This window comes from Caloenas nicobarica, chromosome 3, assembly GCF_036013445.1.
Source record: "Caloenas nicobarica isolate bCalNic1 chromosome 3, bCalNic1.hap1, whole genome shotgun sequence".
Taxonomy (NCBI): domain Eukaryota; kingdom Metazoa; phylum Chordata; class Aves; order Columbiformes; family Columbidae; genus Caloenas; species Caloenas nicobarica.
In genome coordinates this window covers 31,907,894-31,968,841 of record NC_088247.1, presented here as the reverse complement: position 1 = coordinate 31,968,841, position 60,948 = coordinate 31,907,894, and the positions used below count along the sequence as shown (strand labels likewise).

The 60,948-nt window shown below is 41.3% G+C and overlaps 1 long non-coding RNA gene across 3 annotated transcripts; it reads left to right on the top strand.

Annotated features, from left to right (window-relative positions):
• The first annotated feature begins 371 nt into the window (after positions 1-371).
• LOC135986607 (uncharacterized) lies at positions 372-42,172 on the top strand. Of its 3 annotated transcripts, none has more exons than XR_010605905.1 (5): positions 372-799; positions 8,287-8,398; positions 23,453-23,502; positions 36,615-36,794; positions 37,362-42,172. It is a non-coding gene; the product is annotated as an uncharacterized LOC135986607 (long non-coding RNA). The 3 variants fall into 3 exon arrangements; XR_010605907.1 differs by having other exon boundaries at positions 23,453-23,511; XR_010605906.1 differs by lacking the exon at positions 23,453-23,502.
• The last annotated feature ends 18,776 nt before the right edge of the window (positions 42,173-60,948 follow it).

Sequence of the window (60,948 nt, the reverse complement as noted above, 5' to 3'; positions counted from 1 at the left end):
AGCGGCCAAGGCGCGGCGCCGGCCGGTGGGGCCTGGCAGGGACGCGCCGCAGCGGTCCCGCACTCCCTCCCGCGCCGCACGCCGGGGCTCCGCGAGCCGCCCCCGCCTCTCCCAGCGCCGGAGCCCCGAGCCGGGCCCGCGGCGGCGGCAGCGCTGACCCCAGCGCCGGCACCGGCCGGCGAACACCCCGGCCCCGCGGAGGCGGGCCTGCCCGCCGCTCCCCGCACCATTGGCTCACCCCGGGGGACTCGCGGAGCTCCCCGGCGCCTCATTGGCCGGGGCTGCCCCCTTCCCCCTGAGCTAATTGGCGGAGCGGCACGGGATCCCCTCCGGCCGGGGGGGGCGGCGCTGGGCCGCGGGGCGGGGGCGGGCGCTCGGTCACCTGCGGCTGGGGCGGCCGCGCTGCTCCGGGCCCGCCGCGGCGGGAGGGGGGGCCCGGCTGGGGGGAGGCGGCGCCGCGGGGCCCGCGGCCGCGAGGGGAAGCGGCTGCGGGGAGCCGGAGAAACAAAGAACATGGCGAGGGGAGGAGGAGCCTGCACCCTCCTCCCCCGCCGGGAAGGGCTCTCCGGGGGCGGACAATGCCCGGCCCGGCCCGCCCCGGCGGCGCCCGGGGGCGGCTCGCCTCCCCCCGCCCCCTTTCCCCGCCCCTGTGGCAGGGCCCGGCGGGAGGCTGGGCCCGACCCCTGCCCCGCGGGACGGGCTGGAGGCGGCGGCCGGGAGCGGGCCCGCTGCCTGCCGCAAGTTTCGCGCGGAGTCGGAAAGTTGGGCACGGCGCCGCGGCCCGGCGGGACCCGGCCAGGTAAGGAGCGGGCGCGGCGGCCGGCGGGGCCCCGGGGCCGGCACCCAGCGTGTGCCCGGCGGAGCGCGGGCGGGCCGGGGCACCTGCGGGAGGGAGCCGGGCCGGGCTGCCCGCCCCGCTCGCCGCTGCCGGGGCCGCAGGTGCGGCGGGGCGGACGGACGGACGGACGGAGCTCCCGCAGCCGCCGGGCGGGGGTCAGGCAGCCCCCGCGTCTGGGAACTTTTTAGAAACTTTGAGCGTTGCCCGCCCTGGCCCCTCGCTGGGGGAGAGGCGCCTTCGTGCCGCTGCCCGGGGACACCTGGCCCCGAAAGCCGGCGGGGACCATCCTCCGGGTGCCGGTGCCGGCACGGCTACCTCCGAAACACCCTTCTGAAAATTGCGTGGAGTTAGAAGCGCGACCTGTGGAGAGGTGCTGGGACCGCTGCCCTTGCGCTCGGAAAACTCTCCAGCCCGTTTTCTTGCAGCTGCACAGAGCGCGTCTCTCCGCTGGTCTTTCTCAGCCTCAGACCACTTTTTAGCTCTGCTCTTGAATAAATACCGCTCATGTCAAAGTGATTGTAGTAGTGATGTGAGGCCTTGGTCAGGGTTTTGATCCTTTCACTTTGTACTGAGATGGAGACTTTTTTTTTAAAACTAACTAGTGATTTGAGCATCCAGTTTGAGAGATGATTTAAACGGATCTGTACTGAGCGTTCAGCTTTTCAGCATCAGTTTTAAGATGTCTTGAGCTAGTTACCTGAAGTTTGGATTTCCAGAAGTGTTCAGAATTGAACAGACATATCGCTGATCTGACTTAAATCATGATTAATGTGTTCATAATTAATTTTGCAACAGTTCCCCCTGCCCCTTCCTTCCCTAGTTTTACATCCAGGCAGCTCAATTGCATATCAAAAGCCTCTTCTCATTTTCACATAGTAAATTATTAGACTTGCAAACTGTTTTAACTTCTTTTCTTCTCCCTTCACGCGCACCCTGAACAGGTGAAATGAAATTTTGGGGAGACGAAGAAGAGTGTCTTCTTGCACTTGGTTAGACATAAGTCATAAAAGAGAGTTTAGCTGTAGGAAAGCCAGGAGCATAAATAGCCATTATTTTCTATCAAAGGTTAATTAGTTATCATCTTTATATCTGCACATGTAAGTATAGGAGGGGTAGAATTTTAAGGTGAAAGTGGCACAGCAGCTTTGGAAGGTACTGTTACACATCGCGCCAACTTAAGAAGAATATCTCTTTAAAATGTGTTGACATTTAATTGACCTTTGAAAGTTCATTCTGTTAATCATACTCAAAGCGCTAAAGCTATGGTTGACTGATCTGGTGTTCGTACATTCAGCCGTGCTCAGCATATAAATTCTACAGCATAATTGCTACTTATTGAGCAAGACTTTCCTTTCTTCTCTGAAAATGAGAAAGTTTTGCTTTGCCTCCGGCTGGGTGCTACGGGTAGGATTGTGAATCCAAATGCTTTCCTGCCATCAGTTGTTGTGGCGGGTGTGGCCTCCAGCCAGGCAAGAAATTCCTTTGCTGAAACTGTGTTTTTCTCCTTCCTGAGGCCGCAAATAGGGCAAGGTAACCTTGAAGGTTACTTCTGTGTCTACTGTGAGTCAAAACACAATGGCTCACTTTTCTTTTCTTCTTCTAAGCTCTTCTGAACTCCAGCTGTTTGGATGGAGAATGCTGAGTTTGAGTAGGTTGATTGCAGAAGATAACAACCCCCTCCGAAAAAAAATCCTTGGCTTTTAAAATCAGCTTAATACACCCATGTTAAAACACATGCTACCCGCTTTATGACTGTTGTCCATAACTTTGTTGTAACCAAAATTCATACAGGTACTGAGAATGGAAGTGTTACATAGGAGGTTGCTATTGAAAGATCCGGGTAGAGATTGGTTTCTATTATATGCACTTGCCAAAGGATAGGTTTCCTGGTGAGGTTAATATCGCCAGCAGTATTTTTGTGTGTTGATACCTCTTGTGCTATATGTGGAATTTATAAGTCGATCTGTTTCCTTGTGTGAAGTGAGGGAAATACTAAATGTTAAATGCAGTGTCTGGGATTCCTAGTAGATCATTAGCTCTTTGTCGTTACCATTGAAAACTAATTAATAGCTCTTACTCTTAATTATAAATCCACTTATGAAGTTAGAGCCCTGACAGTGCTGCTGTACTTTTCTAAGCTATTTTCTCAATGCTGCTTTTGTAGCTGGAATCCCCTTCCCTAACCACGAAGTCAGATGTGATGTTCGAGCTGTGTTTGCAGCCAAGTAACTGCCCTGCCGCTCCATAGGGTCAGGAGCTCTGGTTAGAGCTCTTAAGCCCTGGGGCGGGGGGGGTCATCTGGGGGGACGTTTTCATGGGGCTGCCTCCACCAATGTGCGAGTGCTTTGAATACCAAAAAGAGATTCTGTGGTTGAGTTTTGTTTATTTTAGTACAATAGATACAAGTGCTGCACGTGATTCGTTTCACTGAATCTTTAGAAAGCTATGATAAATATGCCAACAGCCCTTCTGTACTTTCTGTACAGTTGACAGAAGGAGGAGGCAAAAAAACCCAAGGTGGCACAAGGGTTGGAGTGTGCAGATGCCCGACTGCAGCTGCTCTGATGCCCAGCAGCCCAGAGTTGGTACCTGCTCTGTCTGTATCACCTGCAGGGAAAGGCCATGCAAGGTGTCCTCTGGCCACCTGAGAGGACAACGAGCACAGCTGTGCAGGTCAGCTTTCATAGGGGCTTAGGTCTTGGGTCTAGCTGGGTGGAGGTGTCAATCCATACATGTTATTTGCAATCGCGAACACTGTCCTCGAATGAGATGCCAGAGCAGGGTCCCCTTTAGGGCTCCTTTTTACGTTGGAGGAGTGATTTGAACGTGTTGCTCTCCTGGGTGGCAGGAGCTCCTGGGCTGAGCCTCTCCTGTTGAAATCACTGGACAAAGCATGGATGGCACCACCTCAAGTGCTTAGATGTTCAAATGTGGTAACAAAAGCCAGATTTTGGTTTGTGACCTGAGGCAGACCTAGGTGAGATTTCAACCTGAATGCTTCTCGTCCTAATATTTGTATTGTACAAAAAAGTTTCTGGTGCAGCTGGCCCATTCCCAAACTCCTGATTTTATTTTTGGGATAAAGGACGGAGCTGCATTTTGAAAAGCTCATTCCTGCACTATGGCAGTTGAGGTGGGACGGGGTGAGCAGGGGTTTTGAGAACCACGTGGAGGTTTGGATGTGTGGTACAAGCAACATTACAAAGACTTCAGTGTTGGTACACGTACCCACTGGCAGAAAGTTGTGTGCCTGAAGGCTAGTAGCAGCTGAGCACAGGTGTTTGAAGTTTTATTCATATCTAAAACTCTGTCAGGCACCTAAACCCTCGAAGTGGAGAGAGTCTTACGAAGGGAATGGTTGATGTTCTCTGTATCTGCATTGCTAGATTACTCTGAGGTTACTGTGAAGTCATTCACTGAAGATTATGGCATTGCATGAAAGGAACATAACATTGGGCCATAAATTAACAGAAACAGGAAAGCACGTTCTCTTATCTGGTTTGTTAATCCAACTGTTTGCATATATAACCCTTAGCACCAAGAACTTGTACTGCATAAAAGTACCTTTTATAATAACAGAACCTAGCACAGCAAGTACATTTTGCAAATAAAATTCCCCCTTTTAAATTCAAGTGTGTAGAAAGTAAGTTTTACATTAATCTCTAAGGCTATTTTTACCTGTAACACTTCGTGCTGAATAAAACAGGATGGTAGCATGGTCTTGATCAGCATTAGTCCCACAGATGCCTTTCCTCTGTAATCATTTGAAATTTAAAAGAATCACGAGATGGAGTACAAATGTATACGGGTTTAGTTGAATTTTAACATACTTGCTGGTTAGGGTAAGCCCAGGCCATCCTAATGTGACATGATTGACATAATCCGAAGGGGATTAGTTATTAATACCTTTGAAAAATAAAGACTGGTCTTGCTTCAGTGTTTTTCTTCAATGACAAATGTTCAAAATTAAAGCTTTTGTGGCAAGTTGATTATAAACTTTCTGTGAGTCTAAGCAACTGAGAGCTGTTCTTGGAGCTGTCAAGTTATGTTCTAACAGCTCTAATTTTTAGCTAACTACAGAAGGTATATTTATCCACTGGGGATTTTCTTTGCTAATAAACATCAGAAAATATTTTTTGTATAGGAATCCATTTCATAGGTGTCTTCCTGTCTGCTTTTCTGTAACTTCTGGGCAATTATTTCTGCTGATCAGGAGCAAAACACAGTTACAGCACTTGTATGTGTCTGTAGGAGGCTGTGTAGGGGTAGTACTTAGTCACTCTTTGTGACTTGCACTGGAAATTTTGGGGTGAAGGTGAGGAAGGAGGATAATTTTAAGTTCCCAATGCCAGAAGCTAACAGCAGGGTTTCGCTCTCCTTGTGCCCTCTTCCTACCTGTCCTTGGGCTCTCGCGTGCGGCTGTGTTTTAGCTGTTCCAAACCGGGGCTCAGTCTGCTTTTTCCTCTTGCAGGACTTCCCAGTGTGTGCACCCTTTGCTATGTCAGCGTTGATTTCTGTGTAGTAGTTATTGAGCATTTTGGTGCTTCCACAGTGGCTTAGTTAGGACATATTTGCTGGTAAGCCCTCTCCCATTCCTTAGGTGGTCCATCTAAGGCTTTCTTCTCTCTTTGTAGGACCGAACTGTTTTTAACTTGGTGGATGTTTTTTCCAGGTGTATATTAGTCTCTTGCAGCTTCTGCTTCTGGAAAGCTGGGAGAAAAGACATTTTCACGCTGATGAGAATACGAGTTAGGAGAAATTTGAAAGTGTAACATTAACAGGATTCAGGTTCATGGCCCTGTCAGCATGATGTCAGCATTTTATCCGATAGGTCAAAGTATTTAATTACAAACTGTGGGAACAAGCAAGTGTTTAACTATCTTGAGGCTGATGTTCAGTCTCATTCTATTCCCTTATGCCATAAGCCTGGTCGTACTCAGGGAAAGGGGAGTCTGTTGGAAATAAATGAAGAACGGAACTTGAGTAGGTGCATTGCCCTGGTCTGTACGTGTGCAAAGGTTAATGCATTTGCTGCACATGAACTCTAGTTTTGTTCTTTAAATGTTGCTGTTATGTTCTACTTGTGTAGTGCTATGAAGAAACAAGCCTTTTCTAAATTACTTTAGTGCGTGGCGTTGTTAACAAAAGTTACTTTCTGCACACTTCTACTGGATGTGTTGCTTAACATAGCACCCAGAAGGTCTCTTGCATCTAGCACCAATTTCTAGAAACGTTCAAGTACCTTTGGGACAAGAGTAATCAATACATTGTACAACCTCATGGGCAAGAAGGTGTAAGCAGCAGCCTTGCAGACTCTTCTGCAGCATCTGGGGCTTCTGCAGTTCACTATGGAGCGCACTAAGTAAAAAGTTTTGTGGTCTGAGGCTGTATTTTTTTTGATTTATTGGAGATGAAAGATAAACATTATGATTGTTCCAATTATTCTGAGAGTCTTTATGTCCCGATTGTGTGTTTGAGCTCTGTACGAGAGAAGTGATGGAAAGAGAGAAATGACCTTCCCTGTGTTTGCAAGGGAGTTGGGATGGGTGCTGTGTCCTGGCTATGGGCAAGCAGAACTGATTCCTGCATTGATGACCTGACCCTGAAATCAGAAATATGAGGGTAAACTTGCAGCATGTGAGGTGTGGTTCACCGCACCAACACAGTGATCAGAGTTCAGGTCCCTGCTTTTCTTCAGGAGTACAGCAGGGTATAAAATACATTCCCTAGAGATGTGACTTGTGAGAAAATTACGTGTCTTGAATAAAGGACATAAGAAATATGAGTTAGTAGGCAGTTTGCAAAATACAGGATGAAACCATCCTAGAAATTATTGGGGGATGTCGCGGCCAAGTTTTGTGTTTGAAGATGATTCTGGTCAGCCCAAACATATGTTTGCTCCTGTGTGCAGGGATCTTGGATATGGACTACCTGCTGCCCATGTCCCTTGTGCCAAAAGCTTGTTCTCACTGCAGCTGTATTTTGCATTCCCTTTAAATAGGGACAATAAGGTTGAATAAGTTGTCTACCATAGGTGTTCGCCCTGTTAAATTTAAGTAAATGTTCTTTACTAAGCTTGGGATCTGATATGTTGAGCTCTCTTGGGTCACACTTCTCCCAAATAACCATGAGGTGTTATTGCCATTGAGGCTGTTTTGTTGTCCAATATACACTCTTTATTCTTGTGTTGACCCAGTACATGGTCTTCGTATTTATCTGAAATGGAAAACTACTGACTTAAGCGTTCTGTGCTGGGAACTGACACAGCGATGCTTACTTAGGCACAGCTTTGGGCTGGTCACCTGCTTGGCTCTGCGGTGGAACAGCAGCGGGCACAGTGCTCGGCTCTGCCAGCGAGCAGAGTGATGCTCTGAACCCCCTGGATGTCACTCGCTTCTGCCAGTGGACCAGGAAGGACAGCTGAGCCTGTTGCACTTTCCTTTCTGGCCAGTACTGAAGGTTTGTGGGCATCACAGTGATGCCCTCGTGACTCTGAAATGTGGAGTCGTAAACACTATACAAAATAAAAGTATTGTTCGCTTATTCTCTAGCAGAGCATAAATATCACTGATATCCATCCTTAACTTTCACTTGTTGCTGGAGCTGGTTGATTGACAGAGAAGATCTGTTTGTCAAAGGCATCCTCATTTCATGTATTCACGTACAGAACTGGTTCAGGTACCTTCAAAAGGTGTCAGGAGTGCAAATCGATAAATAATATATTTTGAGTAGATATATTTCAGTTAATAAGCCCTACTTACTGCATTTCTTTTGGTTTTATGGTGTACTCATAACTGCGATTTCAGTACTGTCATGTGTGTTTTCTTCTCCTTCTTGAGGTTGGTTTACTTTAGTTCTCCTTGTCGTGTTGTTTCCATGCTCTTCTCTTCTTAATATCTCTCTATTTCTTTGATTTTCTTCTAATAGTCTGGTTCTGACTTGTGTGTCTGTCCGTCCATCCATCTGCAATGGGGTTCTGTATGTCCCTTTTCATCCAGAACGATCGTGTGAATAAATTCCTTCTCCATCTTAAAGGCTTAACTAGGAGGCGCCTGGGGATTTTGCTTTCTGAAGTGATGCTCAATCTCAGATTTATTATATGGTTGGTTTTGGTTATGTAATCTGTACGTTTCTTAAGACAATAAATAAGAAAAGTTGTTAAGCCTGTCTCTGGGAAATTTAACTACTTCAATATAGGTTTTGAATACTTACGCTGCCTTAGCAGTTAACCTTTATCTCCTCTAATTGAGAGAGCTGCGTTCAGGAGTAATGCGTCACTTTAAATACATTCTGAGTTTTAAATGACTACACCAGAAAAGGACATGGTTTAATAATGGTTTTTAAAAGCCATCTGACTTCTTGCAGACAGTCCTAATAATCAGAACTATGTGATCTGAACTACTGAACTTCTGGAATTACAATAACTTCTGTTGATGTGTGCATTACAGATTCCTGGAAATCTGAGGAGCAGTCTTTGGCAACTGAAGAATGCAATTCTCTCCAGAGGTGTGGGTATCTTGGGTGAAGGGGACTGAAGTAGGATCAGCTGGTACCCAAGAAGTAAGTTATTGTTTTTTCTCCAGATATATTTCTTCTGAGGTGCACCATGGTATTCATTCACCTAGATGGACTGAAAGTTGATTGAGGTCCCCAGTGATCAGATATCAGGAGGAGACTCTTGGGAAGAGGCTCAAGAAAACGCACTACACATTGTTCATACTTTTGCCAATATTTTTGATGTCTCATTCCTAAATGTTTGGTGTTCTGTATCTTATTCTGTGTGTAATTTCAGCTGGTGGTCTGTAACTGCCTACTCAGTGCAGGGAAATTCTGCTTCCTCAGGAATTTTAGCGTGAGTTCAGATGCAGTTGGGAGAATCAGATTCATCGGCAACAGTTGGAGATACTCATGCAGTATCATAACAGCTGTGAACTTGAGTTCATATAAGTAATATGTGCTTAATCTTCCTATGCTGTCAATGACAGGAAGAGGAGGAATAATTTTTTCCCATATTTAATGATGATCTTAAAGTTTTTGACACTACAAAGCAAGTTAGGAAACAACTGCCATCAGTTAAGTTTTTTCAGGTTCTATGCAGCTTTGAATTTTCATTTTTATCTGCTGGTATTCCAGTGTTATTCTAACACAATTAAAAACTAATTTACCTGTCTGAGTTTGCATATCACTTCATCTGTATGAAAGGTAATGGAAAATGTAGAGGCCCTGTTTTTGAATTCTGGAAGCATTTGGAAAATCTTGTTTTAGTTGCTTTTTTGCCTTATTTTTTCCCTTTTTTTTTTTTTTTTTTTCTTTTTTCTCTCGTTTGGCTTGGAAATTTCAGGAGAGTGAGAGGAAAACAGTTGGATTTTATTTAACTGAACAGTGATTCAGTACCACCACTTCTTCCCTTTTTCCTTCTGTGACACGAACTATTAATTCATGAAAACATTGAAAAGTTAGACTGTTGTTCCTTTTTTCTTACCCGTATTTGTTCAAAACATTGTCAGGATCAGTGTGTATTGATATTTGAGGCTTGTGCACTTTATGCCTAAACACCTCTGTAAGAATACTGTACAAATTAAAAAACCAGAGCAGTAAAGATAGCTGATTGCATTCTCTTGCCATACCGTGTAACAAAATGCCTCACAGTTTTAGACTGACCTTGCCTTGACTTTCATACAGATATAATGTCTGATGTCTTTTAAAAGCGGAAAGGAAGCCATACATGGAGTGGAATTGCACATTGTTGCTGATGTAATGTCCTTCATCTAATTAATTCAAAGTAGTAGGATTTTGTAATCTCCCTACTTTTTTCCCACTTTAAGTTGTAGATTTTAGGCCGGTACACTTACAAATAAAAGGCTAGTTTCTGTAGTTTTTCTTTCATGACCAGGTGTAATTAAACTGAAATATTTTCATTCTGCAACTAGAGATCTAAGAATTTTTTGTTGCCCTTTTTTTTTTTTTTTTACAATCCGTACAGATTGACTTTTTTGTGTTTTTCTTAGCTGGCTTGTGATAAACAAGATAGAGGTTGCCAGAAGAGGAACTCTTTTTTTTTTTTGCTCTTCTTCAAAAGCATCATTATAAGGAAATACATTTTCTTACCCTCGTGTCCTTCAGTAGACCTCACGCAGGGATGTCAGTACCTCCTTGTATTGGCAACTCTGTGAAGTCAGGCACCTTGCTGTGAGTTTCATAGCTTGTTGTGGTAGCTCTGCTAAGGAGAGGGCAAGTGGATCCAGTGGCTCTGGCGTGGTATATAGATGCCAAGTGCTAGGAATTCCTGGAATGTGGAGTTGTGCGGCACTGATAAAGTTCGCTTTGTTTCCTTAGTGACTTGACCCATTGAGAAAACGTGGTTCCCTAGGAAGCTTTAATAGCTCAGAGTTGGTACTGAATAAAGGGAAAGGCCCCAACATAATTCTGCTTGTTTTCACCTGCTGCCTGAAAGATTAATTTTCTTAACCTTAGTATAGAAAATATAATCCTGAGTTTTGAAAGTGATTTATAGAGATCCTTTACACTTATCAGTTTGAGTGAATGCGCTGCAGGCTTCTGCGTTCCAGCTATGGTCTTTTCATAGCCTGCTCGGTTTACAGTGCGGTAATTTCATTTGGGGACAAGAAAGTTTTTCAAGGAAAAAACACCTTCTAATTAGAGTGATATAATCACTCTGCTTGCCTGCTGTGGTTTCATATGACTTCAGAAAAATGGTTGAGTGATTAATCTTTAATTTTCCCCATCATTAACTTAATAAGGAAACAGGAGATAGAACGAAAAACAAACAGCAGAACTGTACAACTAGGATATTATTATGCCCAATCTTTTTGGCTTTTTCATTTGGTGAGAAATGCCGTTCTGACAACTATGTGAAGGGTAGCAGCAACTGGTTAGCTCAGATAATTTGTAGAAATCTTCCAACAGGTTTGAACTTTATTGAAGCCTTTGCAGAGCTTGCTGTGCCACTTCCTCCCTCTTCTCCACAATCCCCTGTGGGCTGGGTGGTTTTTTTTCCACAGTTTTATTTGGAAGCAAATGTTGCATAAATTAACTTCTAATATCAGATAATTCCCTCGCATCCACTTTTCTGTGGGGAAGGAAGCCATCCCAGACATTGTAGTGAAATACCCTTGGAAACGGTTTGGTTCTATTTTTGTGCCGTTTGCTATCTTTAGTCACTGTGCTGCTGATAAGTGAACTTAGTTGTGGAGTAGAGCAGTTTTTGTCATGAATGTGACAGGATTGCTCTAGTCTCCTGGAGAACAAAACTAATGCAATGCTGGAAGCAAGTTGCTCTTTTCATACGTCTTTATTTTATTTTTTAGCGGATGTAAAATAGGCAACATAATTCTGGAGGTGTAATGCTTGAACAGAAAATATGCTTGGCTGTTTGCAAATGTTCCTCTGGAAGTTGTACTTTCTTTCATGTGTAAATACTTATGAAGACAGTCCCGTGTACATCTGCGGGCAGCAACACAGCAACAGAAGTTGTAGCGATCTTGACTAACCTGCTTGGAGGCCTCTGCATGTTAATAACATAAAGTAAACAGCTGAGGAATGTGTATTGCTGTTGACAGTGAGCGACTGTAAACATCCTCGACTGGAAGCTGTGAAGCAGCAGATGGGGCTTTCAGTCGGATGTTTGCAGCTGCCAACTGCCACAGACGTCAAGAAATGTTTGACACCTAAAGCATAGTTGTCTGTTTAAAACTTCTATTTGGTGTATCACAGACATATGAATTTAGGCCAAACTTTCCCACGTGCTGCTTAATCTTTCTTGTGATGTCTGTCTGAATATCTAGAAGTCACCCAGTCTCTGGTAGAAAAAAAGAGCAAAAATGAAATCAATTAAGTTGTATTTTTAACTGCGAACTCAATTCTAAGTTTTCAAAGGTGAGGTTTTGTGCAGCTTGCTTGGCTTCGTTTCTAGACTCTGCTACAAAGTTTTTACAAGATTATCACACACATTTAGCATCTCTGCAATGGTTCATTTAGAATTTGAAATCCTAAGCTTTATAGGAAGCAATCACTTACAGGAGTTGTGGAAACTAGAAACGTACCAATTATAGCAACCATGGAAAAAAATTAAAAAATTCCTGGAAGAGGCCCAACCATGCAAAATGATGGGGAGGTCAGGGAGATTTCATGCAACTGAGTTCACCTCTGACATATCACAGCATCTCAGCTGTTTGAGGTTCAGTGATCCTCCTCCTTCTCCCTTTCCTTTCGTTCTCCTTCCTTCCTCCCTTTCAAAAAAAAAAAACAGAGGCGGAAGTGCTAAAAGCTGATTCATACTTTTCTAGAAGTCAGTTGAGACCATTTCAAGACTCCAGCCCTGCCAACTAGTTTTATGTGTGGGTGGACCCCTGTGCTTAAATATGACCCCAGGACATAGAGAACAGCTTCTGTTATCAGATTAACAATGATTGTTATCACGCCAGAAAAAGAGCAGCGAGGTTGGAGCACATAACTGATTTAAGTTGATACGGAAAGCACTAGTGTATTCACTCTTGAGAGAAGATATGCATCATCTTGATATATATGTTAAATACGTAGCCTTTGGTAAAGAGAGTTTTGTTGTTAACTTGTTTTTTTGTGTTACCAGTACCCTTCTCTCTCAAATACCTGTGTATGTTCATATAAAAATGTGAGAGGACATAATCTAAACATTAATCTTTCCCGTTACATTTCACCTAAGATGCAGATAACCTAAGATTCCCTGGAGTTTCTGACTTTTTTTTAAAGGAGCTTATGTCCTGGTCAGCATTCTTATAAAACATCATTGACATGTAGGTAGCTAACACAGTATCTGCAATGTCAAGAAAGCATACTCTGTGTTTGAGGAAATGTCACTAATCCATGCTTTGCAGATAGTTTTTCGTGTAGACTTGTACATTTGCCATAGATTCATAGTATATTGTATTTCAGTAGTGCTTGAAGGCTCCTGTTAGGATTAGCACCGTACATCATGTTGCACGCTTCACTGTCAGTAGTAAGGTATGAGCTCTCCCAACGAGGGATTACAATCTCATTGAAGACAGTGGCATCAAAGTGGAATCCAGATAATGTGGTCAGGGGACAAATGGGTTGAGTGAGAGGAAAACCAGGAGGATAGAGGGTTGGGCTTAGGAGTAGCTGCCTGTGTGTGCAGGTGGCTTTGAGTTGTTTGCTTAATTAAAATGGAGGAAGACAAAAGACACATCTTCTTGGCCAGTTGTTTGTCTGGCTATAAATATCTTGAAAGGTGATGGCTTGGTTGGATGGTATGTGGATTTGAAGTTAGGATAGACACTGATGAAGCCATGTTTTTAGGTCGATTTTGTTGTTGTTGTTGTTCCTAAGTACAGCAGAGGGAGCAGATAAAATGGGCAGGGGTTTCCAAAAGCCTTTTCTTGCAAATCTAAGAAACTCTGAAAAGCTTGTCATGAACTCAGAAGAGTCAATATGAATACAACATTTGGCTTAAAAGAATTGCAAACTTAGTGACATACTGACCAAGTTCAGGCCAAGGTAGATGTCAGAGTTAGGGCTTAAGTTCATTGTAGAAGCAGCTGAATTTTTTGTGAGTATCTATGGCAAAAGAGAAACAGGAATTACTGACGTCAGGTTGTATTTCTGAGGTATAGAGGCGGGTTTTACTGTTGACAAAGTACGACAATAATAAAGAGACGTGTGGTTCAACACATAATAAGCTTTTAGGTGAGTGCTTCTGCAACTTTTCTGAGTTTAAAACTGCCTTTATTGACAACCCAGAGAACTTCCTAAGTGACCTTGTAATTAAATTCATGAAACTTGGACACACTTGAGAAACACTATCTAGGCAGAGGATTCTTGACATAGTCTCCTCATCTGGAAACCTTTCTATATATTGGAACAAGAGGACTGAGCAATAGGAGAGAACTTGCATAGGCAGAGTATTTAATATCAAAAGCATTAAGTACCTCCTGTGAAGATTTACATATTGATAATATTTGTGCTTTGGCAGGAAATTCTTTCAATACCCATTCTATTACTCTTCTTCCTGAATTACGTACTGTCTCAAAGTTCCGCGTGTTTCCTCTTGGAAAATGCAGTAGTATGTTGGGACTGCTTTATTCAGCCTCTAATCTCACTACATGCACACGAGGAGTTTTCTTCCAGAAAAACAGCTTCAGACACGTAATTTGCCCTTCTGCCAGCTACCTCTTAAAACCCGCTAGGGCTAAACTTCAGAAGAACGTTAGAGCAGTGATCCTTAATTTCTGCCTGTGGTGGAAGCTGCCTGCTGGCCTTGTGTTACCCTAAATGCTGGTCTGTGTTGTCTTACCTGGTACTTGTTGAGGTCACTCGGAAAGCAGCCTCTTGCTTTCAGGCCCTGGCTTCCATATTTGGGTAGGTCAAGTCAAGCCCTCTTCACCCCTCTACTGAATTAATGGATGTATTCCTAGAAGGGCCGCTTCCCTCCCTTGCCCTGTTTGAAAGGGAAGAGCAGTTCACGTCTGAGCAGTCCTGTTTTTGACTCTGCTGGCCAGGAAGGAGGCAAGAAAAAGGGCAAAGTCAAGCAGCACTACTTACCCGTGCATGCTGTTAGTGGAAATGATCTTTAAAATGACGGGGCAGCTGTTGGAAAAGGCACAATCCATCTGCCTACATATGCACTTGTTATGAGGAGAATACAGTTGATGGTGTGAATAGAAAGCTTTCAGTACTGAGCTGGCATTCCTACTCCAGCCACACTCAGAACAGATACGTGCTTTAACTCTTTGCTTGAAAAGTGACAGCATTTAACAGCCACGCTTCTTGGAGAGTTTTCTTTGTTAATGATATGTGAAATAGGTGTTACACAATGTGCTTGTTCTGTTTAAAAACACAAAGAAGATACAAATCTGAATTGGAAAGGATGATTTTTTCGAATTGAATTTGGCATATAACTTTTTTCCCTTTAAGCAGTAATTCATAAATTTAGATGCATGAAATCATATTCTTTTTTTTTTTTTTTGTACTGATATATGCAGACCGTTCTGTTTTTTTTCCTAAAGCTTCAAACAGTTATTATGAAACAAACAAACGAACAAAGGATATGAGAAGGAAGCCACGTGCCGTGCAGTGACATAGTGTTTTTCCAGATGATGGCTTGAGGCATCTTTTTAGCTGTGGATGTAAGCGTAGCTTCTTTTATTTAACAATGCTTCTCTTGATTTAATATGCATAGGCAGCATTTTGCCTCAATTCAGACTTCCTGTCATTGGTACTTGATTTTTCTTGTGAGTAAATTGGAGATATTTTCAGTAACTTTTCTTTGTTGCTGAAGATTTTTTTTTTCTCCCCCCCCCCACCCCGTATGCCCTTTGATTAAATACATACCTCCTTTGATAATGCAGAGCATAGAAAATTAACTCCAGAGCTTCTGCCTATAGTGAGGCAAGAACATCAGTGGAAGAGAGGGATATTGCTCAGAGATGCGTTTTTTGCAGTCTGTTCTGGGCATCCAGGTGTATTTCAGTCAGCAGTTGGTCTTTCAGCGCCTGCGTGCAGGAGTTCTGAGCCTCTTCGTTGCACTCCTTTCTTTCTTCTTGCCTTGTGTAAGTGCAGAGGATTTGCGTTTAGCTGCCCAGGATGCTGTGTAGATCTCCTGTCCCTTTGCTTTCACCAGATCACTCATCTCCTTGCTTTCCCCTGACTCACCTTTGTTCATTAGATGCAACTTAAACTGCATGCTTTTGTCTTCAAAGCCATCACAGCCTATACATGTATTAACTCTCACATCCAGTCGTCCTGTAATGCTATTCTCCATTACCAGCTTAAACTTTTTCTATCTTTTTCAAACTTTTCAAACTTTTTTGCTCTATTTCAGAAATAAAAGGCTGATCAGTCAGCAACCTTTCTAACTACTTTGCTGTAGTAAAAGCTTTGGGAAGAGTTTGTGCAGTCTTGTGAAGGCCATAGGCTGTTCAGAGATCCTCTTACAATAATGTTTATAGTACTTTTTTTTTTTTTTCCTTTGCCCTCATCACCTTCTGTATACTTTGAGAGTAGGATTAATATTTTCTTATTGCAGTGTTGACTCTGCAGAGTTGATAGCCGCGTTTCTGACGTGTGCTGCCATTTCTGGGGAAACTGTCTGCTTTATCCTCTGCAGAATGGTGAAAATATTTTACTTCTTCCAGACAGGTTTTAACCAGTCTGCATAGCAACATGTATATCCTTTATGTTCCTTTATATATATTTTCATATATGTATATGTGCTTGAAACAAATTTTATCAAGAAATTCTATTATACAAGGCTGATATACTCTGCCCTGTATTTTTGCGTGTGTACATGTGTATACACACACGCGTGTACATGTAGTGAGGAAGGAGACGAAAGAGGCAAGGGAGACTGTGCAAATGTCTGTTTTTCCACCTGTTGCCTTGATGTGCATGTTGACCGCAGTAAACCAGCCTTGTGTTCTAGAATTTCTTAATACAATTAGTTTCAAGCATTCTAGCTGTGTTTTATTTATGACATTATTCCATGGAATATGTACTCATCTAAAGGTCTTGCTTGAAAATTATTGATTTAAAAAAAATAAAGCAACTAAATATCTAGTCTGTTCACATTAAGAACAAATGTTACTGTTCCTTTAGGGCAAAGATCTTATTAGTGTTTCAGCAATTTAATGTATGTAGGCTAGATCGGGCTGTGAAGCTCCTGTTTTGATTGTTGAAAGCTATGTAACCTTAAATCTTTTCTGCATGTCTGATGCAATGCTGGGATTTATAGCAGTGATTAATTCTATAGCAATAAATGCTCATCATCAGCATCCTGAAGTGTTTTCAAAACATATGGGTTTTTTAACAACTTGAACTAAGTGGTGAAATAATGGAAAGCCTATGTGAGACACATTTAGAACAGTACTTAGTATCTCCTTGAAACCGTACCTGCAGTGAGGGCTTTTAGTCTTTAGTATGGATAGTGATATCCTTTGAGACATCATAGCCAGTAATTGGAGCTTCTGTGTAATGCATGGAAAGCAGTGAAGGGAAGGAAACTAGCTTAGGTCCCAGACTTACAGGGGAAGAACCCAACTACAAGCAGTGGGGAAAAGATCATGAAGTAACACTCAAATGGCTCTGCAGGGTTGGCACAGTGTCCCGTGTGCTAAACCTTCTCCAAGAGTTTTGTATGCACAGCAGCATCTTCACAAATACATCAAAGACACGGGTCAGACACATTGGAAATGGTTGTACATATTCTGCAGAGCTTGTTAGGTGAGGCCCAAGGCTGTGACCCTGCAGGTGTACAGCTCCGACCAAAGGTGACCCTGGAAATGGTATAGCAGCCATTTGGGAAGTCACATAAATACAGGTATCTGTGAATCAGCTAAGTACCTCAAATATGGTTACTTGCTTATTTTCTGAGCAATTAAACTTCTTCACAAAGAAACAAATAGTAATTAACATTCTGAAAGTAAATATGGTGGTGTTTTAATGTGGGAGAAAACGCTAGAAATGCAATTTCTTTGTCCCGCAGTGGGTTTGTGTGGTTGTCATTACCTTTGAATACTCTGTGAGGATCAGGATCGTTCCTGAAAGTTGGTAGGAAATACCTATGAAAAGGATTCATATTGCCGAACTTACTACAGCTGTGCTGTAGTTAAATAAGTCTGAGATGGACTGTTTTAGGCTTACGTTAATAAAGAAGGAGAGACTCTTTTACAGGATAACTTGTATAATTTATTTTAGATATGTATTTAGGAAGAGGATGACTTGTCCCCAGCTGACATGCTTATTTCTCTCCTTTATCTTCAAAGTCAGCCCAGGATAACTAGCTCAGGTATGGGTACCGTGGCTTATAGAAGGCCCTATGTGGTCAGATGAATAGAGTCTTTTTCTCTCAAAGGAGGAAATTCAAAAGGTAGAAAGCTTTTGAATAACACAAGGTGAAAGATGAAGTATGAACAGAAAAAGCGGAGCACTTTGGAATGGCTTAAAACAATCTTAATAGTTGTGGAAGAGTCCACAAGCAAGGGAGATAGCAAAGATAAAATGTCTGAGAATAGAGGTGGAAACTGCTCTTAAAAATATTCTTTCCCTTCCTTCTGCCACCAGAAATCTATAAATAGATGGCTGTCAGCTTTTATTCCATGAATATAAATTAGTGGATAATGAAGCAATATATAAAATTAGTAAGAAAATTACATGGATGGAGGGAGGATAGCTGGACAGTCAGAGAAAGAAAGATTTTTATTAGAAACAAAAGTCACTTTAATGTTGGTGCTCCGGGTAGAAGTCATAGAGCAGTGCCTAAAGACAACAGTACTCAATAGATTTGCCAGGTATGTGGTTACAAAGCTAGATTTTTAGTCAGATACAAAAGTTGATGGTGTTCTTCCCACTTTAGCAAGCCAGGAGGATGTTTTAACAACCGCTTTTAAAATATGACATAATTTAGAAGATGCAAATAATTTACATCAAGGAGTTAGAGAGGAGTAATATGAGAAACTCTGTGGACTGCTAATCTAAAATTAGAGTACTCCAGATTACAGATAAGTCCTGGCACAATTTCGTTCCTAACTGAGTAGAGTGCACAACTGCTTATAGGCCGTCAGCTTGATATGGTTTTGGACAGAAGTATTGAAAGAGGACTTGGACCAAAGTAGGTGAGTGGAGTAAAGAATACTGGGAAATGGAACTCATCTGCTGTGTCATCTTTTTATTTTATTTCGTATTAAGTCAGGAAGATTAGTAGCCTCATACAAACACTAACCTTTATGATGTATTTCAGGGTATTGGATTTGGCAACCCAGACATCCTGATGGAAAAAATTGAAATAGTAAAAGTCTAGATAAGATGTATTAGAGGGAGTAAAAATTGGTGAATGGATTTAAAACGACAATTATCAATGAAGAATCATTATTGAGTGGTATGTTTCCCCGGGGTGGAGAGAGGTAGGCATTGATTCTTTATCTTCTCTTGGTTTATTTTTTTGTTGTTTTATCTAGAGAAAACCAGAAGTATTCCTGTTAGCTTAGAAGTGAATTAAATATTGGAAAGGTACAGTGAAGAGGGGCACAGGTCATACAGTGGCCTACTTGTATCTCTTAGGAAGCAAGTTGATACTGTTCATCTTGAATGCAACCAAAATGTATATATACACATTTAGAAATCAGAAATTTAGAGTATGTTTATATTTGATTTTTCTGTTTGTGAAAAATACATTGTCTTCTGAAAATCAGGCCTTTAGGATTTATCTCCACAGAGTCAGCAAAGAGTGCCAGTTTTGTCACAAAATGTATTTGTGCTCTTTTGACTCCTAAAGAGGATCTTCAGGGTCATCTTGCAGCTTGTGTTGGATGGTAATTTTGAAAGGAGTAGAACTTGGCTATATAAAAAAAACATGTTAAAAGTGTTGTTTGAGAGTTTGGGGAGTTGTCTCGTCTCAGACCTGAAGCAGCTAAGCTACAAATCAGTTCTAACACTTCAGGATACACCACCACTATGAGCTGAGGGTAATAGATCAAATTCCTTAGTCAATCAGTCACTGATTTGTATTTGTAAGTGTTGTTCCGGGTCTTCAAAGTAAGCCAAATTCTCTACAGCAACAAATGTTTCTACTTCTCGGAGCATACCGAACAAGTAAATAAGTCCAGTAAAATCCAAACGCAATCTGACAAGCCAAGATACTGGTGAAAATACTTGCCAAAATGGCCTTGGCAAAAGCTCTTCTCTGTTTTCAGTAGATTTGGAATGAAATCAGATGAGATCTCAGCTCTCTCTCCGTGGGAATCTTGTGACTCTCTTAAATATTCTTACTACTGGGTGAATTTTGTGTGATGAATATAGCTGTAGAAGCACTGGGAGCAGGGTAGTTTCCTTGTGCAGACCGTCTGTCATCTTTGAGCTGTGAGAACTGGGTTTATAGCTACATTAGCAGAATGATTCCGATGCTTGTTAAACAAATGGGAAAGGAGAACCATGTGTGGTGTAAATGTTACAGTGACTGGACAATGCTTTCTCCAGTGTTTAAAAGTTAGTTAGCAGTTCTGTCCAAGTCTGGCCTTGGTGAAGGTCTGTAGACAGCATGCAGTCAGGAGGGTTTCTGGGTTAACAGCCAGGAGATTAATGTTCTTCTCTTGGAAAAATATCCCAGAAGGTGGACGAACCAAATAATAATGGAAAGAAGTCTATGCTAATACCCTCCAGTGTATTTTTTTTTCCTTCAAATTTCCTGTGGTGCTGCTAGTAGCACAAATACATTAGATTAGATGCTATTTTTTCAGTTTCGGCTGTTTGCTAGCAGGCGTGAGCAAATGGTTTGGGGCGTTCATTAGATTTTCCAGGTGTACATGACAATAAGAACCTTTAGGAGAATGGGAAACAGCATTTTTACACTTTGTTCTAACAGTAAGCAGGTAAAGAAAGATAGATGGATGACAGCAAACAGTAGCATTGGGGGCAGGGGCTGAATAAATTGCAGTCTAAAGAGAGCAAGAAAACTGCCACAGAATTTGAAATCTGTCATAGGTCTTGTTTCCTCTCCTGTTTAATTTTTAATTTTGTATTCCTGACCTGACAGAGAGTAGAGTATTCAGGCTGTGGCAAGATGCTGGTGTGTCCAGTAATGATGCCTAAGATGGATGTTCTGAGCAATTTAAATGCAAAAAATTAGACAGCATCTCCCTCTGGAGGTCTTTAAAGGCATCTCTTGTCTGTGCAGGGAACTTTGTGCTTATTTTAGTAAGACTACATCATTAAGTTCCTAAACCTTGGAATTATCCTGGATACTATAGTCACTTCTACCCCACCGTGCGTGTTCAGCAAAAACGCAATATATGGCAGAACCAGACTGGTCACAGGCTGGGTGGGAGAACTAACATGTTCTGTATGAGTGGGTTTTATGCACCATATTAAAGAAAAGGTAATTAAGACAGTTCATGCAGGCAGGTTATATAGAAGACTTTGGCAAAAAGATTCTAGTCTAATCTTCTGGCAAGTGAATCATGGATCTAGGCAAGAAATTACATGTGGCTCCTTCTTTAGAAGATGGGACCCCAAAGAAGTGACTGCAAAGGCCAAATCTCTTACGTAGCAACAAAACCCCAATAATGAATAGCCTAAGACTATTCTACAAGTGATAGCTATATTCTTGTCACTTGGCAAAAGAATCAAGGATGCATTCTGTTCATGACTGGTGAAGAACATTTACGTTTTATACTTCTGCACCAAGTTTCTATGTTCTTTCTCTCATCATAGTTGGTGAAAATTTAGTTGGTAGAGTCAGTAGGCCCTGGATACCAGTCCTCTGGTCACCTGCCTAAACCTAGTGCCAGTTAGGATCTCTAAACCATTAGTAAAAATTGCGTAATACTAATGGATACAACCTGGGACCTGTAGGGTTTACAACAGAGGCAACTGGAAGTGAGGTGGAACTCTCAGGATGTTTAAACTGACACCAGATACATGTCTAGGTACCTGAATTACATCCAAAGTGTCTATTATAGTATAAGCTGAATCTTTCTGTAGGCTTTTTGACTGTAGGGGAAGTTTATGTGTCTTTAAATGGTTTAGATGTTTTACAGAGAGTTGAATCCTACCTTGAATGTCTTTGTCTTATTCTTCTCGACTCTGTAAATAGCCAGGCATACCTGTTTGGATAAAACCTGTGTAAGAAGTTCTTGGAAAAATCAGGATTTCAACAGAGAATGTCTAAACAGTATATTTTTTTATAAATCTATGTAGTGTTATTATACATTGTGGTGAAGTGTTGACAGTGTTCAAAGTTAATCTGGCATTTCATTCCCAGAGTAAGTCTCATTTCCCTTGAGTAAGTCTCTCAGGATTTAGTATGGCTTTTACTCTTTTTGAAATGATATTGTCCCTCCTGTCTGTGGAAGTTTTTCCTCTAGGTGTATGTAGAACATGTGGGAGCTCTGTAAAGTTGCTAACGCTGTGTTTGTCCTCTGCCATCTGACAGCTTAAGGGAGGAAGCTAAAGGGTTTCAATTTCAAGATGGATCAAGTGGAGCGTATTGGAAACCTGTAAACAAGAAGTCTGATCTCCTCTCTTTTTCCTTTTAAGTCTGCTCCATAGCAACTATCTACACAGAAGGATTTCATGTCTTATATGAGGAAATCTGTAGAGAATCCTTGTTGTTCTTTTTTTCATTTCTATCACAAAGATATGTTATATGAACATATCTGGTGCTGTCTTGGAAAGTTAGATGTTTTATTCCTGGGTGGAACTGACTGTAGATATCAACGTGGTTAAAAGATCTTATTTTTACGTTATGCTTCCCTCCATGTCAGTATACTGAGTTAAGAGTCCAATGGTAAAGGACCTGTGAACTCATACTGAAAAATAATATGCAGGTTTTCTAATATAAGCATTTTTCCTTCTCAATGGGAAGATCTGCCCGTTTTCCACGTTAGTTGAATGGAATTAAATTTGTAGCTTTAGGAAAAGGAGAATATGAGCGTTTCAGTACAGAGTTTGAATAATTAAAATTTGAGACCGAACACATTTTCACCTTGGGCTTTTTGCAGTTGCTGCTTATGAGGACTTTTTTTGGAATGATTTGGATCTTTTGTTAGTATCGCTGATTTAAGACTGGTTTAGCCTTTATATTGCCAAGTAGATGTATGTTGAAGTGAAGAGGGGCAACTGTTTCTCGTTAGGACACAGACAAAAAGCTTCAAGCATAAAATAAAGGTATGGAAAGCATCTTCCTTGCAGTAGGGTCAACTGGACCCAGTTCTAAGTGTGTCTGTCTACTGCCTTTCTGTGGTTATACGTGTGGGTTAGTTGTTTTTTTTTTTTCCACTGCCAGCTGCCAGTTTGATGTTCGTGAGAGTGCTTGCGCAGCGGAGCTGAAGCTTTACATATTCCTGCCTGGGTGCTCACCTTCAGGCGCACATGGTCTGCCTGGTGTTCAGAAGTGTTTATTTGCTACGACTTCTCTTGACTAAATGTACTCATTTGTTGTAGCTTAAATAGGTTTAAAATGTTTCTAGGAAGGGTATCTGGTGCTTTAAGCCCCTCAAACTTCGGGCACTTGCTGTCTGATGTCTTGGGACATGGGTGACTAGACTTGGTTGTGTCGCTGTCAGTGCTGCTCTTGCAGAGAAGCTTTCTAAACCAGTGGCAGACTACACTTGCTAGGTGTATTGGGTTACGAGGTGGTGTTATATGCAGATATGCATTCCCCTCCATGAAAGCTGTAGAACAGTCAAATGCTCCTAACGGCACCTGTAGAGTGTCTGCTATCTGTTTTAGATATTGGTGAAGTATCTTTGTTCCTAGAGATGCAGTAGCTCCTAATAAAACTCGCACAGTTCAACTTCTAATGTATGAATACAGCATTTTTGCTTTAAAAGTAATTTTTAACTTTTTAAAGATGTTTCCACGGCTGCATCAAATCTGTTCTGTCATGTGAGGTGAGTGGAAACGGCATGTGCTAAAAATTGCATCATGAACTAAATCAGGGTTGTAACATACATCATATAGTGAGAAATAGTTTGCATTGAATTTTGGTTGCTTACTGAAAAGGACATCTGAAGGTATAAATCCTCTAATTTTCATTGTAAGGAATAAATCATCTTTCTGATTTCACTGCATTTTGCCAACATTTTGCCTTATGTTTTCTCCTCTTAGGAGAGAACTGTCAGCTGGTGAGATGGAAGTTTCTTTGAGCCAACCAAAAGGTATCTAATGTACGTTGAATGCAGTAATTCTTGTAGGCTAGCATATTTTATGTTTTTCTACTATTTGTTTCAGAGCTCATTTTAAATTTCCATTTACTTTAACCTGAATAAGAGTAAAATATTTGCATTTTAGAAAACCAGGTGTATGCTTTCAAATCCAGTCAGAGAAATAACTATTGTTGCAGTAAATTCTGCCCCAGAAAATTTGTGTCAACTCTCTACTTTTCTAAAGAATCTGAAGACACATGATGTAAAACTGAACATAATTTGGTCTTCACTTCCACATTTATAATTTTAGGATGGTGGATTTTGTTGTTTTAAAAATTAAAATGAGAACTTAACTTTCAGCTTCCTCTTCGGTTCCTGTTTTAGCATCTCTTGACATTCCTGTTATGTTGGCGAGAGGTGTCATGTTGCTGGGCTCTTGAGAACAAAGTTTCCTGCACTAGAATGAACAGCACCAGGACAGATTTTCTGTTATGAATAAGGGTGTATATGTTACCATGCTGCTTAAATTTGGTTTTTGACCTCTGCTGAAGTGGCTAATGGTGATGACAGAATCGCTTCTGATACTGTCCTGCAGTTGCTTCAGTCAGTGCCACCTGTACAACCCGATGGGGCTGTGAGCAGGCAAATGTCAGTCGCTGCAACTTTGAAGAGGCCATCTTTGTACCTAGAAACGTCAGGATAGAAGGAAGACACCACGGCTTTTTTAATCTCATTACAATTATATTTAGTGCAGAAGGTAAAATCAGGATATTGCTGAACCCTCCTGAACATGTTAGTTGTTTAGAAAAGACCTGCAGAATTGCAGCACTGGTCAAAAATATCTCCGGAAAGGAAGTACCCAAGCTGCTTACGTCCCTTTCTTCTCCCTTTAGTATTTGGCAGGCTTTCGCTTAGCTTGGTCAGGAAATTAATATGGGGTGGTAGTTGGAGAGGTCACTTACATCGAGCAATCTGAAATACTAGCTGCCTGCTCTCATCTTTAGCCAGGAAGGGCACAGCCAGAACTGTAGGCGGTCACTTGATTTTTTTTTTTTTTTTTTTTTTTTTCCTGTTCTGCTTCTAAGATTACTGAGTGTTGTAAGACTTGGGAAAGAAACTGCTTAATTTCTTGCAAATTACTTTTAGTGAGAAGTAGCCTGCTAATTTTTGTAGCAGGGGAGAAGCTCTGGAGGTGAGTGGCACCATTCCAGGTTAGCACGATGATTCACAGCCCGGAGCATGGCAGCAGGATGCGATTTAGCAGCCTCCATGGGGGAGGAGGTATGGAAACTTCTAAAAAAATTATTTCCATTGCCAGGCCATTTACTTAGAAAAATTATATGCCGGAACCTGTCTCTGCTCTTATCTTTTGCTGCTGACCCTTGAGTTTCTTCCTGCTTCTTGGATGCAGCTGGGATGTCCATGTTTGCTCTGACTGATGCTTCTTTGCCTCCTGCTTCCTACCAGCCATGTCTGTCACAGTCAGCAGTTGGGTTGTAGGGCTGAATGAGGTAGAAACAAGAAAAAAAACCCCATGATGCATTGTTCTAATTTCAGCTGGGATAGACTTGATTTTCTTCCTACTAGATGTTACAGCGCTGTGTTTTGGATTTAGTTTGAGAATAATGTGAGTGAACGGCAGTGTGTTTAGCTGCTTGCCAGGTTAAACTGCGACGTGGATTTTTCTCTTATGCCTGCTTGCCTTGTCTTACACGTTGACTATAAGATTTACAAGTTTCATTCATAGGCAAAGTGCATGCTGAGAGCAGCTTTCTGCTTTACTCCTGTGTTGGTAACTGAAAGATCAATTACCAGATGGACTGGGTTTCCCAAAATTTATAATTCTCATGAACTTTGTGAAGCTTAGAGTTTATATTTATATATCCTACTCTTGGATTATAGTTGCCTGTATTTATTTGTTTAAGTATGGGTACAGCATGTACTATTTTCATGTACTATTTTTGATCACTGTATTGTTCCACTTCCTTAAAATAAATAAATAAAATAAAAATAGACTAATACTTAGAAGCATGCTAAGTGGTGAAAGGTTGATGCTAATTAAACAGGGTTGTAAAAGTGCATGTATGAAGAATTGCACATGGTGCAGAACCTTTCTAAATACTACAGCTACTCCTGCCTTCAGGCTGCCCAAACTTTTAGAAAATATAAAGTATTTCAGTGCCCTAAAAAAAAAAAATCCAAAAAAATACAACAAAAAAGTGTTACTCTATTTTATATTGGCACTGCTTGGGCTCCTCGTTTGTACATGCGTAAGTTAGGCAGCAAGAGGAGAGGTGGGGATGGAAATATAGAACTGTTGCTAAATTGGTACCTTTCAGTTCCTTTGTTCAGCATAAGATTTACTTCAACCACAGTAAAATAGATGTGGTTTTTAAAGAAGCCGCCATATAAAACAACTAAAAAAAGTATCAACATTTGACTAATGCTTAATTTACTCCTTTTTCATGAAAAAAAAATACTGCTGCTTTTTTTTTTTCCAAACTATCTTTGTTCCAAAGTATCTGAAACTCTCCTATCAGTGACATTGCTATTTCTGTAAACACTGTCCATGGGCTGGCTCCAGGACTGTGTTTGTTCAGAGCGTGAGTTGGGAGACTCCCTTCCAAGGGAGGAAATGGGCCGATGCGCTCAGCTCTCGCTGGAGATTGTTCACATCCACAGGAGCTGGATCCTCTGCAGGAAAACAGAGCTTGGAGCCGTGCCACAGCGTGTCCGTGATGTTAATGAGTGGGAGAAGCCATGTGCTCATTGCTTGCTTCAGCAGTAATCTGCTAATTCAAGGGAGGAGGGAGAAAACAGAGTGGAGTTTGACAAAATTTAAATGTGATATTTAATCCTGTTAGCACACAGAGGGAAAAGCTTTGTGTCACGATGGTGCGGTGAGAGGAGCTATTGAATTTACCTGAAATCTATGCATTGGGAAGAGCCAGATCAAATGGGATCTGGATCCATGCCTTATTTCAAATACATCGTCTCTGCCAGACAGAAACCTCAGCTGGGTTTCTGTAAAACTGAAGCCCTGCTTGTTTTCATCCCGCAGCAACTGTTGTTTAATACAGATGAGCAACTTGATCTTCTTGGCCTGCTCACATACCATAGTGATGAGCCTCACCAAAAGACTAATAAAGAAGTTTTAAGTTTACTGCCTATTTAGGAGAAAAGAAAGTATGTTCAGGTGAGGTCTGGTACTATATGTTCAAGTGGCGAGTTTAAATCCTTTTTTCAGTTTCAGGCTTGCAACTTGAAGTAATACCTATTACTGCGCTTTTTTTTTTTTTAATGTTGGTAATTTGGCAGCGTGATCTTAAAATGGGTTGGCTGACTGTGTAAGCTGTCAGTCAGGTGTTGGACGTGGCTGCAGCATGTGATGGTGCTGGGCACGGTGGTTTCTGTGAGCTCCCTGATGGAGTTCAGGATCACAACGGGTGGCTGCACTGGGCAGGGCAGCACTGGTGGGGCTGGTAACCCAGTAACACCAGTTCATTGCTTAAATCTTTTTTTGTAGGCAGTGTGAAGAGGAGAGGAGGAAGGAGGACTCTGAGGGAGGCTATGGGGTTGGAAATTGCATTTAAGACAAAATGTAGAGGAAAGCACAAATGAGGCTTAATAAAAAGTGTAGCAGGAACACCCAGATGAGGTTACACAGGAAGGCGTCCAGGCGGGTTTTGAATGTCTCCAGAGAAGGAGACTCCACAACCTCCCTGGGCAGCCTGTTCCAGTGTTCCGTCACCCTCACTGAGAAGAAGTTTCTTCTCAAATTTAAATGGAACCTCCTGTGTTCCAGTTTACACCCATTGCCCCTTGTCTTATCATTGATTGTCACCGAGAAGAGCCTGGCTCCATCCTCGTGACACTCACCCTTTACATATTTATAAACATTGATGAGGTCACCCCTCAGTCTCCTCCAAGCTAAAGAGCCCCAGCTCCCTCAGCCTTTCCTCATAAGGGAGATGCTCCACTCCCTTCATCATCTTTGTGGCCCTGCGCTGGACTCTCTCCAGCAGTTCCCTGTCCTTCTTGAACTGAGGGGCCCAGAACTGGACACAATATTCCAGATGGGGGGAAAGATTGTTGTAGGCCTCGACAGGCCTAGACCGTGACAGTAGCTGCTGTTGGATTCAAGTGTGAGGGAGTAGCCATTAGAGGTGGTAGAGGGGTGACTTCTGGCAGTAGTCTTCTGAATGTGTTACAGTCACAGCAATATTTTTGCTTTTCCTTCATTGCAGAACGTTGCGTGAAAGTGAACCTGGAAGAGGAAGAGTCACTGGATGGGGTGGAAATGTAAGGATCGCTTGAAAGGCCTGCAGTTTAGATTTTATGCATAAAGAATCTGCAGGACTGGGTGTTTGACTGGTTCTGTGGAGTTGCAAGTATTAATGATGTGTTTGAGTTGGCAGGCTTATTTTTCTTAAAGTGGAGGAGAGAAAAGAAAAGAAAAGAAAACCGACAACTCAAAATGCAAAAGGATGAAATAGCGCAAATATCTTTGGACTTTGGCAAGAACACTGTTAGCTAAGTTAACCTGAAGAAGGCCTAGGGTGGAAATAGAAAAGTGAAACTTGAGGCAATTACTGTGCTTAGAGATTAAATGAAAATCTGGCTAGTGAATGAAGAGGTGAGGAGATTGAAGGATCTAAGATGGGGAAAGTAGCTGAAGGTTGGAAATTACCTAATAATGCATACTGTTCCATAAAACTTACTTGTAAATCCCTAAAAAAGGGGTGTCATTAAAAACACATGAACCAACAAAATTCTTTTAACATGGTTATAGTAACCATAAGCGTTAGCAATAGGAAATGTATCCTGCATTGCTTAATTCTTGCTCTGTGAATTTGATAGCACTCTTAAACCAATAGCAGCAAGAAAAATTGTATGAATCTTTTAAGCATTGTGCCAAACCTCATTCCTAGTTGTCTAAGTAAAAATGACAACAGTTCAGGTTGGCAATTTCCCTTTCTTAAAAGCATCTTTATCTAGAACTTTTTTTCAGTAGAGGAAAAGAGATGCAACCATCGTACTCCGTCTGCTCGGTCATGCAAATACTGCCTTGCAACTATTGAACTGCCAGCCTCTATCGAAGTCTCACGGCTTGGATGCCGCTTGCCGCTGTTCATTCAGCAGCAGGGCTGGCTGCTTGGTGGGTGTGGAGGAAAGGGTAGAGGCCAGCAGAACGTAGCGTAGGTAATTTAGAGAAAGATGCAAAGCCCCCTTTGATGCTCAAGGGTGAACTTTTAATTTAAAGATTTTAGGAAATGAAGTTGTGCTAAATAGTAACTGACTGTAAGCTGCTTTCTACTCAAATTTTGCTGCTGATGTGAAATCATAAGTAACTTTTAAGTACAGCTTTGCAGCTTTGTTCCTGCAGAAGCTGAAATTCTTCTTCTTAAAACTTTGATTTTGAAGAGGTTACATTTCCTAGGGAAAAGGGGCCAGCTATTCTATTATTCTGACGTACTGTGGAAGTTGGCTGTTGAGTCATGTAGTCCTGATGCTAGTAATGTTCTTGAGATTTCCTGAACAGGGAACAACTGGAATAGTACTTGTCATCTGGGCATATCAAACTCAGCCTGAGCAAGCAGCGTGTGTAAAACAGAGGCACTTGGCTTTGTTTTTGCACGTTTTGAATGTGCAAAAAGTGGGGGGAAAAGGACTTGCTGTCATAGAAACAAGTGTTTACGTGTAGAAAATTTGAGGGAGAGAAGTTAACAGAGGGAAACTATGAGCCTCAAGGGTCTTTGTTACAATTAGAGCCAAGATTCATGAATTAAAAATTCCAGTTTAGAGAGCGCTCATAAATTACCTCTTGTTTTAACCTGACAAAGACTTGCGAGTTGTATGGAACAAAATAGGAATTGTGCAAAGGTTTCCTGATGAAACTCAAAAGCAAGGTGAAACATGCTTGTAGGTTTTATATTTAATTAAGCACTTAGTCAGGTTTGCAACAGAACTTTCCGTCCCTCTGGAGTCTGTGATCAGGCTCCTCGGAGAGAAGCTCCTGAGACTACATTGCTCATCTGAATTGGAGGGAGGTTCCAGGGCTTAATTTACATACAAAATTAGAGGCGCTCTTCCTTCGGACATAATTTTCATACTATGGGCGTTTCCTGTGGAGCAATTTACTTCAGATTCATTTTTTGCGGTTGCTGCTGCTCAACGACTAAGTAGTTTGTACTCCATCTCCCCTTCAGAATTATAGAAGGTAAATCTTCTAGGATGCTGCCTGCCTCTCTGCTTTTTATTTCTCTTTTACATAGTAATATCCAAGTTGTCCAGCATTTATATTAAGAAAATATAAATGCTCCACAAAAGTCTCTGTGTATCTGTATTTTTGCTGCTCTTCCAATTCTACTCACCTTGAGATATGAAACCATGCAAAGGAAATCTAAGAGTGCGGTAGTCTTAAAACTTAAGTTGAAACCTCAGAGCTGTGCTAAAACCACCCTATAAGGCATGACAGAGGTGTTTCAGTAAATTTACTTCCTAGCCATCAGCCTAAGAAGTTCATTTTCTGTTCACAATTTTTAACATAAAGTTTCCTTTAATTATTTCATTTTCAAAGTACTTGACATTGGACTGTAAGAATGTATGTGCACTGAGTTGACTGCATTTGGTAAGAAAATTGAAGAGGTTTTTGTAAGGTCATGCAATAAGCCGGTATATATGACCAGAAACCTGGTTTCTTATGTTACTCTTGTTCCTAAGAAATGAATTTAAACCAGAGTTCTCCTAATGTAAAATTGCATAGGTCATTGTATGTCTGTTGTTTTGCTTTACCTGCATATTTTTCACAAAATAACAGTCAGGATGTCACCAACATCCAGGAGTTCTGCGCTAAGCAAAAATGACGTTAGATAGATTTCTTAATCACTTCATAATTCTTTTCTTTGTTTCTATAAATTCTGGTGTTCTCTTAATACCTGTTTTTGTTTCAGAGTGAGACTTGTAGATTGTGGTAAGACAAAAAGTTCAATCTATAAACTAGCAAAGCTGAAAATTCTTGCTAAAACTAAATAGTATAGGTTATGTTTGGGATGGGGAGTAGTTTCATGTCTTTTTATTGTTTTTAATCTCTTCACTAATGGTCTAAAATAGGTCCTACCCTTTATTTAAGTAGCCTGTGAAATGTTTCTGGTTAGTAGCTTTAGTAGCAAAGTATGTAACTGAATTTGGACATCGAGCAGCAAACACATTTTATGCAACATCTGTCTGCTGAAACTAACTTGTCCCATTAAGAAGTTGTAAATTTTGATATCTATTTGCATGAACAAACGAGATAAACACTACTGTTAGAATTTTCTGAGTGAAATCACGTCAGCCAGAGATGATCCACAGACACCTTACAACTCTTGTCAAAACTCAGAGACGACGAGAAGGTGGCGGGAGGCTCTGGTGTAGCACAAGGACAATCATACTAATGCTTGTTTTGCAGAAAAGCTTTATTTAGCTTAGCAACCTCATTGCTAAATATTCCCCAGTGCTTTGCAGCATAATCTAAAGAGACTAAAGCTATTTACAAACAGAGGGAATGCAAACATGGAGCAACGACACATGCCATAGCAAGAGAGTTGGATGACCATGAGGGAGAAAGGCATTGAACCTTAATTAGAGATTATTTATTATCAAGTTGGTTCTTGATGTCGTGCAGCAGTAGAAACCGATGCCTATTCTTAAAGCTTTGTATTTCATTTTTTTGCACATTGATAACATGCAAATGAGGTCATATGGCAGGTCTCAAGAGCTGCTTTTCTCCCTATGAAAGTGAGACTTTCTATTTTGTGTGACTCCTTCCATTTAGGACTGATGGCAGGGCTGGATTTGTGTACCCAGACAGCTGCGGAGGCGTTAAATAGATATCCTTATCAGTCTGAAGTGCGGGGTTGAACTACCAGTTCTCTAGGCTGTACTGACATCTGGTGGTGGTTTTTATATATATATATATATATATATATATATATATATATATATATATATATATATAAAATTTGAAATGCTTTTCATTCAAACATGGGCCAATTACTTATCTACAGTCTACTTGCTTTTGTATTGTGGGCTGTTCCAGTGTATTTTGTGGCTTCCGTTTGGTGGCTATTCTCCCGCTATCTTGCTTCTGACTCCTAGAGAAAAAAAAAGGGGTTAAAATTGCTGAAACTAGTGTCTCTTTCAGCTAGTTTAACAATGTATTCAGAACTTAAATTCAGATTTTTTTTTTTTAATTCTGTGTGTGTCTCATAGCAGTTATATGGAAAAGGAAACATTTTTATTATGGTTTTTTCCTCCCTTCAAAGTGCTGCAAGGTGACTATTTCATGAAGGAAATTAATGGGATAGTTTTCTCAGAAGGCAAAGGCACATACAGTTGCTAAAGGAGAGCCCTGAGATCCATCTCCATTTTTAGGTCTTTGCTGTCAGACAGAGACCCTGGGGTTCCTCCTTACATACCCAGATATATAGAGTCATAGAATCATTTTGGTTGGAGAGACCCTCAAGATAGATGCATGTATCCAAAACGTAACACAAAATCATGAGGACAGGAAAAAACATAAAATGCATTTGCATTGGCTTGAAGTAATCTTACAGATGTGTCAGGGGTTTTTAGAGAAAGTTGATAATGAGTTGTTGTTGCCCTGACCAGAACTTGTTCACTGAAGCTGTGCGGCCTTCCAGGAGCAGGCAAGTGAGAAGAAAATCTTGGCAATTTTGATGGAAATGCTGCTTCATGTGGTAGGAAAACAGCAGAAGTGAGTGATTTGTGGTCTTCACAGCTACCACTTAAGGATGGAGACATATGATGGGAGCTCTGCCAGGCTCTAGCTAAGTTCTAAGGATGTCTGCTGCTTCGCCTGCTCCTTCTTGCTTCAAAATGACACAGCAGTTGTACTTTAGATGTTGCTGGTTGCTTTTTGAGGGGTGGCAGGTCAGTGAAGAGGTAATTTGGGATATATCTCCAAATGTAAAGACCACACAGCCTTTACTCCAGTACTCCACCAGGCAAGGAAGGAAGAGTTTGAAATACTTTGAAGTCTTCCCTGGGCTTGCTGGTTTTTAAGCTGTGTTCAGGAGGGGGATACAACACATTTGGCACCTCAGGTGGGTCACTACAAGTGGATCAGGTCACAGAATCATAGAATGTCCTCTTTGTAGGCAGATAAGAATCCTCATGTGCATTATAGGTGAATTTTGAAGGAGGTTTTAGAGACTGTTTTGAACTTTTTTCGTTTGTATAAGACGGTTTGCTATGTAAGTAGTGCCTCATTAATTTTGCTAGTGCCATAATATCCATAATGTTTAGTGATACTTCCCCCCTTTTATTAGTGTGTCTGATGCAGAGGTAGCAGAAAGATAAGCTTTTTCAGAGAGCCATGAGTACATGGAAAGTAGCAGGATGTCAGCTTGTATGACAACACTGTAAAGCTGTTACACCTGACACTGTATATAATTTTCTCCCTATTTACAAACCGAGGGTCATTTTTCTTTATTTTCCAATGATCTACTCTTGGGTTATATAATTGAGTGGTTCTTGACTGCAACAAATATTCTGCAAAGTGAGCAGTGAGTAATTTGTGTATGTTGGCACCCAGCTTCTTGTCATCACAAGAAATTAAATGCCTAACTTGCCAAAGAAGGAAGAGAATAAGTTTTCAGTCCTTCCCTTTCGTGCTTCATGGTGAGATGAAAGCAAATGAACGAGTGTGGTCTCTTTATCGTGTGGCCTGTATTGTCCAATTCAGAATCTCTTCCTTCCAGGTGATGGCAGGGCAGTGCTTCAGTTGGGGTTTGAGGTTGCTGGGTTTTGTTATTGCACTACCTTCTTTTAGCAGCTGCTTCTTTCGTAAGTCTTTGTATTATTCTCTTTACGGTCATATCGCTTGAGTGAAGAACAGTGAAGCTGAGGGAGGGAGAGCAGATCGTAGGGTCAGCTAAATAACTGTTTCACCAACACCTCGCCTCTTGGAGATCCGGGGGAGAAGACTGTTTTTGCAGCAGTTTATCCTCACTATTGTGATAGCCACATGGGTGATCATGGTCTCAGCAAAGCTATTGGTGCAGGTGGTGCCTTCCCTTAATTCCCTCAGCTGCAGAATTTTAGTCCAGCTTTGTGCAGGACTTGCTGGCAAATCACCAGCTTTGTTTTTTCTCAGGCACCTGTAGAAGGACGTGCTTTGCTATGAAAGCTGCTGGTTTGTTTTTCTGCTGCTATCTGGGTGCCTAGACGAGGAACTGTGCCTAGCAAGTGGCAGGCATCTATTTTGGCAAAAGGATGTGATGTAATTTCCTACCCCTTCCCAAGTATCTCACCTTAGAAGCATCATTCAGACTTAATAAATATTGGCTAAAATAAAACAGCTGAAATGATTTGGAAGTCAGTAGAGAAGCAGTAGAAACATACTGGACCTGTGCTTAATGTAGTCATTTCGTTGGTGTCATGTTCTCCTGTTTCTTGTTTTGAATGTAGGCCCTTCAGAATAGGAATAACTGTGTTGAATATAAATACAGTTCTTAGCAGAAGACTTCCTTAAATTGTTTGAAGTTGTTATAACTATCTGGTGGGAACCATATCTGAAATACATATATACAAAACTGGCTTTTAAAGTCCTAAGTCACTTGTATCATTCAAATGCTGAAGCCAAAGGTTGGGATTCAAAAGCCAAAAGTGCTTGGGATTCCATAATCGTCTGAGACAATAATACATTGCTTAGTTTTTATTCTGTTGTGGATTTCTGGATTGTTTTTCCTTCATCTGTTGGAGTTTCTCCTTGTCACTGCATCATTTGCCTTAACAAGTTTTCTTCCTTTGTGTGCTGACAGTACGTTGCCTGGCTCTCATAAATCTTCTTAGATATGAGGCCAACTGCTCCCATAGTTCATAGGCTTATTTTGAAAGCAGAATTCTTTGTTGCTATAGAAAAAAGCCAAAGCAGACATTTTGGGTTTTTTCCTGCTACTTATTTTTTAGCAAAAACAATATCTGTATTCTCTGAATTTTGATAGCTTGGGGTTTTTTATTTGCCTTAGGGATGTACTGGATTACTAGGGGTGAGGCAGGTGGTTTTTTTGTTCATTTATTTTCCATTCATTAAACATGGGAAAACGGTTTTAATGTTAGAGGGTCTAACATAGGTTAACGTTTTCAAAGTCACCTGTCTGATTTTAAGCCCTGAAGTTTTAATTGTACGGGGAAAATAAAATAATAGAAGTTCTAACCAGCAGTAATAAAAGATGCGAATCAAGATGATATCATGATTGATCACCCATTAGAGGGTCAAAATAGGATCTGTTAACAATAGAAACATCAGATATCTGTCTGCCAAAGGTTGCGAGTACTGTGGTGAATTTAATCAGAGACTCCCACAGTATTACTTTTCTGCCTTCTCTTGTAAAAGGTTGAAGTGTCTTCTGCAAATTGTACTTAATCTGGAAAACCTTGAATGCGCAATATAAGGTCTGTAGCAGCTGTTCCTCTGGCACTTTGAAGCTGGCCCTGCCTCTGGCAGGGGCTGGGACTGGATGGCTTCCTGAGATGTGTTCACACCTGGATTATTCTGAGATTTACTCCTTCTACGTGTTCTGAGGATGCAGCTCTGTGATTTTCTTTCTGCACTTTATGCGCTTGTTCCTCCTGCTGGATTTGCTGTGGAGCCGATGCCAGGCTGTCCTGTGCCTTGTGGGGTTACCTGGCACTGACCAGCTGGGTTGCTGGATTAAAGGACAGGGATTTCCCTCTTCCACTGTGTGTGTTAGAGAGATCCAGCCCATGGCCCCGGTCGACATGTAAAATTGGTGGAGTGCTTTAGGAGAAATACATCCTCTGGGCACAGAACTAGGGTAGGTTGTTCAGCTGCCGACCAGAGAGGTGATTTCTGCATGACAGACAGCTTGAGAAGGAAACCTTGTAGTTCTTCCAATTTTTGCCTTCTTTGCCCTTGTGGTTTATATTATTTTGTAGCAGACTGGAATGTGAAGGTGATCTGGACCTTCAGATTTATTTCAGCTTTTCAGTCTCCTGCAAATCTCTAGGCCTTCTAGTGAATGATGAAGTGGGGCATGCCATTACACAGTCCCCATCTTTCCCTTTCCTGCTGCTGTAGTTCTTTGTCTTGACCAAAGGGATCCGCATTGAGGATTTTTTGTGACTGGGCTTTTAGATATGTGGCCTGATTTTTCAGAAGTACTGGAATGAAATGCAGGTAACAGTAGAGGAGAAAATTGTACAGTAACTTGGGTCCAGCTGAAACATACTTTATGCCCAAAGGAAAGCTGTTTCTTCAGAAAGTCCGCCAAGATACCGGGCTATAAATTGTGTTCAAATAATGGTGAGAACAGTACCGGTATTGGGGAAACCCTTCTATGAATTAAGCTCTCAGATAAAGCTCCTCTGCCTTTTCAATAGCAAATCAACTTTTCTTCAAGTAGGTTGCTGTGATTATCTAAGACTATTCACGTCTCCAGTCACTTGCACATTTTTTTGCACATGCATTGTTTTTTAAAGTAGAAACTATTAATAATCTTGTCCCAAAGTGTTTCTTATGTTGTACTAAAACCTGTTTAACTGGAATTTTTTCTCTTCTGAGGATTTTGGCTTTTGTTCTACATGAGAAAAAACTTTTTGATATTTATGACTAGAGGGGTGGTGGGTTTTGTTTGTTTGTTTTGTGTGTGTGTGGTGTGTGGTGTGGGTTTTTTTTTTTTTTTTTTTACTTTTCCCTTAGTGGTGGTTTATTTAAGTAAACTGAATACTTAGTCTATTTGTGAGAGGAAAACAATCTCAAACATACCTAGACTGCTGTTAATAATTATCTGTTGTTGTATAACTGAACTCTTAAATTTACCAAGCTGTGTCTTTAAACATATGCTTTACCTCACAGTATTCAAAGGTGGCCCAGAACCATAACTCCTCTGATAATGAAAAATAAGCCAGATATTGTAGGCATTCCTCTAAGCCAGCACTCTAGGATGTTGCTTTAAAATTGAGTTAAAATTTCCTTTGGAAAAATTGCATGACAGCTTTTACTTGTGGAATGCAAATGCAGTTTTTCTGCTTGATTGTTTGTTTGTTTGTGTATTTATGTGCACTCATTAAAATGGTGAATTCTCTCTTTTCTGCAGGCACAACTTCAAGACAGTCAGGAGTGCTTTGGAGCGAACTGTCAGGAAGCCTTGCAGTGCCCCGGTGGCCATAGCAGTGGCTGATCTCTGGAGATGTTGAAGCTTCTTTCTTACACCTCCCAGCTCGTGCACAAAGGACTTAACATTGATTTGGATTCATGTGGTATAAAACAGTGACGGGTATGGGTTTTTTCCTCCCTTTCCTTGACATCTGCATGTTTCTGGCAGTCAGTGATGAAGCCTGTACTCGGTCTGCTGACATTTGGCCTGGTTTTGAGAGCTCTGAGTGACAGGTACTGTAAACATCCTACACTCTCAGCTGTGGAAACTAAGAAAGCTGGGAGAAGGCTGTTTACTCTCTCTGCCTTGGAAATCATCTGGAGGACAAGGATGGAGTATTGTGAGCTCTGTGTTGATTGTATTTCTGACAACCTGTATTTTATAATTTACGTTATGGTGTCAGTAAGTAAATAATAGCATTATATCATGTCATCAGTGTCTCGTGTTCTGAGGTCAGAAGGGCCTTGCAATATGCTTTAGTTGCACTGCTGCCGTGAGGGAAACTTAAATAGTAGCAATAATACATTACAACACTTTCATCATTAAGCAGTGGTTAAAACAGACCTGTCCTACTGTTTATTTATAGGGGGTGTTACGTACAAGTTAGAGTGTAGACAGCCTCAGGTTGACACATCAGTAGTGTATTTAGTCAAAATAATCCTTAAATGTTTGGTTCTTGCTTTCTAGGATTCACTCAATTCTTGTTTCCCACCTGAAAGGGCTAGAAACAGAGGTCAGAAGACAAAAAGGTTCTAAGACTTCAAATTTAAGTTTCTTTTCAAAGAAATTCAGAGGTGCCAACACTAATTAACTCCACCTCCATATTAACCGAATTAAAGGTACAAAGGTATTTAGCTTATGTTTTCCACTTAAAGTTCCCTGCCACTTACCCCCCTGCCCCGAGACTATAGTAATCATTGTACTTTGTCCTGGCAATCCTTTTCTTCCTCCTCTTCTTTGTGTTTCTTTCATTCTATTTGCTGATAGCCAAGTAGAGTTTCTCTTTTAAATGTAGAATAAGCTGAAAAAATAATTTTCCCTTTAAATCTAATGCCTTACTATCATGATCTAAATCCTCATAAAGTGTAGTTTTGCAGCTCTACTTAAGCAGTGACCGTGGCAGAAAGGATATGGTTCCTCTCTTTTTCTCTTATTTATGGGAGAGGACACCTTTTGTGCTCTCTAAGAAATTTTTCATAATACCGTTGAATGCAAAGATCACCATCTAGCTCCTTTTGCAATAGCATTCTTCCTACTTCAGATCCTTCTGCTTCAGCTTTTTAGCAAAGGCATTTAAATATAAAATCTTTAAGGGCTGTTCCAAGAGTTTAAGTACCAGGGTTTGGAAAGTGGTGGGAGTGGGAAGATAACGGGAGAATGGTAAAAGATCACGTAAGGATTTGAAGTAGTACTGCTACAAGACGAGAAGGAATTCAAACTGGACGAGAAGGAATTCAAACTGGACGAGAAGGAATTCAAACTGGACGAGAAGGAATTCAAACTGTTAGGCAGAGCTAAAAAAAGAAAAAAGTAAATTATTTGAAGCAATAATTATTTTTCAGGCTCTGGCTTGCCTTCCTTTTGGAAAAAGGAATTGGAGGGGAAGTCACAGAGCCAGTTAGAGTGCTGTGGCCAAGGAGTACGCTGATGAGTGAAAAGCATGTTGAGGTCTGGCTGTGCAGAACCACCAGCGCTTCAGGTTTGTGGGGCTTTAACTCATGACTTGTGTAGTAATTTCTGAGAAAAACAGAGTTGGCCTCCTAGAATTGTCATTTTAAGGAGACATTCCCTGTTCAGACTAGTCAAACGATAGAGGGTAGCATTTCCTAATACACATGGTTTCCTTGGCAGAGAGAGATCTCTGAGGGTGGTGGAGCACACAGTTACATCCTCCACTACGTGATAATACTGATCGTAGGCTCTGCTGACAAGAAAAGACAACCTCCTGAAATGAGGTAACATCCTGAATTTGTTTGGTTTGATTTTTGTTATTCCTCTTTAGATTAGCTTTAGGTTTGGAATCATTATTTTGTGTCAATTGGAAAAACTTCTCAATATTTCGCAATGCCGATTTGTGCATTTAATAGAGAAATTCCGTCTTCTGTTTCATCAGTGGAAGCTGGGACTGCTGGAGTCTTTCTTGTACATTCTTCCTCGGCCATGCTTTCCTGCGCTTTTACTTGTGCTGACATTAATGTTTGTTTAAACTGCAAGCTAATTCAGTGGCTTGACCTCACTGAAAACTAAATAAGCAAAACAGCTTTTATGTGGATCAGCTGAGTAATAGCTTACTCCACTACTGTGCTGTGGCCTAAAGTGCTACTGAAAGTGCTCATTCCTTCAAGTATGGCCACTCTCCTGAAGAGCTAGAACAGAGTTTATTCTAAATGAAATCTTAAAACAACAGCGAAATTACAGGATTTTGGATATTTTTGTATTTTATTTGATATTGAATTCTTCTTAGTGCTGTTTGAATGCAATCGCAGGCATACTGCTAAAATAAATTCAGATAATTTGTTTTAATTAAAATTTTTCGTTTTCTGAACACCATTCATGTTTCTCTTTGAAAGGTTTGTTTAGAAAGTCTAATAACTAAATTGTGTGGTAATAGAGAGCAACCAGTAATTTTGCTACCTCCAGCCCTTTAATTGTAAAGATATCCTCTGATGTACTTGCACCATACTGAGCACTGTATAAATTGCATTATTTCTAGATCACAGAGGGTTTTTTTTTTTCTCCCAGGTATCACTTGCCAAGCCACAGGCAAACGTTATGTCATTTTCTCTTGTTAATCTCAGACTTCAAAGAGTTTAAGATCCTTTACAGTCTATCAGTTGCATATAGAGCTTTCCCATTGTGAAAAAACATATAGGGCTGTTTCAAAAGCCTGTTGCCAGTAATGAGCTTTGGATTGGGTCCATGGAGAGGTAATCTGGATGGCTCTCACAGCAAGTCTTCTGTGGGAAATTGCTGATTGTAGGCATGGGCTGCTGTTTGGGTTTTGTTTGTGATTGGTTTTGGTTTTGTTTTTTTTCTCTCCTTGAAGGTTGGTTCCGCCAAGATGCAAAAGTGACTTGCTCCAAGTGATTCTTGGCAGCACCCAGGACAATATCATTCTTGCATATTAAGCTCAACATGCTGTATTGCTTATGTTTTTATTGGTTTTTTTAGTAAGGAGGAGCAGGATAGTTCTTGTTATCATGTTGCCTTACTTCTAAACTTAAGTTTTGGTACTGTAATTTTGTCCCTGTAAACTCTTAACACAGAGGAAAAGCAGAATTTTTCTCCTTTTTTTCCTTTTTTTTTTTTTTTCCCCCTCCTACTCCCCCAGTTACATTTTTGATTACATAGTGCCTCTAGGTAGTTGCCTAACATCCAGGTTTGATAATATAGGGAGTGACTCTGAGAAGAAAGAATGTGTGGAAGTTCTTGGCCAGAGCTGTTGCTCGTTTGGAGATTGCAGCCTGACCTTGAGGTTTTCAAGTGGAATATTAGAAAAACATTATATTAAAAGTTTCAAAGAGCTGCAGGTGAGGGAAACAAGAGGTGAAGGGAGAAGAGAGGTGACTGACTTGTCATCCAAAGGGGAAAAAATAATATACTGTTGATTTTAAGTGTAAACACTTCCTTGATGATGCAGTAAGAGAGCAGCAATTGTCCTTGATGCTTATACAAAAATTGAGTTTTTATGCAGTGAATCTCACTGATTCAAATTCGGTGCAGGAGCACCTAAAGCTCTATGACAAGCTTTTCTACTTTGAAGACCTGTGTCTAAATTGAAAAAAGAGGGGGAAAAAAGAGTTTGCTTTGAATGAAAGTGGAAGAAAAACACAATATTTGTACTTAGATCATAGCTGCCCCTGAAATGACAGCGTGGGTACCAGATTGGAATTTTCGCTGTGCTATGATTGAGGAAAAAAAAGCATGTAAAAGCAGCTGTTGTTCTGCAAAATGCAAACAGGTGTGGAACATCTGTAATATAAATATTATGCAATCATATGCAAACAAAGATTTTAAAGCTTAAAAATACATTAACTTAGTTAACTTAAAATCTGAGCAAACACTTTTTCTTCAAGCTTTCTTCAAAATTAGGTTCTTTTTTAAAAGACCTTTTTGTAAACTGATTCTCTTAACACTTTTAATTAAACAGAATGCAAATGCTGAAGCTGCTTTTATTCTTGTATGACACTTCAGTGCTTGTTGGCCCTGGGTTCCATCCAAGACCTACTTAGCTACAGTTAGGCTTTTGTTTCCTTCGTTTTGGCCTTCAGTATTAAGGATGTTAGCATGAATTAAATGGAAATACGCTTTTGTAGCATCTACTTTATATAATATAATAAACTTCAACTGAGCATTGCAGTCTGTAACTACAAAGTACCTCAGAAGAGAAGCTGAGGGCTTGCTTATTTTAAATAGCGCAATATGATAGCTAAATTACACCTTATTTAACTCTCTAAAAGGGAGAGTAGAGTAAGGCTGTGTTGAGTAAGGCTTATGTTGGCAACACTGACTCCACTCTGTAGGGGGATCCAGTTTTGTTCCCGCTGCAGTTAATAAGGGATTTTTGTTGCTGCCTTGCTCCTGTTACTGAGTTGTTAAAGTAATACTGCAGAAAGATAGACTCTAATCCTGGCTTTGGACAGAATCTCTGCACGTCACTTTCTCCTTTGTGAAAGAAGATGACACTCCCTCTGTAAACACAGAACCCCATGTCATTTAGGAGTCTCTCTTTTGCAATGAAGCACGTTACACAAAATCACACCGTCGCAAGTCAGTTTCTCGTTGTGCTCCATCTTCTCCCTATGATTTAGATGGATTGCACTGCTGGGGGCGTGGAAGGAGTGTGCTTATTACATGACCAAGTTACCATAAGGGCTGCTATAAAAGCTCCGTCTTGTGCTCCCGTTGTGCTGCCGTCCTCCCACGGGTGCCAAGCAGGTACACGGCACCTCTTCGTGTGGAGGTTTTAAGTGTGTGCTCACAGGGGAGCCCAGGCTGTACAATCACACCCAGGCAGCTGGGGCAGCGCAGAACTCGGCTCCAAGCCGGCCTCACCTCACTTTCTGAGACCCTGGGTGTATTCTTAGACTACAGGAGGGTCCAGCTGACCCCATTTCATTACACAGGTCAGCAGAAATACAATGAGCATCTCCACCAACTCAGGACTTCTGGAGTTTGCATCATTTGAAGGCTGCCTTTCTCTGGTGGTTTCTGTACAGCCTGAAGCACCTGCTGGCTCAGCTGTTCTGAAAAAGTGCTGCTAAAATAATTCAGCTCTGATGGCCAAGGGATACGTTGATGTTGACAAATGAAATAATTCCAGGATCTGTGAAATTCATGTCCTGTTCCTTGGCTAGGAATAGATGGCTCTGTACAGCTGTGAACTTTGTAAATAGTTGAACTTTGTTCAACCTGACTGGCTTGCAAACAGTTTTAGTAAGGACGTTGAGATGGCACTAGATTACTTTTAGTTCACAAAGTATGGTTAAAATATGCACAGTGGTAGATTTTTTTTTTTTCTTAGCGGTGACCATACTTACTGCATTGATATTAATGGAGCTGCTTATTAAGATCCTGCAGCTTGACTATGTGCGTTCGAAATGCTACAATAATCTTTGTGCTGCCTGCATGGAAGAGCAGATCAAATCTAAATTGAAATAGATCAGTTACCTTGGGGTAACTGTGTGTAGCATACACCCTTGGAAATAAAAAGTGACGAAAGCAGTTGTATCTGTTGCCAGTCAGAGTAGGTGTATGTCATAGTGTATAGGTCTGCAAAAACAGGAGTTATCAAGCTTGTCTGCCTTTCACTGAAAAGTCTGTACGCTCATGAAAAGTCCCACAGCTACTCATATTCATGGCTAGATCCTGTTGTGTTGACTTCTAGGGACGCTGGCCCTTCTGATGACCATTGCAGCAACTCCCCTCAGACTGCAGGAAAGGGCTCTCCTGAGGGTATTTTTCACTTGCTTTCCCCGTTGAAAGTATAAGACACCTTTTGTGATCAGTCTTGCTGGAGTTTGCATGCTGTAAAAGTTCAGCAAATATCCAAACCGAGGGGTGCTTGGTGATACTAAACCTTACAACACAAACTCTCTTGCTAATGAAGGTCTATTTTCTGATACTTCCAGTGGCAAACTTTATTCTGACAGTGTTTTCAGCTAGATTTAGTGTTTTTTCTGTCCTGCAGAGATGTGTGCATGTGTAAGCCCAGATGCTTTTCAGTGGGGCTTTGCTGTTCTTTTGCTCGGAGGTTTGGTTAGAGCCGTGTGAACTTACAGCATCGTATGGCTTGGTTTGGATAGGAGAGGAGCAGGACTGAAAGTCAGAGGACAAAAGAAGATGAATGGAGAATATCTGGTAAGATATTTTTATGAACTGCTGAGCTCTTCCAAGTGAGGGGAGGAAAAGGATCAAAAATGAAGAATATTAAAGACAAATATAAGTTGGTGTCTGAACTGTCAGTTCAGGAAATTCCAGAGACAAACTGAATAGAAAGTTTTCCCTGAGGTCCCCATGGAATTTTTAAAGACAAATCTAAACGGAGAACAGCAAGGATTTACATCTTTGTCTACAGGAATGGAATAATTATTGGCAGCCAGAAAAGAAACTCTCGTTTCTTGGCAGAAAAAGAAAGAGGTCTGGCTTAAAGACTTGAACTGAGCTGATTTAAGGTCTTTCAGGGGCAAATGTAAGGGTTTTTTATATGTACAATAGAACAAATTTGTAGAAATATGGAGGTGGGAAATGAAAAATGTTGGTTAGGGCTTGAAAATATATATACCTATGTCTGGTTTCTTTGAGTATTTTTTCAAGCTGGAGTGGTGTCTGAACATATGCCAAATGCATTGTTTATAACAAGTAAGGTAATTACCTATAAAGGAATATAGAAGTTCCTGCTTCAGATTGTGGTCTGTCACTGAATTTTAAAAGCAAGACTTATTTTGAGTATTTTAACAAAAATGCAATTTCTATTTCACATTTTAATCTAAAAATGAGAGGAAAGGTGGTGGTTGCTGTCGTCGTCTCCCAGTTTGAGCAGTCTGAAAAATACATTTGGACTGTAGGTGTATGAAAGTTCACAGTGATTTCTTGATTGCTGTGAGTGGTTTGGTTTGGGTTTTTGTTGTGGTTTTATTTTTTCATAGATCATGCTGCTCTTTTGATCTGTGTGATGTTGCTGGAATAGTCTAAGGCGGTTTTAGGCTGGGGTTACTCCTCTCCCTTCCCTTCTCTCCAGTCTGTATTTGTGTCTAGTGAAGTTGGGGAAGTAAGAATTTAGCTTCAGTACATTTGAGTCAAGATTTCTGTACTGTGCAAAGATTTTTGGTGAGGCCTTCACGGGCTTTTTAATTTTGCTGGTGTAGTACCATCCTCTAGTTCTGCGGTGAGGTTAGAGCGAATCACAGACTGGGTGCTCTGCGGCTTGTACAATGAAATCCAGGCAGGACAGGAGGCTGGATCTCTGTGTCCTTGGAGCCTTCCCCTCCAACTCTCCTGCTCAGGTTTCGCTATTGCTACTGCTTGGCCTGAGAGGATGAAGCCATCTGTAAAGAGCCTGGTCTGTGGTGTCGTGTTCCTGTGGAAGGAGGAGGCCTTCGCTCTGGTCACTCATAGCCAGAGGCCCTGCACCATCAAAGGAAGGTGCTGGGGACAGCAGGGAATACGGCCTGATTCTGAGAGGAAGAGTTAATTCATCACAAAATTATCTTCTTGGGCATCCTGAAAAAAACCCAATGTATAAAGCAGCTGGCAAATATGTTACCCAAACCACCTGCATCAAATCAAGCTACTCTAAAAACCTGTCTTCTATCAACAAGTGATTTTTGGAAGGCCTCCATTAAACATTTTCCTCCTCCAGAGCAGCATTTTGGAGGTAGCTCTGCAGCATCCATAAGGTTCATCGAGCACTGTGGTACAAAATGGGAGCTGCCTGTCCCTGTCGTGGCTGATGCGAGGGGACCAGAGCCAGGGCTTCAAGAGCAGAGTAGAAAGTAAATTTGATAATGTGGATTTATGTTTGGGGATTTAGTTGTTTTTTTTTTTCTTGCTGGAGGCTGCAGGGATGACAGAGGCAGAGGGCTGCCTCCAAAATGTTAAAAAATAATAATAAAACAGTCTTCAGTGCTGCCGCTGGCCTGGTATGACACAAATTTGCTTTTCTGCCTCAGCACTCTGTTCTCTGTCCAGCTGAAAAACAATCTAAAATCCCTGCTCTGAGAACTGGAAGAAATGAAGTGTTTTCCTCAGTCTTCTGCGGGGCCCATTGGCTGGACTGACACTGGGAGGCCATCGCTGAGGGACACATCCCCCGGCCCAAACACGTGAGATTTAACTGTCTTACGCTGCCTTAAGGAGAAGCTGGGAATAGTTAGAGGTAATGGTCTAGCAACAAAGGTCAAGTCTTAATGAGTGAGGGCATAGCCTAGCTTAATAATTCCTTTTTCCTGACTGCCATTTTGTGTTTCAGGACAGGAAAAGTGATTTTTGTGCTTTAATTCAAGGTGAATGCTCTATTTTGCGTTGTCTCCCTGGTCATTCAGGATTTAGGCAATAAACCTGAAATATTTTTGCAGCAAGCTAGTCCATGAATTACAGCAGATTTGGCTTATTTTTGGAGGGATTTGAGGCAGAGTTGTTCACAACAGCTCACAGAAAGGATAAGACTTTCTTCGTAAAATTCTCCTTGATGTGCTAGCATCTGGGCACCTCAGTCTCACTGATAATCAGACTGTAGTTTTCAGAAACGTGAGGGTTTTTTGCCTGTTGTGTCTCTTGTTTCTGGAGATGGGGAGAGGTGAGACCTTCAAACCTAGCACAAAACTCTTGTTTGCATTTTCATATGGAGCTCGGGCTCCAAGCTGCACAGTTAACAGAAGCCAGCTATGATTGCATCTTACATCTTGCTAGCTCTTTTCAGTTTATTTGTCTAACCCCACAAGAGCCACCTTCTCTGTCCCACTATATTCCAGAGGAAATCTTTGAGGAAAGACAGCAAAGGACACGACGACATTATACCATCCGAGATGGCTTTTTAAGGATGGTATGAGGCTCTAAATCATTCTTTTGGTGCAGGAAAGGGAAATATTTTGTTTGAAGAAAACCCCGGAGCTTTAGAAGATAGGTTATTTCACATTTTTATTTTGCTGATTCAAGACAATTTTTTCTATCAAACTTTCTGTATATAATTGGGCGATGAAGTCAGTGTGCTGGGGAGCTGTGGATGGCTTCACTTTCTACAGTTCTTACAAGAAAATATCAGGAACTGGCAAGGCTTGTTAATTTGCTTTACGAGAAAGCCCAGTGTACCAGCTTGTGTGTCCCTGCAGGATTTCGCCCATCTGCCAGGCTTTCTCTCTTCATCTGACGGAGCAATGTGGCTGCGTTGATTTCTGTCTGCACCACAGGGGGTTTCACTGGACAGGTATTACCTTATTCAAGGTCTAATCATCTTTATGACATGGACAGGGAAAAAAAAAATTCTGAGTGCGTGCCTGATGTTTGTTGACACGCAACTTCTCTTGCAACCAGTGGGAAAGCATGAAGGAGTCAGCCTTAGCACCCCGGTCCAACTGCATCTTACAGCACAAGTACTGGGTTTTATTGGGTTTTAATTGTAATATGTGTTTGTGCAAAGGTGTTAGCTTGACTTTCTTTTTTTTTATTTTTTTTTAATTTAAATTGCTCTTTCAGGAGCTCCAAGCTTTTGCTTAGGATAAACAATCAAACTGTTCTGGTGAGTGCTGCACTTTAAGCTTTCGCACCTGATTATGGTCCTACTGATGAAATGACCAGCTCTGCTGACAAAATCTGTAATCTTGAGACACTTGCGACTAACAGGGTGGTTAGACAGTCATCTTAACCTGGTGTCTAGGTTAAGGCAACTGTAGGACCAATGAAATGAGCATTCGCAACTCAAGAAAATCTGGAATTTCAAAATGCCTGCTGTATCAACCCAGGCATGACTTGGAGGTAATTGCTGCAGAATATCTAAATTAAGCAATGAGGTTTCTATTGTGGCAACTGTTAGGAAAGACTTTGCAATGCACATCAATTCCTTCAGGACCCAAATGCACTTTTCCTTTCAAGGGGGAGAGTTCTGGGCATTCAGATCCTTGCAGGCAAGCTACTGAGGTCCTAAATCAGCAAGACGCTTTTAAGTATATCCTCAAGCACTTTGTTGATAGAGGGGAAACATAAGCTCTCAGCAAAACACTTTTAAGCATATCCTTAAGCACTTTGTTGATGAAGGGGAGACATAAGCTCTTAATTATCTGTGCTGAACAGGGAGCTGGGAGGCTCCTTGAGTATCTTTTGAAACACTTATATGCTGGCTGTGCCCTGAAATGCAAAGCCTGAGAAGCTGCTGCCTCACCCTCCAGCTGCACTTGTGTGCTGTGAATGTGCTCACTAACCTTCAAGTAAATGGTGCTTTACATCTCACGCTTTGTGGGAATTTTGCCTGTCCTGAGTGCTTATCGGTTTAGAATAACTGGTGTAATGCTGTATTCAGCTTTAACTGCAGCACTTTTGATAACAGTCCATTTTATCCAAATAACTGCTGAGTGTGGGATTATTAAATAATCTGAAGGACAAATGGAGGATGAAGCCAGGAGAGGAGCTGACTTTGTCTTTTATATGCTCGCATCTGTAGCATAACCAGACATTAGTAGATACTTCAGCCCTGTCAGTGCAGCCAGTGCTTTGGAGTCTGCTACAGGACACAGAAAAAGAAATAAAATACCCCCCCCCCATTTCTCCCCCAACACAGCAGGCAATTGCAGCTGTTCTCAAGGAGAAGGTTGGTGTCAGCAGATCTTACACAGCTATGCTCAAAAAGTTTGTGTCAGCAGCCATAAAAGCTGGCCTGTCAGCATTTCTGTTTTGTTCCATACAAAAAATGCATATTACTGAACAATTATGCGAAAGACCAGGAATATTTCTTGATAACACAACTCGGAAGTAGCGTCTTCCTGTGGGAGCGATTCCCGTCACGTGCCACAGAAATCTGTGTGGGTTTAGATGCAAATCCTTGTTGCTGGTCCTTACTGTGAGATTGCGTTGGAAGCCATGTCGTTTGGTGTTACATCCTGGCCAAGGTAGTCTTGGCCTGACCCAAAGTCTATGGAAATTAGTGAATTCCTGGTAGTTACAATGAGCTTCCAATCATGCCCCACAAAACCGCATTCATTATGAGGCCTGGTGATGCTCAGATTTTTGCCCTCCAAAGTCTTCAGAGAATAAGTAAAATGCATGCTGATTTCAGAGTGGTGTTGGGATCTAGCTGCTATAAAAGGCAAGACAGAGAGCTGGGATTAATTTTAAATACAGACTGATTTACTGCATTAATATATGCTTATTGTTCCATCTCAGCCACCATTTAACTGTGTTTTGGCTGTCTCCATTAAGAAAGATATTTTTATTCCTCCATTGTCAGAGGTCACAGTTCAGAACAAATGTTTCATAAAATAGTAAGTGGAGAAACAGAATTAGGTTTTAATTTCACTTTTTATTGAATGAGCTCTGCTTTTCTGTCCTGTGATGAGGCAACAATTTACCACACAGTCCTCATCTCTCCTTACTGGCAAGCACATTTTCTTTAAGAAACAAACAAAAAAACTCAAGCAAAAAGTCATGCTTTGGACTAGTTAAGAAAGCAGGAGAAGAGGAGCATAAAATCCCCAGACACTCATTGTGGATTTGATCTTTGTCTATGTACAGGAGCTTTACTAATCAATGGCATGAGGCTTCCAGTCTAATTTCTGAAACTAATACAGATCTCTGTTGGGACACAGGGACTCTGGTGATCCAAGTCAGCGCAGAAATCACTGTGACACTGAGATCCACCTTGCCCACTGTCAGCCACTCTGCTGGCACAGCAGATTTTATAAAACCTCCTCTTTTAAGCAGCCTTCAGTGGGATTCACGATAGGTCTGGATCCCTGTGCCAAGGTAGTGAAGGGAGTGCAAGATCAATGTACCCAGAGGTGTGGTGCCAGATGCTAACCTCTGGCTGGGGAAGGGAGGGTCACCTAACAACTTAAAAACCAAAAACAACAGTAATGACAAACTGGCACCCAAACAACAAAAGAAACAACCACAAACAACAACAAGCAAACAAAAGCAAAACCACAAGCACTGCCAACAACAAAGCATCTGACCACAGCTGGGACCAGACTTAAAAGAAACACCATGTCTACCTAAGTGCTAACATCAATTTAACAGAATAGTGCCAAAGGATGTGAGTTAGAAGAAATGTTTTGATGGAGTTGCAGCTTCCTTTTCCTTTCTCTTTTCCTTTCTCTTTTCCTTTCTCTTTTCCTTTCTCTTTTCCTTTCTCTTTTCCTTTCTCTTTTCCTTTCTCTTTTCCTTTCTCTTTTCCTTTCTCTTTTCCTTTCTCTTTTCCTTTCTCTTTTCCTTTCTCTTTTCCTTTCTCTTTTCCTTTCTCTTTTCCTTTCTCTTTTCCTTTCTCTTTTCCTTTCTCTTTTCCTTTCTCTTTTCCTTTCTCTTTTCCTTTCTCTTTTCCTTTCTCTTTTCCTTTCTCTTTTCCTTTCTCTTTTCCTTTCTCTTTTCCTTTCTCTTTTCCTTTCTCTTTTCCTTTCTCTTTTCCTTTCTCTTTTCCTTTCTCTTTTCCTTTCTCTTTTCCTTTCTCTTTTCCTTTCTCTTTTCCTTTCTCTTTTCCTTTCTCTTTTCCTTTCTCTTTTCCTTTCTCTTTTCCTTTCTCTTTTCCTTTCTCTTTTCCTTTCTCTTTTCCTTTCTCTTTTCCTTTCTCTTTTCCTTTCTCTTTTCCTTTCTCTTTTCCTTTCTCGCCCCGAAATCAGAATACTCTCAGAAAAGAGAGGAAAAAATCAAATGGTTATGTAAACAGTATTTTCTGGTTGTGTTGTTGGGGTTTGGTTTGGTTTTTTTTTCTATGGGCTTTCTGGCAGTATTGTATTCAGTCAAAAACCCCCACATTAATTTTATCCATGTCAGAAACAGTTTGGCATGCTTCAAAGCCCAGTGACTATTCTCTAGCTTAATATCTTTTTACTTATTTTATGTATATAGGTTTAAATTATTTCCACCAAACATGAACTATTTGTTGTTTTCCCTCATGAGTCTGAGAATTTTTCCATTAATTTCATTGAGAAGTACATAGGGCCTCTCACCATGTCCTTTTCAGGGCAGCACTGATCTCTTCTTGTGTTTTGGAGGGAGGTGAATGGCTGCTGTAGCTGTGTTTAACCAGAGAAGCCAAGATTTTGTGCTTGCAGTTCATTCCAGGACATCTTTTGCAAGCATTACTTATCCATAAATGCCAACCTGTTGGTGGAAGGGGGAGGGAAGGAGCTGTATACTCTTGTGGCAGATGTATTGGGGAAGGGAATGACATTGCCTTCCCTAAGGTTAATAACAGAACAACAGATTTTGCTGTGTTGTTTGTATGAGAGAATGACCCAGTTACTAATTTTCAGCCATATATGCAGACACAGTCCTGTTCATCTTGCAAAATGCAAAGAAATAGCCTGGGGACTAACTGCCGATGTTTCTGTATAAGCTAAAGCAGCATTCTTTAGAATATTATCTCATCTTGAATACCTCCCCACCACCTAGGGACTTAGTTGATAGTCATGTCCAGTTTCTATCTGTTTTCTCAAAACCTCCTCTACAGTGGTACCTTAACAGCTCTCGTGTGTAGGGTACTGAATTCCTCCTCCCACACCGGTTCAGAGAGTCCTGCACTGCCCGAGTACATTCGTAGGTACCACAGTGTTCTTCATCTGTCTGCATAACTTCCTGCAAATGATCTATTATAGAAGCTAAAATGCACTCTGCATTGGTTAATGGTATCCATGAAGTGGGTGAAACTGGAGGAGAGAAGCTGCTGAGAGTTTCTAATCCTGTAATTTTTCAACAGTTCAAATAGTTCTACAGACTCATGAAAAGATACAAGCGCCAGCTGTTCCGCTTTTCCTTTCACTTTGAGAATCAGATAGCAAACCCCAACAAATTTGGCCTGAAATGGCTGAAAAACACCTCTGGTTGCCTAGGAGGAAGGAAAGGAAGAGCATCAGTTGGTGCACTTGAAAAGCAGTCACAAAGTTTCCTCTCTGTCCAGCACACCGTAGTGTCTTTAAAACCCTTTTTTCTGATACAGAGCGTAAACTGAACATTTTCAGCTTTAGCCCTTTACATTATTACAAGCAATCACTAGTGGAAATATTTCTCTTCATTATTCTTTTTTCTGTGAATATTTGTGTTTCCTTTAATTTTTCTCCCTTTAGGCCAAGTAAATTTAGCTCTTGTCATCTTACTTTCAAAGTTGTATTTTTAAATAATAAAGCAGTGTTAAATACAGTTGAAAGCAGACAACATAATGTGCCTGAGATTTCACAATAATTTTGGCTTTTGGAAACAATAGTGTCCATTTTACGAAGACCAGTAATCCAATATTATGAATTAGTCCCTTGTCAGAAGTTTTTGAACATTTGAAATAGTAACTGTCTTTTAAAAATAATTTACTGTGTGTCACTGGCATGTAACAGCCTATTGTCAGACTTTACATAAATTCTCCATTCTGTTTTAATACTAATTACAATGAGAACTTGAATGTTTCATTTTTAAACACTGAATTGATTTTTTTTTCCTTTGCTTGTTAAAACACTGGAAACTCTTGTGACATCTGACATGGGACTTCACGGTACCTGATTAAAGTGTTCCATGTTTCCTCACATACTGCTCTGGCCATATTAACACTACTCCTTCTTTAACAAGTGGGAGTGGGAAGAAGTTGAGGTTTATCTGTCTTTTCCTGGGAGAACTGGAAGACCCAGATTATGGGATGTAGAGATTCTTAACCTCATTAGCATTTGTTTGAATCACTAGTAACTGAAAAGTTTAATATCATGAATATATTTGCCAAGCCCCTTACTTATTATTTGTATACCAAATGGTATCCTGCAGTAAGCTTTTTAGTGGGCACTCTCCTGGAAAAGTCGCATAGAAGTTAACAAAGATACAATGACTGGAACTTGACAGAAATAAGCTGCTAGCTTGATACATCACTGCCTATTTGATTTGTTCACTATAATTTTCACACACACTATTGCTAAGTCATTACCTGGTAGTATATATACATCTTCTGATTAGCTCAGATTTGTAGATACGCTGTTGAAATGAAAAGTGGAAATGATAAGGATTGGAGGTTTATCGGTGCATCCTCTCTGAGATCTTGACTACCACTGGTTAAAACTTCTGAGTGCACTTCAAGGCAGAGTTACCGAGATGACTGCACCAAGACTAAAAAATGCTCTGAAGATGGATCTTTTTAATGGTTTGACCAATAATTCGAGCTTTGCAAACTTGTGCCTTTGGCTCCAAGCACTGGATATTTTAAATCAGGCTCATAATGAGTGATAGGAAGTTACCTTTTCCAGGTGACACCCTAGACACATTGCCAATATACCGAGTTTAAATTTACTAAGCAAGTAAGCAATAAAATAAAGTCTACAGAGGTATATAAAACTAGGGTTGCTTGGATTTACTGCCAACAGATACATGATGAGTATGTTTAAGAGGCACTCCATGCTGACTTTCTAATAACTCTCTGCTAAAATATGTATTTCAGGCAGTTCTGTCACCTTTATTGTTACTTTCTAATTTGGGTCTAAAGATTTTTATCAGATCTGATTGCTCCCTTTGGGGATTATAGGATGCATAAATTTCTCAAGATGAGAAAGTTTCTGTGATTCATTTTTCTTGGGCTCTGTTGGTTAAGATGAAACTCCTTACCAGTGTCTGTAGTGTTGGTTTTTTACTCTGAATTATTTTCTTAAATCTTCAGTTTGATTTAATATTACCTATAGCATAGAAAAAGGTTTCCTTTCTGTATGGCTGCAGGAGGTTGGTATACTGGTTTGAATAAAAGAAGCCTTATTCTTTTCATTGCTGAAAAGAAATTGGGTTTGAATTCCCATAATTTTGTTTGTATTACAACTACGATCATGCTGAAAGAAGCTAGAAGCTGAAGCCCTCTGTGAAAACCTACTGCCCTAAAACTGAATGTTTATTGTTTTATCTTTCAAGATGAAAGCGATTTAAGCCTTACATCTTAAAAAATATATTAAAACTATGTGCATCTTGCCCATGAAGTAAATGTGGTTTGATTGTCCTGCATAGGCATCTGCTGCCCTAGGCCTGTCTGGCTTCTTGCTTCTGGTCCAAAAGGGCACTGGTATTTCATGACTCTGGCGTCACACCCACCAGCCCTGCGCAGATGTAACTACACCGAAGACTGCTGCTAATGTATAGAGAAGACTTTGTAGAAGAAAAAAAAAAAAAAAAAGACAACTAAACTTTACCATTTCTTGGAAGCAGGTGGATGAAAGCTGATGCCAGTTTTCGTTTAATTTCTTTTAAAATGCTTCGACTTTCCAGTAACAGCCCATGGAAGCAACATGAATCTGTGGGCTCAGTTCAGATCCCCAAGCACCGATATCCAGTTCTTTACTAGATATCCTGCCTGGCCTCCAGATGCTGCTCCAGAAATTGTTGAGTTTCTGTTAAATCTCGTGTCCTATTTACCAACCTCGTGTGAGTGTTCTGGTGGCAACGGTGTCTGTTGTAGGTCAAACTGAATCAATGTCCAGGGTCTTTTGACTGTGTCTGCCTTGGCTTTACAGGTAGGTCACACACGCAGGTCTCAGGTAGACACGGTTAGGTGTCCAGTGCTAGCCAAGATGCCCTGGTGGCGTCCTCCTGGTTCCCAGCTACCGCTCCAAAAGGACACCGGTCTTGCAAAGTCTCGTGTCATATCTGCCATCCCTGCCTGGACATCTCAGATACTCTAGAATGTCTCAGTGGTGTTAGACAATGTTTCATCTAGAAGTTGGTGCCAAAGCAGGTGACCCTGCTCTATCTGGTACCAAACAGCCACTGCTGTCCTGTTGTCCTAGACTCAGAGATTCAAACTGGTATCAGCCCATTCCATTTCCTTTAGGAAACTCTACCTAGTAAGGAGTGGGATTCATTTCACCCAACTTTAGAGACAAAACTCTTAGTCTACAGAGGGAGTCTAGATAGCTTAGCTTAGTGATATAAACACCTTGAAAGGGTTTTGCGCTGAGGAGGAGCCAGAGATGAGCAAGATGACGGTGCCTGCTTCTTCCTCGTGACTGAAGAGGAAAACTAGGTGACTAATTTGAACTGCAGCCTCAGAATGTTTATCTACATAGTATGCTAAAGAAACTATGATTAGACTGCAGGTGTGCATTTAGGCACAGCCAGGCATATTGTCTAGGTAGCCCAGGAACCCAAGTGTACAGGGTGCATTGTTGGCATGTCAGTCACTGTGCTATGACAAGCATCTTGGGACTGTCTGAGAGACAGTGAGGGAAGGAGGTGTGTCCTGGTTTCAGCTGAGATAGAGTTAATTTTCTTCCTAGTAGCTGGTATAATGCTGTGGTTTGGATTTAGTATGAGAAGAATGTTGGTAACACACTGTTTTATTTGTTGCTGAGCAGTCAAGGATTTTTCAGCTTATACTGGCCTGTCAACAAGAAGATGGGGAATGCACAAAAGGTTGGGAGGGAGCACAGCCAGGGCAGCTGAACCCAACTGACCAAAGGGATATTCCATACCATATGACGTCATGCTCAGTATATAATTTGGGGCAAGAAGAAAGAGAGGACATTTGGAGTGACTGTGTTTGTCTTCTCAAGTAACTGTTACACATGATGGAGCCCAGCTTTCCTGGAGATGGCTGAACACCCACCTGTCAATGAGAACTGACGAATTAATTCCTTGTTTTGCTTTGCTTGTACGCATAGCTTTTGCTTTATGTATTAAACTGTCTTTATCTCACTCCATGAGTTTTCTCACTTTTACCCTTCTGATTCTCTCCCCCGATCCCACTGGGGGAATGGGGGGCTGAACGAGCGGCTGCGTGGTGCTTCGCTACCGTCTGGGGTTAAACCACAAGGTAGAATGGACCATGTTCAGGGCCACCTAGGAGAGGACTCTTTCTGGACAGCCATCAAAGACGTGAAGGTAGCTCTGCAGGCATACCCAGGTCCAAATCAATGCCTGCAGTGGATGTGGCCAGGCTGTTGCTAACTGGAGGCGTGAAGGGCTTGGAAAACTGCAGTTAGATGCACCCTCCCCTACAACACACACCAGTACAGCCCACTAAACTATCCCCACCCTGTTTCAAAACCACCAGTTGATGAGCTTGATGACTATGTGAAGCCATTTTATGTGAAATTCAATGTGGATTAATTGCTTAAATATTTACCCAGTTTCTCAGGAGAGGTTATGGCACATGCCAAGTTCCACATTGCTACTGCTACACTACAGTAGTACTGAAGCTTATTACCCTTGAGGTTAGTTGGAGCTTTTCTAGAAGGGTTGCACTAAGCCTGCAGTATAGACATAGATCTTTTACAGGGAACTGCTTGTACCTCTTAAGAACCCCCAGGGGCAGCTGAGGACACTCGTTTCCTCTTTGTGGTGGCCAAAGTTCCCTGGGGAAAGTCCCGTGGTGCTGGCCCGAGGCTGGCTAACCAAGCGTGCAAGATTCTTGCCTATGAGCACATGATGAACTTCATTGTTGTACAATGGTATAAAATCTGCCAATTTTTTTTTTTCTCTTTGTCATTCTCTCATCCTACTATGGATCTCTGTGTGTGTATATATATATAAAAACCTATACGTATATACACACATAGACATATACACACACACAGATAGTCTAATGGGGAATGTGGGTGGCTGTTGTCATAGCTGTACTTTGGAAAGCTAAAACTAAGCTTTTGTTGTTAAAAACGGTGTAAAGTGCCCAGAGCAGTGGTTGAGCTTTGCCTCCTCTCCCTGTTTGCTCGGTAACCACAGCAACAGCACTTTCCTTAGTGGGAGCAGATTTCTCAGAGATTCCTTCTTGTAGAATTACTGATGTAACCACTTTTCAAATACCAACAGAAAGCTGCTGCAGTGAAAAGTCCAGTCTCTTCTGTGGGCTTCAGCCTGTTTGCTGGCCTAACTGCTCAGCCCATGACCAAAACCTGCTCCTGGTTTGCTCCATGCTCAGCTCTCCCCTGTGTGTACCTGTCACCCCTCTACTGCTTTTGGTTGACAAGAGCACCCGACACCACCTGTTGCAGCTCTAAAGAAGATAACCAGCAGTCCTGGCTCCTGCTGAGTATGTTGATGCTCAGTGGTTAAGCTTAAAAGATTCATTATCCCAAATTGTTTTTACTGGTTATTGGAGGTGCAAGTGTTAAAAAGTACATGCCTCTTCACAAAAAACATGCAAGGATTTCAGGTCTCCTGCAGAAGAGGCAAGCTAGCAGGGGAGAATAAATCATCACAGGCACTGTGGTACTGGTGATTTGTGTTCTTGTAGCACCTATTCCTTAGTCCTGAACAGCCACAAAATAAAAGTCATTCCCTTGCCCTGAGTGATGGATAATCTTGGCATAACAGCAGGAAAATAGCAGATGGATTTAGATGCACGGGGGAATACAGCCAGCCTGGGTCAGGATGATGCCAGTCTTAGCTTAGCAACTGTCTAACTTCACTTGAATTTTTGAGGCGTTATGACTTTGGATCATTTCAATGGAGAGATATGACATAAAAATTACTATCATTGTGCTGTCATAAAAGAACAAGAGGAATATTTGGTAACGTTTCTAATAAATAAGGAAAGGCACTTTTTTGTTGTTTTGGCCAACAGATGCTGCTTTTAGGGTGTAAATCCAGCAGAAGCCTTGTGTCATATCTTGCTATGCTGGATGTCTCAGATTCCCCTGGATATCTCAGACGTTACCACACACATGAGCTTGGGCAACTGAATCACACCCGACCTGCTGCCTGACACTGAAGAAGTCTGCTCAGAACCTGTGAGCATGGCGTAGATCTTCGTTTGGGTAACCTCGAGTGTTGGTGTAGGAGCAGCAGCTGAAATAATGGCTTAATAACTAGCTCTTGCCCAGTGTTGGAGGAGTGCTCAGCCTGGATATATGCACAGTTAGCATCACACACGGACAAAGAATTCAATATGGGTGTGGAAGAAAGCTGATTTTCACTAGTTGGGCCAAGTAGGTAGAGATCCTACACAGCATGTTCTCAGTTAAATTCTTGAGGTTACCATGGCATTTACCACAATACCTGCTCAATGCCGTATTCTTGTTTTGAATGCCTTGTCATCTATGTCACATCAACTGAATGCTCTCCTTGCACTTTGTACCCAGAGACTCAGCTTTGCAGGGAATAGGTACCGCAGGAGTTACGCGTAAGGGGACAGTGGTGTGGGCATCTCTAGCCTGTGCTGGTGTCAGCCTGGGTGCAAACCTTCTACCTTGGCATCATGCAAACCCACCTGCAGCTGGAGAAGGAGGAGTCGGCTCTGCTGCCAGACTCCCCTCTCTGTGCCCTCAGAAGCGCTGTGGTGCTGGTGTGCACCTTCGTGTGTTGTAGGGGAATAGCGTTGTGCAAGCTGGGTGATGGCATCTCGTGGACCTTTGCTGATGCCCGACAGGAGCCTGAGGTAAACCCTGGGGCCAAGAATCCAAGTGATCCATCCCCGAGTCCTGCGCCTTCTGCTTGCAGCCCACCAAAGTGGAGACATGCCACTTTCTCAGCGTTACCCATCTCATCCACCCTCCTACGCTCTCTGTGTTCAGTTTTCACATCACTTGGTTGCATTTTGGTTTAATTTAGAGATAGAATTGCTGGTGAACTGTGCCGCCGTACTGCCATATGCTATGTGACTTTCACAGCAACGCTTACATGAGCCGAGATCCCAAGCGAGTTACTCATGGTCAGGAAACAGCTTGCTGTGGCTTTGTACAGGGGCACGGCACAATACATCCTCGATTGGGACCAGTGGATGTTAGTTTAATACAGGCAATAAGAGGTTCATTTACAAGGAAAATGCAAGTGACGTTGCTGTTATGAAGGGTGGGCACGAGGAAGGATGTAACTTTTTGTTCACAGATGAAGCTGTATGATTTTCTCTAAAGTGTTATGTTGCTTAGCTTTGCTAACTGTCTCCATTCCTGAAGAAGTAAATGCTTTCAATAGAAGAATTCTCGGTTATTGTAATGTACACGTCCTTTGCAAATGAATGGGAAGGGTTAGAGAATGAATAAGCAGCGTTACATCAGTGTGTGAAACCATGTTATACGCAGAGACACCCACAGAGGCCAGAATTGTCTGTCTTGTTTTGTTGCCATGCAGAGATGCTGCAATTGTATTAATGTCTGATTTTATTTGAGTGGAAGTAGGAATACTTTTGAATTAAGTTCTCAAGGACTGATTTTTAAATTTCCATTTTTAAAGAACATTAGCTACCAAGAGATGTATTAAATTATTTTTTGGTTTTTAAGTAAAAGGTATTTTGATCCTTTGGTAGCAGGTTTGCTAAAATTTTACTTGGAGTAGCCTTGTCAGGAATTAATTAATTTGAATTTTATAGGTGTAAAGTCATTCCACAGACATTTTTCCCTAACACGCCTATTTTGCAGAGCAAGCAACTGATGAGATGTCCTTGTTCCAGTATACCTCGAAAAGGTTGGTTTGTTGGGTCTTTGCTGTTGTTTTGTTTTTTAAGTAAAAAATATTTTGATCCTTTGGTATCAGATTTGCTAAAATTTTACTTGGAGTAGCCTTCTCAGGAAAACTCAATTTTAACCAGATACTCAGATTGAACTATGAAGGGTTGAAACAGTTTACTAGTTTTTTAAAAAAGGAACAAAGGAAACATGCCAAATCTATTTTTTTTAATTAGAACTATTAAAGAACAAAATATGCAAAGTATGTCTTCTTTTTTTTTTTTTTTCCTGAGAATCAAAGTGTCTATTTGTTTGCAGGAAGGATAAAGCGTTTTGTAACTTCCCTGAATGTATGCAAATACATTGCATGAGGAAGAGCTTAAAGCTTGTGAAACAATGAAGGTGCTTGTAGATCATGTTACATGAAGCAATTCTTGCAATGATCACTTGGAGCAGGAGCTGGGAGGAGTTAATTTAATTCATAGCAGCCCCTATGGTGCGGTGTTTTGGGTTTGTGGCTAAAGGAGTGTTGGTAACACACCGATGGGCTCTCGATGGGCAACGCTTGCACGGTGTCACGGATTGCTCTTTTTCTCACTGTGCCCCTCAGCGAGCAGGCTGGGGGTGCACAAGCTGTTGGGAGGGAACACAGCCAGGACAGCTGACACAGATTGGTGAAAGGCTTGTTCCACACCACATAGCATCATTCTCAACAGTAAAAACTGAGGTAGAGCAAGAAGAAGGGACAGGGGGTGGCTTCCTAGGTGGCCAGTGTTCAGCTGGTCACTGCTCTGCCTATGGCAGATTTCCTTTGGTTCGCTTGGTTTTTCCTTTACCTATTAAACTTTCTTTATCTCAACCCATGATTTGTCTCACTTTCGTTCTTCTTATTTTCTCCCTCTGTCCTGCTGGAATGGGGGAGTGAGCAAGCAGCTACATGGGTGCTTGGCTGCTGGCCAGGGTCAACCCACCGCCGTCCTTTCTGGCACCCGACCTGGGGCGCGAGGGGTTCAAGATAGTGACAGATTTGACTGGAGTGTGCCAGACTGAGTTTACAGCTGTTACAGCTATTTATATTATATTATTATATTTATATTATTATATTATATTATATTATATTATATTATATTATATTATATTATATTATATTATATTATACTATTATATTATATTATATTTTATATTATATTATATATTATATTATAATATAATATATTATTATATTATTATATTATATTATATTATTATATTTATATTATATTGGCAGGCTGGTACTTGCTGTTGCTGGTCCCAATGATGGCATATTTGCTCCCTTACTCGCACCATTACTTGCTCCCTTTCCTGCTGCACATTGAATTCTGGGGCTTGTTAATGGTTCCTTTCAGCTCGTGCTGTTTTCTGTGTTGTTTATCACTTTGTTTTGCCTTGCCTGGGAAATCTATGATGAAAGCACTGGCCTTGAGCCTCGTCTGCTGTTTGGCCCCTGCATCGCTGCTCTGCCACTCTCTGGAGAACCATTTCATGGAGACAGCAGCAGTTACACCTTCCTCCTCTCCTCTGGGAGTCACTTTGTGGGAGAGTGAGGAACAGCACCTCCCGCGTCTCCAGGGTGGATGTTTCCAGCCTTATTGCAACAACCACTCAGTTTGGTGAGCATCCCTACACAATCAGAGCTCTCATGCAGATGCGGGCTGTGAACCTGATTTGTTTTCTCATAAGGGTAGCCAGCTGGCAGGGGATGTGACACGGGAGTCTGCCCTGAGGCAGCCGATTCCTGGGTGGCAAGGTGTGGGGCAGAATTTGAGCAGTGTACTGGTCTGGCTAGGGTGGAGTTAACTTCATAGTGGTGCCGTGTTTTGCATCTGTGGCTAAAACAGCGTTGGTAACTCACCAAAAACCTCCATCACCAGGTGTTCCCATGCAGTCTCGCATCTGAGTACTGCTCCAGGTCTGCCTTTTCCAAAGAGCCGATCCAAAAATCAATAAAAATTCAGGACTGTCTTTAAGCTGTTTCCAGTATCCTTCAGGCCGGTTAGTGGTGCTTCTCATCAGCTTCTAGTACCAGCTTGTAATGAAAATATTTAAACTACAGTATATTCTTTTCTGTTGGGGCTCTGGTAGAGATCATAATACTCAATTATCAAGTGTACTTCTCACTGGAGTAACTGGTGCACTAGCTAGGTCAGTACTGCTGGAAATGGTCTTTGTGCTCTGTTTTGCAGTTTGTGTTGTTCTTCTGCAGCCACATTAACTGGTAGGTAACAATGTCATGGTTAGTTTAGTACAAATTATGCTTGGATGAAGTCCTGAAGCTATACTGCTATAAACAAAATCCCACTAGTAGCTGTATTTTGAATTTACTAGACATCTCAGACAGATATACTAACTCTGCAAGCCTGGAAGAGTAATTGGTAATCAGCAGGTATTTTGCATCCTCAGTTAATTCACTGCCTCATGCCCTGTGCAGGACTTGTTTCAGCCTATGTTTAATGGATGTTTTCCTTTATTTAAACACTAGATTTGGGAAAACTATCTTACGGTCCATTTCGCGGTTATTCATTTCATTCACCTTTGAGTATCCTAACTTAGCTATCTTGTCTTCCTAAACTCCTCCAATGGTTAATGGACAGAGGGACTCTTCCAGGGCCCTATATTAACTTCACGTTACGTTAGCAAGTAGTGCAAAACAATGGCAGATCTGTAGAGCAAACCAGCCAGTTCTGAGGACGTGACATGCACACTAT